Source organism: Somniosus microcephalus, chromosome 20, assembly GCF_052327205.1.
Source record: "Somniosus microcephalus isolate GS21.2 chromosome 20, FLI_Smic_1.0, whole genome shotgun sequence".
Taxonomy (NCBI): Eukaryota; Metazoa; Chordata; class Chondrichthyes; order Squaliformes; family Somniosidae; genus Somniosus; species Somniosus microcephalus.
Window position 1 is genome coordinate 45,480,140 of NC_141006.1, and position 72,089 is coordinate 45,552,228.

General features: G+C 47.0%; 1 protein-coding gene across 1 annotated transcript; it reads right to left on the reverse strand.

Annotated features, from left to right (window-relative positions):
* Window positions 1-31,247: 31,247 nt before the first annotated feature.
* c19h1orf216 (chromosome 19 C1orf216 homolog) lies at window positions 31,248-57,065 on the reverse strand. Its single transcript, XM_085962575.1, has 3 exons — window positions 56,805-57,065; window positions 54,400-54,479; window positions 31,248-34,164 (listed from the first exon to the last, which is right to left on the reverse strand). The coding sequence occupies exon 3, from the start codon at window positions 34,143-34,145 to the stop codon at window positions 33,321-33,323; it is 825 nt and encodes a 274-aa protein (XP_085818701.1). The 5' UTR covers window positions 34,146-34,164; window positions 54,400-54,479; window positions 56,805-57,065; the 3' UTR covers window positions 31,248-33,320.
* Window positions 57,066-72,089: the final 15,024 nt, after the last annotated feature.

Genomic DNA, 72,089 nt, shown 5'->3' on the forward strand with positions numbered 1-72,089 from the left:
TAAGCCAGACGGCGAGATTTTTGCGAAGCTAACGGCGTCACAGCAGCGTTAGGATTTCTGCATGTCTGCCCTCGCCTGGAGTTGCTGTAGCAGTTGGGCATAAATAACGGCGACGTTAATAGCCTCACCGTTATTTTGACAGCAAATTATGGGCCAGTATCTCTTCCCATACCCGGCATCTATTCGGTTGATGCAATGTGAACCCTACTCTTTCCGGCATTTAATATTAGCATTTCGCAAGCAAAAGCGTACTACACAAGGCCTTGTCCAGGTGAGCCTGGAGGTGGGAGGGACAGTCTGGTTGGGTAATTGTGAATGTTTGATTAGTTTGTTTGTACACTGGAAGACAATGTAGTTGGATTTTACCACACGCGGAGTAAGTTACTTCACTTAGAGAGGTAATTTTGACATATACTTTGGATCAACTTTTTGCCAGAAATATTCTCTGCACCTCTCCTGAATAGACAATTAATGTTAGTCAGCTATTTACCAGTGAAAGCCCTCACACCCAACATCCAGTTACATACATTTTACTGCTGGCTCTGGGGTCACGGGAGAGCAGCAGGAGCATAAATAAATTGGAGGGCCCGAATCACTATCCTGGTGGCAATCAGTTAACTCACCAAAAATCTGGGATCGAAACTTGTTCCTTATGACTTTATTACACACAGAATGCTGTAACTTAACAATCAACAGGTATTTACTGGAGTAGGGTAGTCTCAAGACTGGGGGTACAGAGGCATGCTCAAGGCTTATATACAGGTGTGGTCACTGCCGGTACTACAGTATACAGGAGCTGTAAAAGTAGTTCTCTCTTAAAAGGTACATACACTACAATTCCTCCCCTTTTAGATTAGCAGTACCCATAATATTCAAATAACAATTAACACTTTAACATGTACATTAAACAGCAATAGTCCATTTATAGATTCAGTCTTTGGGGCGGCTTCCTGATCCTTTCGGGATAGCGCCTTTCCTGAGGTTCTTGTTCTTGGTGCGGAGGAGATTCTGGCCCCTTTTCGTCGGTTAGTTCATCGGTTTCCACTGCTACTGGTTCTGAGGTAGATGCTACCAGTATGTCGGGTTCATCCCCAGGTACTCGAGACATGGGGTTGACTCGTTCCTGTGACGCTAAGATCTGATCGACGTGGCATCTCACAATGTTCTCCCCGACATCCACTGTGTACATTAATGGCCCCTGCCTTGTGCATATCGTTCCGGGTTGCCATTTCTCTGTTTGGTAGTCACAGGCCAAGACTGGTTGTCCTACATTGAAGCTTCTTGTCGGCTTCGCATTGATGTGCTGGAATTGTTTGTCCTCAACATTTCTTCGCACATTTGGTCTGAGCAAATCCAGACGAGATCTCAACCTTCGGTTAAAGAACATCATGGCCGGGGTCTGGTTGGTGACTGCATGTGTTGCACTTCTGTAGGCTAATAGGAAATTGTCCAACTTATGCTGCAGTGGAATTTCATCGTTGCACATGGCCTTTATCGCCTTTTTAAAGGTTTGTACGAACCTCTCAGCCAATCCATTTGTGGCTGGATGATACGGGGCGGATGTGTAATGCCTGACCCCATTCTTTCTCATAAATTTCCGAAACTCTTCGGACACAAACTGTGGTCCATTATCAGAGCAAATCTGCTCTGGCAAGCCGTTCCTGGCAAATATGGTCCGTAGGACTGCAATCGTTTTCTCTGTAGTGGTTGAGGACATTTTTTATCACCTCAGGCCATTTCGAGTGAGCATCCACTGCTATTAAGAACATTGGCCTAGAAATTCGGTTGGCTTTGCGCCCAGTTTTCGCCCAAAGAGGGCTTTTGCACCACTTGCTAAACTTCCCCTGATATTCAGCAGTGCGGTAATGGCGGCGTTAGCCAGTAGCGCTGCGCCGCCACCGATGACGTCATCGGTGTGCGCAGTGCCCCGCTACCGCCCCGCTACCGGCCCGACCGCCATATTGAGTTGCGGCCGCATCTTCCGCGGCGGCTGCAAACAGCGACCAGAAAACGGGGCCTACCTGATGCGGTAGTGGGGCGAGTTAAGGCGGATGTGCGGCCGGCCGCTTTTTCGGCGGCCACCTGCCCGCACCTCCTTCCCCGGCCTCCTCCACCACCCCCTCCCCGCGGCATTGCTGGCTGTTTTCCGGGAGCCCGGCATTTCTCCGTGGTGCCGGGCTCATTTGCCGGCACTAGCGAGCGGCGATCGTGCTGTTGCAGGCACCTCCCCCTTAAGAGAGGGAGGAAGGCCTGCAGTACCGCAGCCTGCCGCTCCGCAGCGGGTGGTGCTGCGGCACTTAGCGCGCCGATATTCAGTTTCAGCGCCCCAAGCGGGGGTGCCGAAACCCTTGATTTGCGGCCGGCTTCGACTTGGGGCGCTGAAACTGAATATCCGGCGGGTGCAAGTGGCTACGCGCGCAGTGGTAATTTCTGGGCGCAAGCGAGCTGGCCGCCCCAAAGTCAATTTCTAGCCCATTGAGTCCATGAATGGACCAGCAAAATCAATGTGCACCCGTTGCCATGGAGAGGAGGGCCACTCCCATGGGTGTAGAGGGGCATGTGGTGGTGCATTTTGGACCGTCTGGCATCCTGAGCAGCTCTTGGTTAGGTCCTCGATTTGTTGATCGATCCCCAGCCACCACACATAAGCCCTAGCAAGGCTTTTCATTTTCATCCCTCCCAGATGACCTTCATGAAGCTCATTTAGCACTCTCTCCCTTAACTTGGGCGGAATCACCACTCGGGATCCACACATCAAGGTCCCCTGGCATACTGACAGCTGTTCTCTTCTGGATGAGAATGCTGGCAACAGTGAGTCGCCATGTGTTGGCCATCCCCTCACCGTCAAATCATATACCCGAGACAGTGTCGGATCATTGCGGGTCTCCTTCTCTATATCCGCGTTCGTTACTGGCAATCGTTCAATTATTGACGAATAAAATATCTCGATAGGGTCCACTGCTGGTGCTTCCTCCACAGTAGGCAGTGGCAGGCGTGATAGCCCATCAGCGTTTCCATGCTGTTTCGTGCCTTTATATTCTATTTCATATTGATTCGCCCCTAGAAACAGGGACCATCTTTGTAACCATTGTGCAGTCATCACTGGAACGCTCTTCTTAGGATTAAAGATGGAGACAAGTGGTTGGTGGTCAGTCAGCAAGGTGAACTTCTGCCCATGCAGATAGTGGTTGAATTTTTTTACTCCCCATACTAGGCTGAGGGCCTCCCTGTCAATCTGGGCGTTGTTGCGCTCGGCTGAGGTTAGTGACCGAGACGCAAAGGCTACTGGCCTCTCCAACCCGTCTGGGAATTTGTGCGACAGCACCGCTCCAATACCATAGGGTGATGCATCACATGCCAAACGAATTGGTAGTGCTGGGTTGAAATGGGCCAACACCTCTTTTGATGTGATCAATTCTTTACACTTCTGGAAAGCTCGTCTACGTTCGTCATTCCACTTCAATGGCACCCCAGTTTGCCGTAGGGTGTTCAGTGGGTGTAATACCATGGACAAATTTGGTAAGAACTTATGGTAGTAGTTTACCAGCCCGAGGAACGACCTCAGTTGTGACACATTTTCCGGTGCTGGAGCCTTGACTACTGCCTCAATCTTTTCAGGGGACTTATGTAACCCCTCTTCATCGATGACGTGGCCACAATACGAGATCTGCTTCTGGAAAAACTCGGACTTGTGGCGATTAGCTCGTAGCCCATATTCCTTTAATCTGGTGAGCACCTTCTCCAAGTTGGCGAGGTGATCACTGTCATTTTCGCCCGTGACCAGGATGTCGTCCAAATAACACTGGGTCCCTGGAATCCCTTGCAGGACTTGATCCATCGCCCTTTGCCAAATAGCCGGAGCTGATGCTACCCCGAACACCAGCTGGTTGTATTGATAGAGACCTTTATGAGTGTTGATCGTGAGGTATTGTTTCGAGGCTTCTTCTACCTCCATTTGCAAGTACGCCTGGGCTAGATCAATTTTGGTGAAGCATTTACCTCCAGATAGCGAGGCAAAAATATCCTCAATTCGTGGAAGCGGATATTGTACCGTGTGAAGGACTGGGTTCACTGTCACCTTAAAATCCCCACAGATGCAGACCTTCATTGGTTCCCCAGGCGTATTACTCAATGGCCTCTTCATTACAGGAATGATGGGTGTAGCCCACTCGCTCCAGTCAACTTTGGACAGTACTCCTGAACGTTCCAACCCTTCCAGCTCTGCTTCGACGGCTGGTCTGATTGCATAAGGCATTGGTCTGGCCTTAAGAAACTTTGGGCTTGCATTTTCCTCTATTTTAATCGTTGCTGTTATGCCTTTTAGTGTTCCGAGTCCCTCCTGGAACACTACTTTTGCGTTAGTTAACATTTTTTACAGTCTTCCAGGTGTGGCGTCGTCATCCTTTTTGGCCTCAACCTTCAGTGCATGTATGGAATGCCAATCTAATTGTATCTTCCAGATCCATTCACGTCCTAGCAGTGGTGGTCCTCCATCTGGCAATACATATAAGTCCATTTTAGGTATTTCCTGGCCTTTGTATATCACTTTCACCCTTATTTTTCCTTTGGGGTAGACTTTTTGCCCCGTGTACGTCTTCAAGACAATCTCTGTAGCTTTCAAGGGTATATGTGAAAATAGCCGCTTGTAGTCCCTTTGGTTTATGACTGTTAGGACTGATCCTGTGTCCAATTCCATTTTCACTTGGACTCCGTCTATCTTGAGTGTAACCCAGATAGTCTGGTGATCCTCCATTTTGGTTACCTTATGTAGTTTCAGACAACCCAGCTCCTTGCTTCCGGAGTCTGTGTCACTTTTATGTTCGCCTGAACTACTGTCCATCACCTTGTGTACCTTTTTGTACTTCTCCTGTGGAGGTTTCTTGCTGTTGGTTTTCTTCCCAGACCTGCAGATTCTTGCTATGTGTCCTGCTTTTCCACACTGTCTGCACACTTGGTCCTTGAACCAACAATCCTTCTGGTCGTGTGTTGTTCTGCCGCAGCGATAACACTTCCCTGTTCCATAGGACATTTCATTGGTGCCATATTCTTGCGGTCTCCGTTGTATCTCTGCAGCGCCCCTTGCGGCTGCTTCATGTGATACTGCCATACTGAAAGCCTTGTCCAGCGTAAGATCCTTTCTGATAGAAGCCGTTTCTGGGTTCCTTCACTTTGAAGCCCACACACAAACTTGTCCCTTAACGTATCTGCTAGTCCCACTCCAAACTGGCAGTGTTTCGATAGCTTGCACAGTTCCGTTAAGTACTCAGCATTGCTTTCATCTTTGTGTTGGTTCCTTTTATGGAACTTAAATCGTTCTGCTATCAGCAGCGGTGTGGGGTTTAAGTGATCCTGTAGGATTTCTACTATGCTTTCAAAATTCTTATTCACAGGCTTCTCTCGGGTTATTAGGTTTCGCAGTAACCCATAAGTTTTTGCACCCATGGAATTTAACAAAACCAGTGCTTTCCTAGCATCTGGCACTTCATTCGCCCTGCAGTACACCTCAATACGTTCCACATATGTTGCCCAATCTTCGACTTCATTGTCGAACGTAGAGATACTGCCACTCTTCGGCATCCCTGGGTGTGATTTAACTGTCAAAAATGGCGTCTCCCGCGCTTTCCCTTCTTCTCCACTGGCACAAAATGGCGTCTCCCGCACTTTCCTTTCTTCCCATGCTCGCCCTTCTTCTCCGCTGTGGCTTCTAAAAATGGCGTCTCCCGCGCTCGTCCTTCTTCTCCGCGGCTCAATGGCGTCTCCCGCGCTCTCCCTTCTTTTCCCCGCGGACACTGTTCAGCCCTTGAGCCCTGGCTGCGCTCTGCGCGGTTTTTTTTTCTGTGCGCCTTTCCCGTTTCCGCCGCTCGGTCCTGAACCCGGCTGCTGCTTTACCCTCTCTCTCTCCGTTTTGTTTTTCCTCGACGCCGCTCAGTTTTCAACCCCCGGCTGCGCCCTGTGCGCTTCACCCTCTATCTTACCCCGTCGACGCTGCTCAGCTTTTTCTCTGCCGTTGGTCGGCTCCAGCCGCCGCTGTCCGGGAAGCGTCTGTTGCTGATCGTCGTGGCTGGGGAACCAAGCCCGGCTCTCCACAGCCTCCCCTGCGATGTTCACTCTCTGCCGGACGACTGGGCGGTTGCTCGTGGTCGACGCCCGTGTTTCTGGCCTCGACTTTCTTCCACCGCCCTCCCGGAGTGAGTCCTCGAAGGGAAATGCAGAGTTGCAGGTAGATTCAAATCGACACTCGTCGCCACTGTTAGATCCGTGATTCTGAGAGTATGATGTTTTTCAATAACCACACGGATGCTGTAACTTAACAATCAACAGGTATTTACTGGAGTAGGGTAGTCTCAAGACTGGGGGTACAGAGGTATGCTCAAGGCGTATATACAGGTGTGGTCACTGCCGGTACTACAGTATACAGGAGCTGTAAAAGTAGTTCTCTCTTAAAGGTACATACACTACATTACCCATAAGGAAATCAGCACAAGCCTAGAATTAACTTTTAAACAAATGCTTAAAAAAGTTGAGGTGCATTGGTGTTGCTTTCATGAAACAGTGGCCCTCAAAGGGTTAGTATTTCACTCTTTTTCCACCAATTGGGGCCTAGTCTCTGGAATCCATCACATACAGTACTTGTCAACTGTGCCACCATTTAGATAAAGAATCTAACTTGGAGACCGACTCATCTTCGGACCATATTTTGAATGGTGAATTCCCCAGACTATTGCGGATATGAAGGGATTAGGAAGACTGGCTCTGTCAAAGGGCAGGATGGAAATACTTCAAAAAAGGAAGGAATCATATCAAACACAGGCAGCTGGACAAAGAATGTCTTGGCACAATCTAATAGCAAAATCTTTCCCCAAAACACCACATGCTAAACGTGACTCCGGACACAAGATTGTTAAAACCAGATTGTTTCCTGATTTGACCTTTTTCTATCCCTTCAAGTACACTGGCTGGAGTGTCTACCGGTCCAGGGCATGTTCTGAGTATGTGATCGGCGCTAAAGCCTTGAGCAGGATCACTCGACTCCACAACCAACTTTAATCGGTTGTTCTTGCTCTGATTTTTTTTCAGACAATAATATTCACCTCTCCACCTAAATATCATTCCTGCTCTGAAAGGACATCATCAGCCTTGTTGTTCAGCCAAGAACTGTTGGGGACCAGATGCAATTTAAGGTTCTTACTGAAATATATGGCTCATATTACAAGGATGTTAATGCTCGGTTTTAATCAGTCAGAGACAGAGAACAGAAGTTTCAAATAAACCCCCAGTGTATTTTAGTCCTGTTGTGAGAATGTGTAGCACCTTGGCTCCCAGCGTGATTGGTGGAGTCAGACCACCTGACACGTGTCTGGATGGTGCCAGTTGTTTGTATCTCCAGATGTTTCCGTGGTTACTACAGCCACTGCTTCTCTGAACACATGACTGGAGAGCATTTGCTTCTATTGCTGAATTTCCCTGTGATATTCAGGTGTGTTTTCCTTCCTGAAGATCACTCGATAAAAACCAAGTATGCAGGAAACTCTCGATTAACCGGCACCCAAACAACCGGAAATCTCGGTTAACCGGCAAAATTCAGGAGTAGGTTCAGTTAAGTTTTTCTTCATATTAGTGACCGTTTCTTGATTCTTGGCTGTGTAATCGGGGGTTTCTGCACTTGTTGCTAAGCAACAGGGTCGCTTGGTCTGTGGCTGGGCTTCTTGCACCTGTTGCTAAACAACAGGGAAGCCTGGATTTGTTGCTGTGTACGGGGCTCTCCTACCTTTTAACTATAACTCTCTGTAATCCGGACTTTTTGATAAACCGGCACCACGCCGGTCCCGTCGGTGCCAGATAAAAAAGAGTTTCCTGTAATAATTTCCCCAGCCCCCCCACCCCATAAAAGTGAAAGTTAGAGACCCTCAATGACATCAACATCGCTGTTACCCTTTCATCGATGTTAACAAATTCACTTAACATCTTTTTTTTTTAAACAGTTTTATATTTTCTTTATATAAAGATGAGCACAAAATATGGAGCGACAGACAGGAAAGAGAAAAGTGAGTTTCCGCTGACGAGAAGAAACCTAAAATGTGAGCATGCATGTGTGTCAGCTGTGGCTCAGTGGGTAGCACTCTCACTTCTGAGTCAGAAGGTTGTGGATTCAATTCCCCCTCCAGAGACTTGAGCACTAAAGTCTGAGCTGACACTCCAGTGCGGTACTGAGGGACTCTCAGGTGGACGTAAAAGAACCCATGGCACTATTTCGAAGAAGAGCAGGGGAGTTGTCCCCGGTGTCCTAGTCAATATTTATCCCTCAATCAACATCACAAAAACAGATTATCTGATCATTATCACATTGCTGTTTGTGGGAGCTTGCTGTGTGCAAATTGGCTGCCGTGTTTCCTACATTACAACAGTGACTACACTCCAGAAGTACGTCAGTGGCTGTAAAGTGCTTTGGGACATCCGGTGGTCATGAAAGGTGCTATAATAAATGCAAGTCTTTCTTTCATGCTTTACACAAACAGGCTTTTTGTTGAAATCCTCAGCAGTTCCATTTTGGAAGTATCTGCAAGAACTTCTATATATTTGTAGAATTATTCTACTAATGCTGGATATTTACTGACATGTTTGAATCATCATTTAGTCTCTCTGACAATAAGAATCTGTCAAACAAGGCAATCAAGTCCTACTCCCAGCATCATAAGTTTAATTCAGTTTCATAACTGCAGAGATAATTAGGGAACTATCCAATAAGGGCTTAAATAACTTGGAGCCAAAAAAAATACACTCCTTCCCATACATTTTGAAAAGTACCCCACCACTACCTACAGCCCCCTTGTTTATAACAAGCTGCAACTATGGGAACTCTACAAGACCATTTCATGAATAGAAAAGGTTTTATAAATATCCCCGCAGAGTTGCAAGTGTTTAGAGAATCAGACACAAGGTCAGACACAAAGCAGATTCTCAAATATGCTTTCAATTTTAATACTGGCAGAATAGATCAGAGGAAAGTTTGCAAAGCAATGAAATTCCAAACAAGTCCATGCTGAATGTTTAATAATTTCAGATCAATTGCCACATACATTGCAATCTCTTAGAACCACAATTGTGTTTACATATCAGCACCATCTGAGCCCTGTTGCTGTGGAAACAAACAGCATCCTAACTCCATAGTGACTGAAGCAGCAGGGGGGAGGGGAGGGGAGGGGAGGCCTGACCCCCTCAGTTTTTTTGCATTCCAGATGATGCCAAAAACAGCCATATGCCACCCAAGTCTTTCTAATTGAATTGACAAGATTCAAGTCGAATCAATCGGTTTCTGTAAATATTCATCTATTGCAAAAGGTTCATAGTTATCCATCACTCCTGTCCTTTCTGACCTACGTTGGCACCCAGCCACCTCCAATTTTAAAATACTCATCCTAGTGTTTAAATCCCTTCATAGCCTCCCTCCCCCCCTCCCTATTGGTGTCGTCTCCTCCAGCTCTGTAACACCACCCACCCCCGAACTCTGTTCTCTGGCCTCTTGTGCCCCACCCAACCCAACCACAATTGGCAGATGTGCCTTCAGTCATCTCGGCCCTAAACTCTGGCATCATCTCTCTAAACCACTCCACCTCCCTATCCTCCCTTTAAGGCCCTCCTTAAAAGCCACCTCTTTGATCAAGCTTTTGGTTATCCTCCGATTACCTCCTTCGCTGACTCAGTTATCAACTTTCATCTATTACACTGTGAAGCACTGTGGGACATTTTCTACCTCAAAAGGTGCTACAGAAATGCAAGTTGTTGCAGTGCTCCTAAAGCAGTCCAAGATATGCTGGTTGATTTTAACTTGAATGAAACCAGATCTCAAGCAGATTCCTCCCCTCCCCCTCTGAAGTATTTTCCATTGCTGCCAATTTACCACAAAGGCTTAATTAAATAATTCAGTGACCACAGTCAGAAAATATACTAAATCTGGTAGAACTTAAGTCAGTGGGCTTCCCCCTCACTGTAGCATTATCCCTCCAAGGACAAGGAATTAGTCACTAACTTCACTGCAACATAACACTTCATAAAAAGGAGGTCATTGGGATTTATCCATCTTGTTCAATAGCATCGATTGTCTTCTACAAGCAAATCAGCTCCCAAACAACAGAAATGGCACGGAACAGACAGTCAGATCTATTTAAGCTTTTACAGAACAGCTCCATTTTAGTTGATACTGTCCACCTTCCTCAAGACTTAAGTGTATTTGTAATCTAGTCATAAGCACACTTTGACGCCAAATCAGTTGCCAAGAAAAATAATCAATCTTATCCACACTCTTTAAATTTGTGTCCATAAACTCCCTTGCCTTTACAACCGGAGCACACCAATTTCACAAATATGAAGTGTGTTGGCTTTAAATATGAATAAAGTAGATGGCCACCCAGCCTGCGATCACCTCCATCCTAAACTCTAAATCCCCACTTGCTCCCAGCTCCTCATGTATATATACTTTTCCAAAGATTTGCACAGTGTCTTCCATGAGTTTCAGCTGCCAATTAGAATCCTGACTTTGACAGGCTCACAATCGGTTTAACCAGTCCTAATAATGCGAGGACTTGTGCCTGAAGATGGTTTCAACCATGAGCTTATATTTAACCCGTTATGTGCTAAATGGTGTCATTTGTAGTAACCTCGCAAGGGTTACAGTGTAGGAACGTGGGTTCCTAACTAAAAGACTGAGTTCTACTCAGGCGATCAAACAAAACGAACTTTAATGAAACAAACAGGCAAACAAGAAACTGCAGGATAACATCGAATGTAGGTCTGCTCTCTCTGGAGGCTCCACGAGGACTGCCCCTGCAGTCCCGTGGCTGACATCATGACGTCATCACGTTTTCCCGCCATCATGTTTTAGCCGCGCTGTTAAAGTAACCACACAGTTAAACAGCATAAATAAAGATACAGACTCAGGCTGTAGCTAACATGTTGTTAAAGGAATTATATACAAACGATCTGAGTCCTTTGGTGGCTCCGTCACATGCGCCCCCCCGAATTGTCTTTAACAGCAAAAGTGAGACGTCGAGGAGGCCTGACAAGTCTGTCCGAGCGACTTCGGTAACCCTGCAGAGGAAGCTGATGGACGGTGGTCGAGCTGGCGGGCGGTTGTGGTTGAGCTGGCGCGGCGAGTGTGGTCGAGCTGGCGGGCGGCTGTGGTTGATCTGGCACGGCGGCTGCGGGTGGTCGGCCACATTTCGGCGGTTGAGCGACGACGACTGGGCGGTCCAGGTCCAGGTGAGCCAGCTTCAACCGGTCCACCGAAATGTGATCCGGCTTTCCTCCAATGTCGAATGAATAGGATTTGTCTCCTGATTCGATGACGTGGAAAGGACCAGTGTAAGGGGGCTTGAGCGGATCCCGGTGAGCGTCATGGCGGATAAATACGTACTCGGCGTTCTTCAGCTCCGCTGGCACGTGGGAGCTCTGTAGGCCGTGATTTGATGTAGGCACCGGAGCAAAGCATCTGGCCGCTTCCTGGTGGCTGACGAGTTGCTGGGAGGCGGACCATGGCTCTGTGGGAGAAGGGAGGAAATCCCCTGGTACTCGGAGCGGCTGGCCATAAAAGAGCTCGGCCGAGGATGATTACAGGTCTTCTTTGGGCGCCGTACGAAGACCCAAAAGGACCCATGGGAGTCTGTCCACCCATCCCGCACCTTGAAGACTGGCCCGTAGCACGGCTTTAAGGGACCTGTGGAATCGCTCGCAAAGGCCGTTCGCCTGTGGATGATAGGCGGTGGTGCGATGAAGTTTGGTGCCGAGCCCCTGAGCTACAGCGTTCCAGAGCTCCAAGGAAAATTGTGGCCCACGATCGGAAGAGATGTCCGCCGGTACCCCGAAACGAGCAACCCAACAGGAGATGAAAGCTCTAGCGACGTCTGCCGAAGTGGTGGAAACCAAAGGAATTGCCTCTGGCCACCTAGTGGTGCGGTCCACCATGGTGAGGAGATGCGTATAACCATGAGAAGGTGGAAGTGTCCCCACAAGGTCCACATGCACGTGGTCGAAACGACGCTCCGGAACAGCGAACGTAGCCACTGGAGCTTTTACATGATGCTGGACCTTGGCCTTCTGGCAGACCACGCAGGTGTTGGCCCAGTCACGGACATCGAGGTGCATACCCTTCCAGACGAACTTCGCCGACATTAGCCGTTGTGAAGCCTTCATACCAGGGTGCGACAACCCGTGTATGGCGTCAAACACCTTCCGGCACCATGCGACTGGCACAATAGGTCGGGGAACGCCCATGGAGACGTCGCAAAGGAGCATGGTGCCTGCGGCCTGGAAACTGACTTCGGTCGCTTGGAAACTAGAGGGGACGGTTCTGTATGATTGGACCTCTGGGTCCAAGGCCTGATCCGCAGCCATGAAGGCGTAGTCAATTCCCAGGTGAACCGCATGGACCGTCGCGCGGGAGAGGCAATCCGCTACCAGGTTGTCTTTACCAGGCACATGTTGAATGTCCGTGGTAAATTCAGAAATAAACGTCAGGTGATGTTGTTGACGAGCTGACCACAGTTCGGCGGTCTTGGCCATGGCGAACGTTAGAGGCTTGTGGTCGACAAAAGCCATGAAGGGACGTCCTTCTAATAAGAACCGGAAATGGCGGATGGCTAGAAAAAGGGCCAGCAACTCTCGATCGAAGGTGCTGTATTTTCTTTCATTTTTCCGTAGTTGACAGATGAAAAACGCCAGCAGTTGCCACGTGCCGTTCACCCACTGCTCCTGCACTGCGCCGATGGCGTAGTCTGACGCGTCTGTGGTAAGGGCGATGGTGGCACCTGGAAGTGGGTGCGCCAGCATGGTTGCGTTGGCCAAAGCGCTCTTGGTGTTGACGAACGCCTGGTCCATCTCGGCTGTCCAGCTGATTGGATCCTTACCGGACTTGCCCTTGAGGGCTCCGTACAAAGGCTGCATTAGCTGAGCCGCCTTAGGGATGAATGGGTGATAGAAATTGACCATCCCCAGGAAATCTTGCAGGGCCTTGATGGTTGGCGGGCACTCGAAAGAGGTAACAGCTTCCACCTTCGTCAGTAAGGAGACGGCGCCGTCTGATGTTATGCAGTGTCCCAAGAAATTGATCCGCTGCAGGCCGAACTGGCACTTGGCCGGGTTGATGATCAAACCGTGCTGGCTGAGGCGTGTAAAGAGGGTACGCAAATGGCAGATGTGCTCTTCCTTGCTAGCGCTGGCGATGAGAATGTCGTCAAGGTAGTCGAAGATGAAGTTTAGGTCTCGGATCACGGAGTCCATCAAGCGCTGGAAAGCCTGTGCCGCGTTCTTCAAGCCAAACGGCATCTGCAGGAACTCAAAAAGGCGGAAAGGGGTGATGACTGCGGTTTTCGGGACGTCTTGCGGGTGCACGGGAACCTGGTGATACCCCCGGACGAGGTCGACTTTAGAAAAGATAAGAATTTCCCACCAAATGGGCCAAGAAATCCTGAATATGCGGGATCGGGTACCAATCAGGAGTAGTGGCGTCGTTCAGGTGTCGGTAGTCACCGCATGGCCACCAGCCGCCGCCCGGTTTCGGAGCAATGTGGAGAGGCGAAGACCAGGGACTATTCGACTGGTGAATAATCCCCAGCCGCTCCATCGTGTCGAACTCCACTTTCGCAGCCGCGAGCTTGCCGGGTTCAAGCCTTCTAGCCCGTGCATAAACCGGGGAGCCAGTAGTGGTGATATAATGTTCAACACCATGCTTCGTGGCCGAGGAGGAGAAAGTGGGCCTTGTCAGCTCCGGGAACTCTCCGAGGAGCCGAGTGAAGTCATCCGGAGTAGGGAACGCGCAGGCGATAGAGCGCGCCACGGTGGTACCGTGGTGGCACGGAATCGAGTGGAAGGTGGCCGCGTTGATCAACCGGCGGTGCCGGACATCGATGAGGAGGCCGTTGGCACACAGAAAATCCGCCCCTAGGATGGCCTGCGAGACTGTGGCCGTGACGAATTCCCAATGGAAGCGCTGACCGCCGAAACAGACTTGGATCCGCCGCTTTTGGAAAGTTCGAATGGCTGCGCCATTAGCCACCACGAGGGAAAAGCCGTGGTTCCCAGTTTGCATATCAAGGTTCGACGCAGGTAGGATGCTACACTGCGCCCCGGTGTCACAAAGGAAACATCGACCCAATAGGGAATTGGTGATGTAAAGAAGTTTCCTCGTAGATCCGATGGCCATCGCAGCCGCGGAGAGCCCATCAGACCCGGTCCTCCTTCACCAGGAACGCTGCAGGAGCTTTGTGTTTTTTTTGGGTGAAAAGCTGCAGGGAGAGCGGCAGTGTCGTGCTTTCGCACCAAAACGGGCGTGGTAGGAGCACCAGCCCGCTGCAAGAAGAGCTGGAGCCGCGTCTGTGGGGGATGGGCGCCTCGTGGCCGCGCAGCACTGCTGGGTTACTGTGAAAATCTTATCTGCTTCAGCAGCAAGCTCGGCGCAGTCTGTGATCTCGGACCTGGCTAGGGCAGCCTGCACCTGCTTCGGCAGTTGGCAGAGGAATAGCTCCCGGAAGAGGAAGCATTCCGGTTCGGCACCTAAGAGTGTGAGCATTTGGCTCATGAGCTTGGACGGTTTGGAGTCCCCGGGGCCGGGCATAGCGAGGAGCCGGTGAGCGCGTTCTGACTTCGAGAACCCGAAGACTTGTAGCAACCGCGCCTTTAACGTATCATACTTGCAGTCAGTAGGAGGACTACTGAGGAGGCTGATGATCTGCGAGGCAGTGGTCCTATCGAGGGCGGAGACCACGTAGTAATAACGGGTCTGATCCGCGATGATGTTTCTGATGGCGAACTGGGCTTCAGCCTGGATAAACCACGTGGCTGATTGTTGCTCCCAGAACTGTGGCAGTTTCAGAGTCACGGTGTTCGTGTCCATGCTGAAGATCTTCCACGAAAACCATTCACGAAAGTCGGGGTCACCAATGTAGGAACGTGGGTTCCTAACTAAAAGACTGAGTTCTACTCAGGCGATCAAACAAAACGAACTTTAATGAAACAAACAGGCTTTAACAAGAAACTGCAGGATAACATCGAATGTAGGTCTGCTCTCTCTGGAGGCTCCACGAGGACTGCCCCTGCAGTCCCATGGCTGACGTCATCACGTCATCACGTTTTCCCGCCAGTGGGGAATCACGTGATGAACGGCGTGACGTCATCACGTTTTAGCTGCGCTGTTAAAGTAACCACGCTCTGTACAGCTAAACAGCATAAATAAAGATACAGACTCAGGCTGTAGCTAACATGTTGTTAAAGGAATTATATACAAACGATCTGAGTCCTTTGGTGGCTCCGCCACAACAGCAACGTTTTTGTACCTGGGAAAATATGCAATAAAGGAAGCCCATGAAATAGCTGTAAGGGAGTATTATACACAAAGGGGTTTAAATAATATAAAACACTAGTGGATCACCCATGGCAATGCTCATAGTAGGTCAGAGGATGTGGTGTTTCCCTTACCCTTGTCTTTTGATTGTTTTGCTCCCTGTGTGTCTCTTTCCCTTCCAGTTGTTTCTTTTTTATCATGATCTGTCCATCTCCATCTTTGCTTTTTTGTTGTTCTCCCCCTCTTTGGTGTTCTGCTTTTATTTAGTCTTTTCTTTGTACATTCCTTTTCCGTGGGAGGTGTTGGTCATGTGGCAGGGAGAGGAGTTGCTGAGGGTTTTGCAGGTCATCCTTTGTGGAAACAGGTGTGGGGAAACAGCTTGTAGGGACTGGTGGGTTGATTTTTTTTTTTAATTCGTTCATGGGATGTGGGTGTTGCTGGCAAGGCTGGCATTTATTGCCCATGAGAAGGTGAGCCACCTTCTTGAGCAGTACAGGGCAGCTAAGAGCCAACCACATTGCTGTGGGTCTGGAGTCACATATAGGCCAGACCAGGTAAGGACTGCAAATTTCCTTCCCTAAAGGACATTAGTGAACTAGATCAGTTTTTACAACAATCCGGTAGTTTCATGGTCACTGATACTAGCTTTTTATTCCAGTTTTATTTAATTAACAATTTAATTTCTGCAGCTGCTGTGGTGGGATTTGAATTCATGTCTCCAGATCATTAATCCAGACCTCTGGATTACTAGTCCAGTAACATAACCATTATACTACCGTACCCGTGTTCCCCCTGCTTTCGAGAAACAGCCTTTCTACGCTCACTTGCCTCACTGCTTCCTGTCCACATGAGCCCTTTGGCAGTGAACAATTGCCTTTCTACAAGGCTATTGTGTCGCCTTTTCTGTTTCCCTTCACAGTATCCCTTTAAACATTATACATTCCATTTGCGTTTGATGCTGTGTTTCTTCTTCGCCAGCTCACCACTCTGTCTTCATCTCCCCTTCTAGGAACACCATGTAATGTTCCTCCGTCATCCACTTCCCCTTTCATCATCTTCGTGCGGGGCTGGAGACTTTGGGTTGAAGCAGAGGAGGAATTAGTAAGAGAGAAAAGAGGTAGTGAGCCAAAGTAGGAATGAGACCCAGAAAAAAAAAGGAGCGAGTAGGAAAGGAAACAAAGCCAGAGGAATGTAAAAAATTGCATAGAATTACACATAAGATTAAATGTAAAACTTTGTTTTGTTTTCTTGTTTCCCAAGTCAGGTAAATTAATTTTAAAGCAGTGGGCAACTTGGCCACAACACCACCAGTGCTGGGAGGACTCAATAGCAGGTGTTAGTGTTATTTACTAAAGTAAGAGAAGCAGGCATTACTTTTGGTGTAACAACAGAAAATGCTGGAAAAACTCAGCAGGCCAGGCAACATCCATGGAGAGAGAAATAGAGTCAACGCTTCAGGTCGAAACCCTTCTTCAGAACTGAAAAAACACAGGAAATGAAACAGATTACTTTTGGTGTTATGTTACTAAAGCATGAGAATTGGATATAGGCGTGGCCTAAGAAAACTCAAGAATTTCAACTTATTATAGCTCGATGAAAGCTTCTTGTAAGGAACTAAAATAACTAATTTAAGATGTTATTTTGTTGCTTATAAATTTGAAGAGTTTCTGAAGCAATTTACATTTTCTGAGGAGTGCAAATTGCATCAGAGCTTTAACTAGGTCGGATGATCGTGTTTGACCTACTCCTGTCTTGTTTCTGTCTACCGTACCGAAAATCAGTATTAATGTAGGAAATGATATTTTGAAATTGGAAAACCTGGCCCTCCTAGGAGATGAAGCACTTACAGGTTCTGGCTATAAATGGACCCCACCCATGCATCTAGTGCATAATGTCTCCACTGAGGCAACCCTTAATATCAGCAATTAGAGAGGGGTTGCCATTCTCAGGTGATTGTGCGCTGTGTGTAATTATTTGGATCAGCACAGATTGTTAATACTGAGCTTTCCTCCTCGCAGGTCTGTGGGAGGAAACTCGTTTACTCTGTGCACAAGGGAGAGATTCAATTACGTTTGAATCCTGGGCGCAGCAAACTGGTTAATTCAGCCTCAGCAAACTCCTGGAAATACCGAACACAGCTCAAAGGAACCTGGCAATGCCAGGGCTTCAGGAGCAGCAGCTGTGGCATATTGTCATATGGTAATAACTTCCACACGTCAGCTCCAACAGACCATATTTACTGTAGGCAAATATTTGGACATCTCTGCCATGTTGAGGTGTGCAGGTGTGCATTAGTGATGTAGGTGCTCACTATCAGGCACAAGGTGAATTCAAGACATTTTGTGGGACATGTATAAACATTTGTCCACAATGCACTTCTTACCAAATTTTTATGAATGTTGATATGATTATGAATTTATGAATTTAAGGGCAATGTTTATCCCTCAACCAACACCACTAAAACAGATTATCTGATCATTATCGCATTGCTGTTTGTGGGAGCTTGCTGTGCGCAAATTGGCTGCCACGTTTCCTACATTACAACAGTGACTACACATCAAAAAGTTCTTCATTGGTGTAAAGTGCTTTGGGATGTCCCAAGCTCATGAAAGGTGCTATATAAATGCAAGGTCTTTCTTTTTTCCTTTTTCATCTGGGTCTCTCCTTGAGCTCATCTTCTGCCTGAGTTCTGGTGATACTCACTCACCAATTGAAATAAAAAAAACACTCTTGAGGAACTAGCATTAATATGAGTGCAGATGTCGCAGTTAGATGGTGATCATTGGGCCACAAAGGCTACCTGGAGTTTCTAATCAACACAAAATGACAAGGTTCTCAAATGCAGTACGCAGCATCTGCCATGTTACCTACTCCCTGATTTACTTTTTTTTTACATTGTAGCGTTTTAAAAAATCTTTTAGGAAAAGAAAAGCCCAGTATAATGGTGGCAAAGCCCATTCTGGTAGCTGGTAGTGAATTCTCTCTGTGGAGTTTTGTGGTCACAGCATTTATTCCCTCTGGTAAACTTTAACTACCTTGTCTGCTACATCTTAATGGCCTTTATCAGTTGACTAAATTTAGACAGCAGCCAGAACATTGTACCATAATCAAACATTTTGTGTAAACTTTACAAACCGTGGGCAGTTGAAACTGAAAATTGATTTCTATTGGTTGTGAATCAAAGTCCCAGCTATTATTGTTGTTTGTATAACCATTGAACATTGCTTATCTTTGTGGCTTTCAAGCTTTTAATATTCTGCACTGAGAATTTACAAAATATGTATAAATCATAAAAAGAAATGTGCATTTACAAAACTTGTTGTCACATCAATGTCCCAAAGTACTTCACACAATAAATGACTTTAAATTGCAGAGACTATTGTTATGCAGACACACACATTAATTGGTGTATTTCTGTGCTGGGGATTTACGATTTATAGATTACTGTTGATTATCATTGACACCATGAACTGATGTCTCATTATCACAGGACGATTAAAGCTCACCTGTTGCAGGATTTAAATGCTGTGAAAGGATTTTATTTCAAATGCATGTTTATTTTTAGTCCTTTGTTTTCAGCTTCATATTCACTTTCTGCTTTAGAGTAGAAGTTTTAAATGTAGCATTAATAATCTTGGATTGCTTGTAAAATATATTATATACGATCTGTGCAATTATCTAATGTGTCTATTGTTTGCTTTGGTGTCTTTCACCCTACCTTCCCCACAATTTCAGTCCAAATTGGGCCATCTCAGCTTTATTTTCCACACGATACTTGTGATGTCCCTTGATACATACAGTTGGTACTCACTTTCTGCTGAAATTATATTATCTGGCATCTTCCTGAGACCTGAACCACAATGGAATGCTAGACTCTTCAGGGCTGAATGCATTAAAGTGACCTGGTGACATAACACCATGGCAAGTCACCATGGCGGGTCTCCATGGTGAGCCACCATGGCGAGTCACCAAGCCGGGTCACCAAGCCGGGTCACCATGGCGAGTCACCATGGCGGGTCTCCATGGCGGGTCTCCATGGCGAGTCACCATGGCGGGTCTCCATGGCGGGTCTCCATGGCAAGTCACCATGGCGGGTCTCCATGGCGGGTCTCCATGGCGAGTCACCATGGCGAGTCACCAAGCCGGGTCACCAAGCCAGGTCACCATGGCAAGTCTCCATGGCGGGTCTCCATGGCGAGTCTCCATGGCGAGTCACCATGGCGAGTCTCCATGGCGGGTCTCCATGACGGGTCTCCATGGCGAGTCACCATGGCGGGTCACCATGGTGGGTCACCATGGCGGGTCTCCATGGCGGGTCTCCATGGCGAGTCTCCATGGCGAGTTACCATGGCGGGTCTCCATGGCGAGTCACCATGGCGGGTCTCCATGGCGAGTCACCATGGTGAGTCACCGTGGCTGATTACCAGGCACTTCCTAACAACTTGTTACAACAAAGCTTTTGTGGCGACCAAGAAGCTGTTCACTCCCTCCAGAAAGTTGCCTGTGTGAATTATGGGCACATAAAGAGTTGAGAAAATTATTTTTAAAAGCAAATTTATTAAACTGAAACCAGAGCCGTATCTGAGATTCTTTCGCGGCAGTAGCTCACGTGTGCACAAACAAAGTTCTAGGCCTAGAATTTCAGTACAGCCAGTTTTGGGGCGCTAACGTTAGCGCCCGCCCGGAGTTAGCGCCCGCCCCAAAGTAGCGCCCCGTTGCCGGAAATTCAGTGGATTCGCCCTAAGAGGTTGGTGGAGTGCTAAAAGAGGCGTTCCACTACTATCTTTAGGCGCTAAGCCGGCGGTGCAGAGGGATAGCGCCGAGGCGGGGCGCAGCGCGGGTGCGGTCATTTTTTGATTGACAGCAGACCCCGTGGCGCCGACCAGCTCTTAAAGGGGGAAGGGACGATTTGGTCTGCTGCCACGCCCTGCACACTGCAGCTTTGCAAACAGGCCTCAACACTGCTGCTCAGCCCCAGGGAGTCATGGCAATGCCAGAGAAGGCCCGTGAGCGTGCCCTGCGCTTCTCAGAGGGTGATCTGGAAATAATGGTCACAGCTCTGCAGCAGAGGCGCAGGATCTTGTTCCCAAAGAGTGGGAGGAATCCGAACCACCACGAATACACCAGAGCCTGGAAGCAGATCGCCCACAGGGTGACGTTCACCGGCGATGCCCCCAGGACCCACAAACAATGTCGTAAAAAATACAACGACCTGACCAGGATTGTCAGGGTGAGTACCCTTTCCAGTCTCCTCCTCATTCTTGCATGTACACCTGACATGATGGGCAAAGGGAGCTGAAAGTCCTAATGGCCAGCCCTCAGCCAGCAGCATTGGGACAGTCATGAGCATCAATTGCCCATTCTGCACTCTACACTCTGGCCAAGCTCTTCCACCATGGGAGGCAGTGCACAGTACATCAGGGCTACACTCTGGCCAAGCTCTTCCACCATGGGAGGCAGTGCACAGTACATCAGGGCTACACTCTGGCCAAGCTCTTCCACCATGGGAGGCAGTGCACAGTACATCAGGGCTACACTCTGGCCAAGCTATTCCACCATGGGAGGCAGTGCACACGACATCAGGGCTACACTGCGCACTTACAGCCCGCCCTTTCTCTTGCAGGCTAAAGTTGCCTATAATCGCCAGGCCCGTGCCAGGGCCAGGGGAGGCCGCGCCAAGCTGCAGAAGCTCACTCGCCTGGAGGAGCGCGTGTGTGTGCTCATGGGAGCCCGGCTGATCGTGCCCACAGCGTGCGGAGTAGCCGACCCTCCACTGCCTGGCAATGGTAAGGACCTCGCCTTTTGGCCCTCTCGCGTCGCACTTGCGCATCCGAGCTACCTCCTTTGCCACTGTCCCACCAATGCGCTGAATGCCACCAGTCCTAACTCCCTCGCTGATGCCGTCTCCTCACTCTGAAGCTACTCTTGTGCATTCCTGCTTTCAGCTGGTGACGACCAGGACCCTGAAGCTGCCAGTGACAGCCCCTCCGAGCAGGAGGAGGAGGAGGAGGAGGAGCAAGAGCAAGCCGGACCATCGGGGGAACACTCAGGTCCCGCAGGAGAGGACGAAATGCTTCACACGTCCTCACTGGACGAGTGCCTGGACGAACTGTCGCAGGGGAATGCAGCTTCTGGGACCAGTGGTGTCCAGCCACCCAGGAGCCGTGCGCGTGGCCCACGGCCTTCCCCCCAAAGGGGGGAAGGATCAGAGGGGAGTGCTGTTGATCGGCACACTTGCCGCCACCAACGTGGCAAGGTTCCCCTAGTTCGGTCCCCTCCTCCCCAGCGGGAGAGTCGCGACTCCAGTCCGGACACCTTCACCTCGGAGGAGGCGCGGAAGCTGGACAAGATGGCCGAGGATTCGGACCGGCGCCACACGGAGCTCATGAGCGTGGTGGGGCGCATGCCTGAGGCCATCGAGTCGCTGGCGACCAGTGTGCGCAAGTTCGGGGCATCAACTGCCGCGAGTGGCCGCATGCTGACTGATGCCGTCAAGACCCTGGCGGGTGTGATGCGGGCGCACACCAGGACCACAGGGGCACTCACTGCTGCCACATGCGCTGTGTCAGGCAGGCATCGCCAGGGCAGCCGCCGCGCTGGAGCATCCCAGCGAGCCGCCCCTCGGCTGATTGTTGCGGATCCTGCAGTGCGGGCCCGTCCGAGTGCCAGCGCGCCACAGCACCAGCCAGCGCATCCCAGACGCCAGCTGGCCCACATTGCGCCATCCGTCGCCGCCATTCCCCCACTGGGGCGTCAAGGGCAAGCGGCTGGAGCTGATGTTGGCCAGGCTCAGGTGCGCCACTCAGCAGACGGCCCCTCGAGGCCCAAAGGCCGTGTAGGCCGCCCCCCAGCGGCATCTGGCGGAAGGACATCTGAGCCTCAGGCGCCTTCCCCCAGCCTCGCAGCAGCCACTGGGCAGAGCTTGCGAAGGAGCAGCAGGCCGGGCAGGGGAGGCAAAAGGCTGGGCAAGGTCTCGCCCTCGCGGGCCACTCAGTAGAGGGTGTGGCCAGCTTTCGTTTTATATGGCGGTGGCCATCTTTCTTTTGCCCATGGTTGTTTGGTTCGTGGGCTTATTTTTTGCGTTAGGCCGAGGTTGAGGCCCGGTTTGAACAAATGTGGAGTGACTCCTCCCCAGTTTGTGGGAGTGAGTCGTTTGTTGGGCTTTTTGTGGGGCCCGTTGATTGTTTTTGGGGATTCATGTGGGAAGGGGTTTTCATTTTTGTGTAATAAATAATTATCTTTATTCATGCAGTCTCCATGGTTGTTCTTCTTAGTGTTTGATGGCTTCGCCGGCTGAGGGCTTGCGGAGCGGCTGCATTCATCTTCCCTCATGGCCCCAAGGCATTCCCTGACAGGGGGCTTAGAAGTACCGTGTAATAAGGTGGCGTCGCGCGGCCCTTGGCCCTGGTCGCTCCCTCCTGGGAACGTACTCCTGCTCCTCCTCCTCCTCCTCCTCCTGTTCCTCCTGCTCCTCCTCCTGAGGTGCTGCTCCAACGTCAGGTGGCAGTGCCTGAGTCCTGCGGATAGCCAGGTTGTGTAGCATGCAGCAAACTACCACAAATTGGGAGACCCGGTCCGGCGAATACTGGAGAGCTCCTCCGGAGCGATCAAGGCAGCGGAACCGCTGCTTGAGGACCCCAATAGTTTGCTCGATGATGTTGCGGGTGGTTTGATGGCTCTCGTTGTAGGCCTCTTCAGCAGCGGTCCTGGGCGCGCGGAGCGGGGTCATGAGCCAGGTACACAAAGGATAGCCTTTGTCCCCGAGTAGCCATCCTCTTGGGGGAGGCTGTGCCTCGAACATGTCATGCACAGTACTCTGCCGCAGGATAAATGCATCGTGGCTGCTGCCTGGGAAGCTGGCATTGACAGCCATGATGCACTGCTTGTGGTCACACACCAGCTGCACATTCAGAGAATGGTAGCCCTTTCTGTTGCGATACTGCTCGCCGTGCTCCAGAGGGGCCCGCAAAGCCACATGCGTACAGTCAATGGCGCCCTGCACCAAGGGGAAGTCCCCGAGTCTGGCAAATCCCAATGCGCGCTGATGCTGGCTCTCCAGGGCCATGGGGAAGGAGATGAATTGGCTTCTCCTTCTGAACAGTGCTTCGGTCACCTGGCGGATGCAGCGATGCGCGCCGTACTGGGAGATGTTTGCTATGTCCCCAGCAGCGGATTGGAAGGAGCCGGTGGCATAGAAGTTCAATGCCACCGTCACCTTCACTTCCACCGACAGAGGCGTCCTGCACCTGAGCTTTGGCCGCAGATCTCTGCGAAGCAGGTGGCAGATCTCTGCAATCACCTCCTTTCGGAATCGGAGCCTTCTAACACATCGCAAGGCACTCATGTTTAGGTAGGAGCGCTGCTGGCGGTATAGCCTGACTGGGTAAGGCCTACGTGGCTGACGCCTGTAGCCCCCTCTGTCTCTAGCCAGGGCTGCACCTCTCACAATGCGTCTGCGAGCCCTACGGACATGGCGCTGCAGCTCCGCGTTGGCACCCCATGCAACCCCCATCAAATCCTGGCAAACACTCAAATTTCCAAAAGGCCACTTGCAGCACTCTGGCCTGAGTCCAAAAATACCTGAGCTGTTGCTGCTTGAAACCAGTTAGCTATCCTCCTTGTTGTGTGTCCAGAAATGCGTTGCACAAGAGTGTTTGCTGAAAAATGGCTGGCCTTTATACTGGAGGGCACATCCCCTTTAATTTGCGCCCCCTGGGGCCCGCGCTGGTTGTGTTGCGTTCCTTTTTTCAAACGCTCCGGCCGCCAGCCGCACAATGGGGCGGTCCGACTGAAGTTTGGAATCGGGGCGGCCAAAGGGCGTTGCACGAGGATGTGACGTCATTTTCTGCGCGCGCATCCAGGCGGGCGCTAAAGTTTGCGCTGGTGCTAACGGCCAACTTAATTTGGGGCGAGGCGCAACCTGCGCTGCGCCCGGGCGCTACACGCATAGCGCCTGAAAATCACTTCTCTTAAGGCGCTAACTGCTGGCGCAAGCAACTGAAATTCTAGGCCCTAGTGCCTCGCCTGACCTACTCCAAGTGAGTGAGCAAAACTATAGCAGATGGGGTTTAATGTGGGCAAGTGTGAGGCCATCCACGTTGGACCTAAGAAAGAAAAATCATTGTATTTTCTAACTGATGAGAAACAAGGAACTGTAGTGGAGCGAAGAGATTTGAGAGCTCAAGTACACAAATCATTTCAAGCTAATAGACAGGTACAAAAAGCAATCAAAAAGGCTACTGGAATGTTGGCCTTCACTCCAATGGGGCTGGGTTACAAAGGGGGGGAAGTTATGCTTCAGTTGCACAGAGCCTTAATCAGGAATTCCATACACTGGGAGTGTTAGTTACATTGGAAATCTATTCTTGGAATTATAGCCCTGAAATTACAATGGATGAACAGGTAACATGCAATGCCTTCCTAGTACAGTACTTTTCTCTGTCTGCTATATTATAACAAAGGAATGTCATACAAATGCACGGAGCATTTACCTGTAAATATTGCAAATGGTAATTCCTAGGTTTATATACATTTATCTAGATTGACTATATGTACAAGTTACTGAACTCTCCACTGTCTTTGCAAATCTTGCAAAGCTCTTTTATTAGCTTTGTGGCTGCAGTGTGTACTATCTACAGGATGCACCGCAGCAACTCGCCAAGGCTTCTTTAGCATCTCCCAAACCCGCGACCTCCACCACCAAAATGACAAGATCAGCAGGTGCAATGGGAACACCATCATCTTCAGGTTCCCCTCCAAGTCACACAGGTGGTTATATATAGTGCCGTTCCTTCATCGCCGCTGAGTCAAAATCCGGGAATTCCCTACCTAATACATTTTGCCGTTAGCGCCTTCACCACATGGACTGCAGCAGGTCAAGAAAGAGAACCATCACCACCTTATTCAGGGCAGCTGGGGTGGGCAATAAATGCCGGCCTTGCTAGCAAAGCCCACATCCCGAAAATGAATAAAACAAAATAATATATTATATGGGAATGTGCATTTGATAGTATCATAGATACTTAGGGCTAGAAATTCATTATAGCCCAGGAATGGGCTGTATCTTTAGAAAAGTAAAGAGCATTAGCGCCTGGCACTAATGCTTTAGACTGCACGCAAAATTCACTCTCATTGCTCAAAGAAATGATTGGGGTACTAAATCAAGTCTTAAAGGCCTAGCTCAGTGGCATTATACTCAAAGGGTGGACCAATATCGGGTGCAGTCTAATCTCAACTCATCATTGCCACAGGCTTTTCCCAGTGCTTAAAGGGGAGGTTCATTGATACTGCAGCACCTCATTCTCAGCATTGCTGACTGTGCAGCTGCCTCAACAAGGAGAAGCACAACAAGGAGAAGGAGCCGGAGGACTGAAGCAGATGTGTTCATGGCAGATCCACCTCAGTCGGGTGGTCAGGGTGATTGAATGCTTCAACAAATGCTGCATACCACCATCTGTACCATAAGCACCACACCCCCAGCACTCACCCACCAACAATCTCTACCTACCAACACTCACACCCACAACTCGCGCCTTGCACACAATGACAGCTATTCAACTATGGTAGGCACAAGGGTCATTAGTTATTAGAATGAATGTGATATGTGTGATATGTTTATGCATAAATTTATTAATGGAGTTTGCAATATTTTGTGGTCTTGCTCATTTCACCTTTGTGCCCAAGAGGATGCTGTGATATGGCATGGCACAGGGATGGTATGATGGGCATATGGAGAGCAAAAGGGATCTGGGGTTTAAGTCAGCCTGGTGTGAGGCTGGAGGTCTGTTTGGAGGATGTGGCAGAGTTGTGTGACCACCACCTTGGTGATGTGGAGCCTTATAATACGCTGCTCCTTGCTTAATTGAAGGTAGGAGAAGTGCTGTTGGAATACCCTCAGAGGTTAAGGCCTCGTGGTGAGAGTCCTGATGTCCCTCCTCATCCTTCTGCGCACATATTCCCACATTTCTTGCAGCCTACCATCCCTCCACTGTAGATCTTGGAGGGCGAGGTGGCATGGCAGTACAGCCCCCATTAATGTTGCCAAGTAATTTTTGAACAATAAATGTAGCCACTTTACACTTGCCAGAAGACTGCTGATAAAAAAAAGCTTGAAATTACTCATACAAACTGTTCCACTGGGTGAAACTGACAAGAAACCACTGAAACTAACCTGCCATGACAGCTGCGAGTGATTAATGCTGATGCCTTTAAATAACATCGCTGGAGCCGGCTTCCTGCAGTTGTGCGCCTGCTCTCCCGCTGTCTGGTTGAGGCGTAACGGTAAGTGGTGACAATGAATTTTCCAGATCCGGCACCCAGTGAGCATTACTGATGTCATGATCTGCCTGGCATTGAAGTTCCCGGCGGTACCTTGTACAGGGTGGGGGGGGGGTGGCGGGGGGTGGATTTGCCGTGCAATGCTGGATTTGCCTCACCCCGGCACTACTCCATCAGCGCCTCATTACCGCTCTCTGCAGGTGCTAACGGGAAGTGCTAACCTACTGAATTTTTCCCCCTTATAGTTTGTACTGACTGATGTCATTTGTAACTAGCGTTGGGTTGAACATGCATTCCGTTTACAATGATAATAATGATTTGCCATCCATAATGTAACTGATCTTGAAAGCCTGAAGCCGAGCTCTGCAGCTCACACACAACAGCATCAGGCCACACACACTGGAAATCTCTGAAAAGAAAGGGGTGTCACTTTCCACATGACATCAATGAGCCTCCAAAAAGGTAGAAAAAAACCTTTGACGCCATCCAATAAATTCACAACTTCTGAAAATAGGGAACCTTCAACCCATCACTGAGGAGCGCAGCAATTCGAGTCACTCCATTGTGAGATTTCATGTCGCATGATAGGGACATCTTCGGTGTCTGTTTCCTTTCATGTGGAATCTGCATTTTAATTTGGGATCATTTGCAGTCCTTTTGAAAATAGGTTGCGTTGCTGAATGAATGATAAACTGGGCAGTGTTATAAATCTTTAGCAAATTGATCATTCCTGTTTGCAAGTAATAAAAATCCTGATCTAAACACAACCCTGATCCAAGCATAAAAACTCATGGAAAACTGGCACTAATTGAACTGTAGTATTAGCAAGTGCAGCAACTCCTCTCCAGCGACATTCCATACAGTATGAGGAGTGACTAAGTGCCTTTCCATTTCCTCTTTTATATCATGAATCTGTTTTAAGCAGTTTGCAGCCATTCATTCCTTTAACTTCCTATCTGTGAGTACAGTGTCTGTGGTTTCTCCCCTTTCCTTTTTATTCCCAACCCCACTAAAATGATTGCTTATCTTTCAATTTTTGGTTCTCACAAAGGGTTGCACCTAAAACGTTAACTTTTTCTTTTCTCTGTTCAGGCGCCGATTGATCTGCTGTGTATTTCTCGTATGCTCTGTTTTTGATTCAGTAACAGTTTGCTGTGAACAGTAAACAAAATACCTAAATCATTCATTATTCACTCCATTACATGTCTGATTCATGAGGGTCATGTGCCAAGAAAGTGATAGTTGTTGTAAATGGGTTATAAATATTTAATCTTTGTAATGTTTACAATGTTTCCATTGTGGTAGCAGATGTGCTGTTTGTTTGTCATAAGATGCCTTATGACTTTGTTTTTGTTGAACATAACCCATGCAGTTAATGCACAAAGTGCCTGCAACATATCCGTAGACAGCCATTGCCCAACTTCCATCTGCTTCTCATTGCTGGCCCTTATACTCCTTGTGCTTTTTGGTACATTAATGAATGTAGGTACGTGGCTGACTTCTTTAAAGGTGCAGAGGTAAATTCTGAGCACGCACAGCTCTTCAATGCAAGATCATTTTTAATTCATAATGCTGGTGTTGTTGTTGTTGGGCAGTCCCTCAGAACCGAGGATGACTTGCTTCCACACTAAAAAGGAGTTCTGTGAAGTGCATTGGGACATTTTTATTCATTTTCGGGATGTGGGCTTTGCTAGCAAGGCCGGCATTTATTGCCCACCCCAGCTGCCCTGAAGAAGGTGGTGATGGTTCTCCTTCTTGACCTGCTGCAGTCCATGTGGCGAAGGTGCTAACGGCAAAATGTATTAGGTAGGGAATTCACAGATTTTGACTCAGCGGCGATGAAGGAACGGCACTATATATAACCACGTGTGTGACTTGAAGAGGAACCTGAAGATGATGGTGTTCCCATTGCACCTGCTGATCTTGTCATTTTGGTGGTGGAGGTCGTGGGTTTGGGAGATGTTAAAGAAGCCTTGGCAAGTTGCTGCAGTGCATCCTGTAGATAGTACACACTGCAGCCACAATGAGTCCAATGCGAGACCTACAGTCTCTGTCACAGGTGGGGCAGACAGTGGTTGAAGGGGGCGGGTGGGTGGGGTGCTTGGGTTGACGTGCGCTCCTTGCACTTGGCTTCCGCTTGCTCCCGGTGAAGAGACTCGCGGTGTTCGGCACCTTCCCGGATGCTTCTCCTCCACTTTGTGCGGTCTTGGGCCAGGGATTCCCAGGTGTCGGTGGGGATGTTGCACTTTTTCAAGGAGGCTTTGAGGGTGTCCTTGAAGCGTTTCCTCTGCCCACCTGGGGCTCTCTTGCCGTGCCGGAGCTCCGAGTAGAGCGCTTGTTTTGGGAGTCTCGTATCCGACATGCGGACAATGTGACCCATCCATCGGAGCTGATCGAACGCGGTCAAAGCTTCAATGCTGGGGATGTTGGCCTGAGCGAGAACACTGACGTTGGTGCGTCTATCCTGCCAATGAATTTGCAGGATCTTGTGGAGGCAGCGTTGGTGGTACCTCTCCAGTGCTTTGAGGTGCCTGCTGTACATGGTCCATGTCTCTGAGGCATACGGGAAGGCGGGTATCACTGCTGCTCTGTAGGCCATGAGCTTGGTGCCGGGTTTGAGGTCCTGGTCTTCAAACACTCTCTTCCTCAGGCGACCAAAGGCTGCACTGGCACACACACCAAAGGCGGTGTTGGACTTCGTCATCGACGTCTGCCCTTGTTAACAGTAGGCTCCCGAGGTAAATTCTGAGCACGCACAGCTCTTCAATGCAAGATATTTTTTAATTCATAATGCTGGTGTGTCTGGGAGCTGACAGAATTCGTCACGCACGAAGATCCACGGTCGTCAGGAAATTCCACCTTGCAATTCTGAACTTCACCTATACAAAAGCTGGGCAATATGGTCGGTATCAAAGGGGCAGCAGAGGCACAAGCTCACCTATATTCAAAAAACTTTTCCATGAACATCCCCTTCATAATAGTCTGAAGTGTGTTTATTCTGTGCATTCATCCGTTCAACAACAATTTGCATTTATATAGCGCCTTTAACGTAGTAAAAACATCCCACTGCGCTTCACAGAAACGTTAGCAGACAAAATTTGACCGAACCACATGAAGCGATATTAGGACAGGTGACTAAAAGTGTGATCAAAGAGGTAGGTTTAAAGGAGTGATTTAAAGGAGGATAGAGAAGTCGAGAGATGGAGAGGTTTAGAGAGGGAATGCCAGAGCTCAGGGCCTAGGCAGTTGAAGGCACTACTGGAACTATGATGTACGTTGGTACTCTGACACTGACTGCTGTTTGCATTCAGTACAGGTAGACTATCCTTTATCCGAAAACCTCGGGACCAGCCGTGTTTCGGTTTTCGGAAAATTTCGGATTTCAGAAGGTATTTTATAAGACTGGGAAATTTGTCGGGGGTGGGGGTCGGCGGGGGGGGGGTCGGGGGTGGGGGTCGGCGTCGTGCGCACGACTTACGCTGAACGAAAAAACTTTCGGTTTTTAGAGGTTTTCGGATAAAGGATAGTCTACCTGTATCTCCAAACTAGTAATTCTACAAATCATTGCTTGGCATTAACAGGGTAGTGACCAATGTGAAGCACATGCAAATTGCCGTTATCCAAATGCCTAGCTTTTAACGCCTTCTCTAGGATAAATGCATGTAGTTCATATAATAGTTTTCACAATTTGCTGAATAAATTGACCCTAGTTGGAATTTGAGCAAGTTGTTCTAAGTTAATCTTAAGTAGATTCCACCTTACACAGATTTGAACAGATGTAACTAAGTTAGTTGTATTTTAAACCTCTCATGCATAAAATGGCTGTAGTTGAGGGTACTAAGATAGCCATCGGTCTTAAAAATTAATAAATAGCAAGACAGCCTGGCAGTTCTAGAGTGCTGCAGTATCAACCAGAGGGACTGAGGTCAAATACAAACTTTGATAAATATTTATTCCTTGGCAACCCTTACTAGACAAGCTTCTTGTCTGGACTGCTTCACAGTGACTGGACAAAATTAGTTTTCAGGAGGGAGAAATAATTGCCAAGACCAGGCCCAACCTGTAGAAGTGCACCTTCAATTGATGGATGGATGGATGGTGATGATGATGCTTTGTTTTAACATCAGCATCAGGATTCTGTTGGTTATCCTGTCCTACTCTGAAGGGTGAAGCACGGAAGCCAGTGGCAAGGATGGGGGATACAAAAGGGATGGGGAATATTAATGTTAAAATGCGGTACATCATTACTATCTTCCTCCTTAACTGCAAACTCGCCCATTTTCCTTTTGGCGAGCAACCACGTTTAAAATGAATTTTTTGCAAGCAACAGGTTATCTGATAAAAGGTTTAATTTTTTCCCCAAACTATTTTACAGATTAATTTGCAACAGTTTTAAATATGTCCTGCATGACATTTAAAACACAGCAGAAATATTACTTGCGTGATAATTGATTAATATTTCCAAAAATGATACGCATGCAAGACTTCTCTTTCAATGTGTAACGTTCATGATGCAGCAAATTTACTAAAACAATTTTGGCAATTGTACTACCATTCTACCACATCTCAACCACATCCCTTGAGGTGTAACCTCAGATCAACAGGTCCTTTCTGGACTCATTAAAACGCAGGCGACAAATGTTAATAAATAACTGATTTATTTTAAATACTTTGACAAACTTTGAGCAAAACGCCACATTTGCTGGAGCTCAGCATTGTATTTTCTGACAAACACACATGAGTGAATGGACCTATATACACACACACACACACACACACACACACACACACATATACATATATATAGTCATGAATACATAAAAATGGAACACTTTGCTTTTTATTGTATTGCTAATTACACATCATAAATTTCTATTAATCGCACAAATCATGGTGATGGCTGTATCTAGGAAAAAAGTTGCAATTACATTTCTGCAAATATTTGTTAACTAAGGTCTAAGGTCAAAACAAATCTTCGGTGCATATAGAATAATAGTTTCTTCTCTCAAATTGCTTGATATAAAATGTGATCTTGGCTATTTCACAACAGAGCAATCATGTCTACATGACTTGTATAAATGTTTTAAACAAGCCAAAAAGAGAAAGGTTATTGTGCTTCAAGTTTGCAGCCCATTCCCTCCTGTGTGTAATACCGTTCAGTCCATAAGAAGGTTTATACCATCACAGCAATGCAATATTCAACCAATAGGTCATCCTGTGTAGTGCGGCTTCAGTGCTCAGAGCTCCCCTATAAAGATACATACTGCAATGTATTGGTCAGTTTATAACGCTTAGCTGCCCTGTGTAATGTGCCAGCCAATGCAGTTTCTGGTCTACAGCACAGTGCCATTTACAAATCTCCCCCTATGCACAATGACCCCCATGAGACACTGGATACACTGCAATACTTCCATACGTTAATTTTTAAATATAACGTTAACATTTTTGTTAAAAGCTGGGAATCTGTTACTGCGAATGCAGTTTTTCATAGAAACCAGAATACAATAATTTGAACACACGTAACGCAATTTGTTTGCAAACAATGACCTTATAACTGTTAAAGGACTCCAGTAGAAGTTCTACATCAAAATAGGAAAAATAAGACTTTGATTTGTCTTAGCTTAAGCGGAGAATATGAATAAAGGAATATTTCATGTATCAGCACATTTCTCTAATTCTATTTTTTTTTTTTAAAAATCCACCAATTAAAGCTTAACTAATGAAGTGTCCATATGCTTCAAACACACAAAGATATTGAGCATACACAGGGTCAAATAAACATAAATTGAATCAAGATTCTTGTTAATAAAGCCAACAAAGGCTGGAGTGGTGTCAGGATCTGCAGCAGTGTCTCACATGCTGGCACCAGCCACCAGCCAACATCCTTGGCTCCTTGAACCATCCTCATGCTTTAATCAGATAGCGATTACAAGTTGAAAATAATAGTTCCATTCCAGCATTTTTGCATCGAAGTATTATTACCGCAATTCGTTTATTAGCAGCGTGAAGTTGTTAAAAAAAATGTATTCTACAGTATGTCACATTTAAAAGGACAGTAATACCTGTGGATTTGGTTTAACATCAAAGAGTATGTTCCATATAATAAAATGTAAAAATAGTATACTATAATGTGGTAACTGCATAATGTAATAGCATGATATTCTAATATAACCTTCTTGACTGGAGATAGTCTTCCTAGATCATACAGGAAAGAAACATCATGGTTTTCTTGGTGTGAGATAATCACGGGTCCCAGTACAGATCAAGTGATGACCATAACATCGGCCCTTTGACCGGGTGTGGCGAGTTACAAAATTAACCCTTTCCCTGCTGTCTCCTAAAGTAATTTCCTTTGTTTAATGTTTTTTTAAATTGCATCTTAGAAGGCATGCTCAGAAACAGGGGGCTGGCAGTTCAAGAAGCTGCAAGAAAGTGGGAAATAAAAATATATCCACTCCCCCCGCCCAAAAAAAAAGGTTCTTACACTTTCCATCTTCAAAAACTGGGTATCTAAGATGAATCAATACTTGTGCCTTGAAGCACACTACCATCACAGTCTGACTTGCTATTAAATCTGATCAGCATTTGGCATACCTACAGTAAAGAAGGTAATGGTATTTTCTGATATAATAATTATAGATCTATTGTGCTCCTTTCAAAATATTTTTGTCATGCCCAAAAAGTTGTTTTTTGACACGTCGGTTGCCCTATGTTATTGCTGGATGACACCTTGCTTGATGAATTTGAGCAGCTCTTTGCGGTTGTTCAAGATGGTGTCATAGCTCTCCTGCAGCTGGGTTTGATGGTCCATCACTTTCTGCTGGAGATTGCGGATCCAACGCAGCAAAGCCAAACGCCGGTACATGATCACCTGGGTTTGGTGCTTTTCCTTCTCTTGCTCTTTGAATCTTTGTTTCTCTTGAAGACTCTGCACTGCCTCAAGTATTGAAGGCAGTAAGGAGTCTGCAGCAGGTGGAGTCCCTGGAACATTTTCAATCTCGGTTTCTGCAGCTCGCTGCCACAGATCAAGATTATCTCTGCCAAGAGTTCCAGTTGCCTCCCAGATGCTTCCTTCGATGCTGTCTGGACTTTCAATACTCAGGCAGCTGCTAGAATAGCCATTGTCATCTGAAGGGGAAACAGCAAACTCTTCATTAACCGTGCCAGGCTTGCTGGTTTGGCCCATCTCAGCTCCTTCTGGTGGCATTCGGACATTCTCCACAGAGAGTGGCCTGATTCTGCCCGATTCCAAACTTGGAGATCCGATCGCAGGGAAACAATTGCCTAACTCCTTCTCCACTTGTAAATCTGATTCACTTTTTAGGTTGAGGCTGTTTCTGAACGTGGTCCCATCCGACTGAAGTTGACCAAAGTTTTCATTCTTGTCGTACAACTCTTCCACAAAGTTAAAATTCTTGTCCTGTTTGACTTCTGTAGCACCGATGGCTTGATTTCGGATTTGAGGGTCAAGTGTCCCATTGCAAAACAGGGAGTTCGAAGAAATTTCATGGGCTTTTAGCTGCTCAACAGCAAACATACTGATTGGCTTTACAAAGCTGAAAAAAATGGTAATTATGGAAAAATTTAATAGAAGCACATTATTAAATAACAAACGTACACCAACCTATGCTAAGATTTCATAACATAGCAAGCTATTGACACATTAATGACTGTCACTTAACAAAGAGGACACAACGAAAGAAAAGAAAGATGCTGGCATTGAAGTAGACTGTAGGAAGCCCAGTGATGTCATCTTGATTCTCAAAAAGCAGCTGACAAAATTCTGCACAAAAGACTATTATTTAAGCTTAAAGCAATTGAAATTTAGAGTAAGTGTTGGGAATGGATAAGAAAAAGGATAGGAGGCAGCAGATACATGTTAGAGGAAGGGTGGGGTGGGGTGGGTGGGGCAAGGGATTGCTGAGTTGGGTGCGCCAAGGTTCAATGTTGAGATCCTTGCTGGACAGAGTGTGGCCTGACCAGAGCACGATTCAGTTTGAGCACGACTTTCTTTGACTCTATTGTTTTAGCTATTTACTGTCACAAGTTGGACTCAGATCAAAGCACATTGGTTACATTCACAGTCAAGATCAAACTCGGATGGCAGTTGACCGGAGGAGGTAGCTCAGGAAGTACAAAAATGAGCCAGGCAAATATGCAAGCGGGCAGAAGAATGCCAAATGCCATTTAATATGAACAAGTTCAAAGTGCTACACATCAGATAAAAAGGGCAACATAAATACTCCATGGATGGTGCTGAAATAGCAAAGGGTGAAGTTGAAAGAGATCTAGGGGCTAGATTTTCAGTATAGGCAGTTTTGGGGCGCTAACCTTAGCGCCCGCCCGAAGTTAGCGCCCGCCCCAAAGTAGCGCCCCGTTGCCGGGAATTCAGTGGCTTCGCCCTAAGAGGTTGGTGGAGCGCTAAAAGAGGCGTTCCACTACTCTCTTTAGGCGCTAAGCCGGCGGTCCAGAGGGATAGCGCCCAGGCGGGGCGCAGCACGGGTGCGGTCATTTTTGCACTGACAGCAGACCCCGTGGTGCCGACCAGCTCTTAAAGGGGGAAGGGACGAATTGGTCTGCTGCCACGCCCTGCACACTGCAGCCTTGCAAAGAGGCCTCAACACTACTGCTCAGCCCCAGGGAGTCATGGCAACGCCAGAGAAGGCCCGTCAGCGTGCCCTGCGCTTCTCAGAGGGTGATCTGGACATAATGGTCACAGCTCTGGAGGTGAGGCGCAAGATCTTGTTTCCAGAGAGTGGGAGGAATCCAACCCACCACGACTACACCAAAGCCTGGAAGCAGATCGCCCAGAGGGTGACGTTCACCGGCGAGGCCCCCAGGACCCACAAACAATGCCGTAAGAAATACAACGATCTGACCAGGATTGTGAGGGTGAGTAGCCTTTCCAGTCTCCTCCTCATTCTTGCATGTACACCTGACATGATGGGCAAAGGGACCTGAAAGTCCTTTTGGCCAGCCCTCAGCCAGCAGCATTGGGACAGTCATGAGCATCAAATGGCCATTCGGCACTCTACACTTTGGCCCAGCTATTCCACCATGGGAGGCAGTGGACAGTACATCAGGGCTTCACTCTGTCCAAGCTATTCCACCATGGGAGGCAGTGCACACTACATCAGGGCTTCACTGCGCACTTACAGCCCGTCCTTTCTCTTGCAGGCTAAAGTAGCGTTTAATCGCCAGGCCCGTGCCAGGGGTGGCCGCGCCAAGCTGCAGAAGCTCACTCGGCTGGAGGAGCGCGTGTGTGTGCTCATGGGAGCCCGTGTGATTGTCCCCACAGCGTGCGGTGTATCCGACCCTCCACTGCCCGGCAATGGTAAGGACCTCGCCTTTTGGCCCTCTCGCGTCGCACTGGCCCATCCGAGCTACCTCCTTTGCCACTGTCCCACCAATGCGCTGAATCCCACCAGTCCTAACTCCCTCGCTGACGCCGTCTCCTCACTCTGAAGCTACTCTTGTGCATTCCTGCTTTCAGCTGGTGACGACCAGGACCCTGAGGCTGCCAGTGACAGCACCTCCAACCAGGAGGAGGAGGAGGAGCAAGCCGGACCTTCGGGGGAACAGTCACGTCCCGCAGGAGAGGAGGAAATGCTCGACACCTCCTCACTGGACGAGTGCCTGGAGGAACTGTCGCAGGGCAATGCAGCTTCTGGGACCAGTGGCGTCCAGCCACCCAGCAGCCGTGCGCGTGGCCCGCGGCCTTCCCCCCAAAGGGGGGAAGGATCAGAGGGGAGTGCTGCTGCTCGGCACACTCGCCGTCACCAACGCGGCAAGGGTCCCCTAGTTCGGCCCCCTCCTCCCCAGCGGGAGAGTCGCGACTCCAGTCCGGACACCTTCACTTCGGAGGAGGTGCGGAAGCTCGATCAGATGGCCGACGACTCGGACCGGCGCCACACGGAGCTCATGAGCGTGGTGGGGCGCATGCCTGAGGCCATCGAGTCGCTGGCGACCAGTGTGCGCGAGTTCGGGGCAGCAACTGCCGCGACTGGCCGCATGCTAACTGATGCCGTCAAGACCCTGGCGGATGTGATGCGCGCGCACACCAGGACCACAGGGCCACTCACTGCTGCCACACGCGCTGTCTCAGGCAGGCATCGCCAGGGCAGGCGCCGCGCTGGACCATCCCAGCAAGCCGGCCGTCGGCTGATTGCTGCGGATCCTGCAGTGCGGGCCCGGCCGAGTGCCACCGCGCCACAGCACCAGCCAGCGCATCCCAGACGCCAGCTGGCCCACATTGCGCCATCCGTCGCCGCCATTCCCCCTCTGGGGCGTCAAGGGCAAGCGGCTGCAGCTGATGGTGGCCAGGCTCAGGTGCGCCACTCAGGAGACGGCCCCTCGAGGCCCAAACGCCGTGTAGGCCGCCCCCCAGCGGCATCTGGCGGAAGGGCATCTGAGCCTCAGGCGCCTTCCCCCAGCCTCGCAGCAGCCACTGGGCAGAGCTTGCGAAGGAGCAGCAGGCAGGGCAGGGGAGGCAAAATGCTGGCCAAGGTCTCGCCTTCGCGGGCCACTCAGTAGAGGGTGTGGCCAGCTTTCCTTTAATATGGCGGTGGCCATCTTTATTTTGCCCATGGTTGTGCTTTTGGAGGGCTTTTTTTTTGCGTTAGGCCGACGTTGAGGCCCGGTTTCAATAAAGGTGGAGTGGCTCCTCCCCAGTTTGTGGGAGTGAGTCGTTTGTTGGGCTTTTTGTGGGGCCCGTTTATTGTTTTTGGGGATTCATGTGGGAAGGGCTTTTCATTTTTGTGTAATAAAAAATTATCTTTATTCATGCAGTCTCCATGGTTGTTCTTCTTAGTGTTTGTTGGCTTCGCCGGCTGAGGGGTTGCGGAGCGGCTGCATTCATCTTCCCTCATGGCCCCTGGCCATTCCCTGACAGGGGGCTTAGAAGTACCGTGTAATAAGGTGGCGTCGTGCGGCCCTTGGCCCTGGTCGCTCCCTCCTGGGAACGTACTCCTGCTCCTCCTCCTCCTCCTCCTCCTCCTCCTCATGCTCCTCCTGCTCCTCCTCCTGAGGTGCTGGTCCAACGTCAGGTGGCAGTGCCTGAGTCCTGCGGATAGCCAGGTTGTGTAGCATGCAGCAAACCACCACAAATTGGGAGACCCGGTCCGGCGAATACTGGAGAGCTCCTCCGGAGCGATCAAGGCAGCGGAACCGCTGCTTGAGGACCCCAATAGTTAGCTCGATGATGTTGCGGGTGGTTTGATGGCTCTCGTTGTAGGCCTCTTCAGCAGCGGTCCTGGGCGCGCGGAGCGGGGTCATGAGCCAGGTGCACAAAGGATAGCCTTTGTCCCCGAGTAGCCATCCTCTTGGGGGAGGCTGTGCCTGGAACATGTCATGCACAGTACTCTGCCGCAGGATAAAGGCATCGTGGCTGCTGCCTGGGAAGCTGGCATTGACTGCCATGATGCGCTGCTTGTGGTCACAGACCAGCTGCACATTCAGAGAATGGTAGCCCTTCCTGTTGCGATACTGCTCGCCATGCTCCAGAGGGGCCCGCAAAGCCACATGCGTACAGTCAATGGCGCCCTGCACCAAGGGGAATTCCCCGAGTCTGGAAAATCCCAATGCGCGCTGATGCTGGCTCTCCAGGGCCATGGGGAAGGAGATGAATTGGCTTCTCCTTCTGAACAGTGCTTCGGTCACCTGGCGGATGCAGCGATGCGCGCCGTACTGGGAGATGTTTGCTATGTCCCCAGCAGCGTATTGGAAGGAGCCGGTGGCATAGAAGTTCAATGCCACCGTCACCTTCACTTCCACCGACAGAGACGTCCTGCACCTGAGCTTTGGCCGCAGATCTCGGCGAAGCAGGTGGCAGATCTCTGCAATCACCCCCTTTCGGAATCGGAGCCTTTTAACACATCGCGCGGCACTCATGTTTAGGTAGGAGCGCTGCTGGCGGTATAGCCTGACTGGGTAAGGCCTACGTGGCCGACGCCTGTAGCCCCCTCTGCCTCTAGCCAGGGCTGCCCCTCTCACAATGCGTCTGCGAGCCCTACGGACATGGAGCTGCAGCTCCGCGTTGGCACCCCATGCAACCCCCATCAAATCCTGGAAAACACTCTAATTTCCAAATGGCCACTTGCAGCGCTGTTGCCTGAGTCCAAAAATACCTGGCTCTTGCTGCTTGAAACCAGTTAGCTATCCTCCTTGTTGTGTCTCCAGAAATGCGTTGCACAAGACTGTTTTCTGAAAAAAGGATGGCCTTTATACTGGAGAGGACGTTCCCTTTAATTAGCGCCCCCCGGGGCCCGCGCTGGTTGTGTTGCGTTCCTTTTTCCAAACGCTCCGGCCGCCCGCCGCACAATGGGGCGGTCCGACTGAAGTTTGCAATCGGGGCGGCCAAAGGGCGTTGCACGAGGATGTGACGTCATTTTCTGCGCGCGCATCCGGGCGGGCGCTAAACTTTGCGCCGGCGCTAACGGGCAACTTAATTTGGGGCGGGGCGCAAACTGCGCTGCGCCCGGGCGCTACACGCATAGCGCCCGGAAATCACTTCTCTTAAGGCGCTAACTGCTGGCGCAAGCTACTGAAAATCTAGCCCTAGGAGTTTTAGACAACTCGATGAGCTAAGAAAGCCTGGATGGCTTTCCTTATTTGTATCCATCTTAATTGTGATCACAGGGCCTAAAGGACACGTGCAAAATCTTTAAGCCTAAGTAAGGCCAGAGATCAGGAGAATTTTCTTTTAACAGAGTCATAGCTATCCATGGAAGAGACTTCAATTAAAAAGTAGTTAATTCTATTCTTTGTGCTTTCTCTAATACATTAATGCCCTTTGAAGGTAGGTTGTCCGAAACTGCACACATTTCAAATATGGTCTTGGCTTTGAATTGTTTTAGATTAAAAGAACCTGTGTTGACCTTTAGTTCAAAACTTATCCCAGTGCTTGATTAACCTTAACAGCCTCACAATGACTGGTCATTTTTACTATGAATGGTCATTAATTACATCCAAATTTTCCTACTTTGCCAACAATACCCATCCATTGTGTAGGGTTCAAACTTGCAGAACCAATCAGCATTATCTACAATAAATTTCATTTAACATTCTTAAACTGCCTACTTAATTTATCTCGGTCTCTTTAATACCATTAATATTGCCTGCGCTGGTTAACTAGCTGCAGTTTTGATGTCATCAGCAAATTTATGAGTGTTATTAGAAGTGCCCTTCAATGTATTGTTCATCAGTAGAATTGTTCATCAGTAGAATCATCAGCAAGGGAGCTAGAGGAGACTTACAACGCTCCAGACTCAGTGCTCCAAGCACCTTCTGCCTATTGCCAGGCCAATGTTCAATCCAGCCAGTTCATTTGTAATTTATTCCATGCACCTTAATCTCTTAAAAAAGTCTTAGATACAGGCCTTTATCAAATACCCTTAGAAAATCCAACTTAATGGCTTCACCCACTAATTTATTTCATCACATCAATGAAGTCAGGCTTCAAAAGGCACCTTGAGTAGCCCTTGGGGGAGAAATTCGGTATTGCCCCATTTAGCGCCTGGTGCTAATTATCACCTCAGACTGCAAACTTGGCTTTTATCGCCCCTGGAGGTGATTGGAGCACTAAATCAGGCGCTACACACCTGTCTTAAGGCGCAAAGGCCGAGGAGCAAGCTGCTAACTCAGAGCGTGGGCGAAGCTCATGTGATGTCAGTCAGCAATGGAACACAGACACACTGGCGCTAGCCAGTTCTTAAAAGGGGAGGGTTGATCTTGCTCTCCATCCACATCCTGCTCATTGCAGCCTTGAATCTCTGCCTGGAGAGACTTGTACATCAAATCTGCTGGAAAGAACAATGGAGAGACCCAGGGAAAGAGTTCAGAGTGCAGCCCCCACAGTCTCTTCTAAATCGATGCAAGGAAGGGCAAATCAAAAGGAACCTGCAAAGTGCTGCTCAGTACCCAAAACTCCTTCACAGAGCGTTGAATCTCTCCAGAAGTCTCTCTCTCTCTCTCTCTCTCTCTCAGAATGCGTGGTGCAAAAATGTCACCGACAAAAAAAGGCAGGAAGCGGTCGCCTTTAAATAGCACTCCCCCAGTCCCTTCCCAACTGCAAAACGCTCCCCTCAACCTGTCGTTGCTATTGGCAGGCGGTAAGGCAGGGGGCGCCACTCAATGTCCAGTCTGGGGCGCTACTAGGGTGTTGCACACTCAACTGACGTCACGATCTGCGGGCACAGGAGATCGTGGCGGTAGTGTTTAGCGCTGCCGCAAAATGTCTGGTCAATCTCACGAGCGGCGCAAACATCGCCGCATCCAGGTGCTAGTTGCTTTGCGCCCCATTAGCGCCCTCTTTGGGCACTAACAGGAGCAACCGAACTTTCCCCCCCTTGTGTCTTAAATGAATACTGATTCCATCCATAAGATACTGGAGGATCTCCACGTTACTCCTTTAGACTAACTGGACTATAATTTCCTGACTTTTATGTTTCTCCTTTTAGAATGTATTTGCTAGCATCATCCGTGCTTCAATCATATTATATCTGTGGCAAGAATAGGAATTTTTGCCTTTTGTTTTATATAGTTACAAATAGCTAGGGTCTAAAATGGAAGCTTCGATAGATACAGAATGGAAGACAGACCGTGAGAGAGGGAAATGCTTTTCCGGTTACGATAAAGTTACTTTGATGCTGTGGCAGTATGCTTAAAAAGTTAGCGAATGCAGCATTTTGTCAAATTAAAATGTAATTTCTGAAAAGGTGTTAAAACAGGCAGTGCGTTATGATGAAGAAACCAACAGCTACAAACCATTAGCGCTTGTGTGAAGGCTGACAACAGTTTGCTTGCTTGGATACTTCAAAAGAAATGGCTTTACCTAAAAGAAGTTCCACAAGATAAATATCCCAGTTCTGGCTGTGAGTCTTCAGTTCTGGGTACAGACATTCTGAGTTCCATGGGCACATGTGGCTCATATATTCTACATGTAAATTCTTATCTTGAAAGTCTGCGACTGTGGACCAAGGAAAAAGATATGGTTGATTTGTCTCTAAGCAGCTATAAAATGGCAGCTTTCAACAAAGTGCGTATTAACTCCTTTGTGGGCTGATACAGTTTTCTCAAAAGTAGTTTGCTGTGATCTTTACATTTCTTTGTGGGTCAATTATTTGTAAGTAAATCTAGAATTCATTTGGGATGTGATGGTAAACTGAGACTCTGCCTGTCCTCTCGTACGGACAAACCATCCCACGGCACTATTCTATGAAAAGCAGGGGCGTTCTCTTGGTGTCCCGGCCAACATTTAACCTCAACAAACTCCACCAAAAACACATTTTCTGGTCATTTATCTCATTACTGTTTGTGGAACCATGCTGTCTGCAAATTGGCTGCTGTGTTTCCCTACATTACAATAGGAACTACACTTTGAAAGTATTTCCTTAGCTTTGAAGCATGTTAAGACATGCTGAGGTTGTGAAAGGCACTACATAAATGCAAGTTCTTTATTTTCTTTCACTTGTAGTTCAGCCTCTACAAAGTGGTGATACATTTCCTTCTTCCAAGGTGATAGGTGATGTGTGATTCGCCCAATTACCTTAATCTGACGAAGGGTCATCGACCTGAAACGTTAACTCTGTTTCTCTCTCTACAGATGCTGCCTGACCTGCTGAGTATTTCCAGCATTTTCTGGTTTTATTACCTTAATCAGGGTTAGTTCTTAGACCTGGTTTCCTTGAACCCAAATCAGGCAGAGAATTAAGATGCAGATTTCAGCTCATAAGAAACTCTACCCATGAAACTATCACCAAGCCAATGACATAATTAACGGTGCTGGACAAAGACTGGAGTGTAGCAATAGCATTTAAGACTTAATAAAAATAAACAGTTCACTCAGTTAGAGAATTTATTATGAAATAGAATTCCAATTATTTTGGGTGTCATGAAATAACTTAATAGAAGTGTCATTTAATTCCTTGTACAAGCATTGCCAGCACACACCTGCACACAATGACCAAATTATTGCCTGAAGATATGACCTGCATTTCAGGTAACTCAAGCCAATGCTTTTAGCTCTGAGTGTCGCATAGAAGGAGCGTTCACAGATCCATTCACTGATGTACTTTCTGCCTCCAAAAGCCAAGGGAAAGCACAATAACAAAATGTTAAATAAGATCCATTGAGTGCCACATCACATAGGGCTTCTTGCAACCTGCCGATGTGCCATGGTAACAATGCTTGTGTTACTTGGGGCCTAGTGAGGCACCATAGTAACAGGATGTGTCTGACTACTTCAACAGGCACTTACGCATACTGATTTTTGAGAGGATAAAATTTAAAATATCACTTGCAAGAAGTTTACAACAATTGAAATGAATTGTCCAAGGTTATAAATCAAATACCGCATACTTGTGGGATACTGAATTGCCTTTTGTAGTTCATGGGGTATATGAGCAGTTCAAATGTCAATTATTTTCTGTCTCTTACCAGATGACCACATAGCATCTGCATCACTATCAGCACCAATTAGAGGACAAGGAAATACAGGAAACTTTCGATTAACCGGCCCCTAAATAACCGGAAATGTTGGTTAACCGGCAAAATTCAGGAGTCGGTTTCAGCTAACTTTTATAACTTTTATTACTTGCACAGCAACAAATTGAGGAAGGCAAGGGTTTGGCTGCAGCTGTTGCTAAGCTACAGAGATGCTTGCAACTTGTGGACGTTGTTCTGAAGCTGTTAGGGTTTGTTGCTTTATACGGAGCTCTAAGGTCCGTATCTTTCACTATAGCGTTCGGTTATCCGGAATTGTTGCTGAACCGGCACCACGTCGGTCCCGTCCGTGCCGGATACCAGAAAGTTTGCTGTACAAGATATAAAAATAGCGGCGACTGAATGTGAAGTACTAAGTGATTCTAAATCTCATGCTGAGGTTTGACTATTTTGAAGACTCGCAGCCAGAACTGGGTTATTTAACATGTGGTACTTTTTTTATGTAAAGCTACTTCTTTTGAAACCAAGAAAGTTAATGCAAATATCAGCTCTTTTGGTCGATATTCTTGTAACAATTCTCAGAAATAGCCATCTGTAGTGAAGGAACTGGACTCAACAATGCCTTGTAATAGCTTTGATTATTCAAGTACCCAAGAGCAGTCCCATAAGCACTGATCCCAGGGACCATTTCATGATTTACATCATATATTTTATTTGTCTTCAATTTTTATTAATTTCTCACTAAACCAGCTGCACTGTAGTTTAGTTACAAGTCGGTGGCAATTAATTTGTGGTAACTTTGAGTCATATTTTCCTCTTTTTTCAAAAAAATGGGTTGAACGCACATTGCTTATTGACTTTTACAACCAGCAAAATAAATTGGTAGGTGTGGGAAATTTTACAATGGGCAATGTCAAGCAAAGTCGATTTCACTGCAGGTCCTTGTAGACTTTATCATGAAAAGGCGTGGCGTGACCCCTTTTGACCTAGGAGAAAGGACCATAAACATACTCAAGAGGCAGCTTGTATATGCCAATAAAACACAGACAATGTGGCCTCTGTGTTAGCTACGGAGAGACCCTGGAAGGAAGTCCGGAAGAAGTTCCACCACACAAGAAAGAGCAACACGGTAAGGCAACAATATTGTATAGTAGCAGTACAGGATTGATAGGGAGATGAAGAAGTTGGGGTTGCCAAGGCAGCTGATGTTCTTGCCATACATCACTGCCTGGGGTAGTTTGTGCTATGAATGGTGCACTCCCTATGACCCCTGTGTCCCTGCCAACCTCTATAACCTGCACTATAAGACATGGTCACTGCACACAGGCTCTGTGCCAGAAAACTCCTTTCAGCTGACTAATGCCAGACCTGATTTGGGGCTGTGTACTCAACTTTTCATTTTCTCCCCCTGCCTCACTGAAATCTGTTAAGAGTTTCTTATGAATGACCTTTGGCAAGGCTTTATGGAGATAAAAAAGCTTCTTTTTTTCCTACTCCCCAATTTTCGAATGAAAGCACTCCTCAAAGTCGTGGTACAAACTGCTTTCATAAACATCTCATAAATATTAACGCACAAAGGAAAACATGGCCCCGGGTCCTTTCAGATATGCCTACAGAATTAATTGTGACACTTACTTTCTGAAATTCAGAGCCGAACCTTACCCTTCCAGGAAATAAAAAACAGGATCACAACATTGTGCAACGAGTGATACAAAGCAAATTTATCTGGCTTGATTAACCACATTTCCATTTATTATCTTCTGGCATCAATATTTGGAAAAGCTGTTGTAAAATGAGGAAATAGTGTGAGAAAAATAAAAGCTAGAGTTCAAACTAAATGACTGATTTAGCATCACTTCAAAAACATCATTAAAATTATTTTTAATGTGAACACTTCAAAAAATTAAGCAAGGAAGTGAATAGCAGCTCAGTAAAATGACTGCGGGTAATAACAGCCTGATATTCTTAGCAATTTATTTTCGCATCAGTAATTTATTTGCAGTGTGAAGGGTTGAAAAGGCAGGCAATGCAATGGGAGAGGGTAACATGTCGTGTTATATACCAACATGTTTCTACGCATACTGCCTCATAGTGATGTGTCTCTCATCTTTCTGCAACTCAAGTAACAGGAACAATGCTGAGGATTTCTGGTGTCTTTAAGTTCAATCATGTATTTCTTACAATGTAAATGCCGGAATCTTTACACTAATTTAAGACAAGGGCCCAGTAATTCCGGTCCCAACACGTGAGTACGGACGGGGTACTCACGCGTGGGCCCGTTGGAAGTGCCGGATTTCAGCATGCACAGCGCATGCGCGGAAAACCGACATTTCCTCTCCTCTGAACCAAGGGGTTAAGAGGCGGTTCCCTAGTGACGTTTGAGGCAGCGGGTACGCGTTGAACTTCGGTTTTTTTGACAGGTTTGTCCGTGCGTGAAGGCCTCCACTTTTTACGAATGTAAAAAGCAGACGTAAGGACTTAGTTTTATAAGGTAAGTGGTCTAATAATTAAAGTTAGAAATTTTTTTCCACAGGTTTATTATTTTTAAAGAATTTACAGTAAGGTAAGTTAATTTTTGGACCCGATTTCTTGAAAAAAAAATTGGCAGAAATTTGAATAATTGTTTAAAATAGTTTTTTAAAGTTATTAATAGTTAATTTAATTATTGGAATGTTTTTTTTAACTTTTATTTAAAGTTTAAGTAGTGTTTTGGGCGCCCGGACTTTTCATGAGTTTGACAGGTCTTGTGTCTAACTCATGAATGGACTTTTGTAAACTCCCATTGGTTGCCCAGTGCTCATGTGATCCCAGCCGGCTCATCGCACTAAGTACGCCGCTGGATCACGCACGCACAGCGCGCCGGGAGCTGAACCGGGCTACAGACCGGAAATCCAAGCAGGCCCAGTCTTCAAATGTCAGCGCGATATGTAAGTGTAGGTCGGGGGCTTGCACCCACGGGAAGCCCCCGACCCGAATTTCTGGGCCAAGATCTATACTTGTGATCCTTTCATTCCAATGGGGTAGTTGTACATAAATTACCCAACCATTATCCATTCAATTGTTGCAATTCAAACATGGAGTGCAGCTATTTATTTCAATGGCTTCACATTGTATGCCAAATTCAGGGAAGGCAGAGTGGAGTTTCTTGTTAACAAATTTATCTCTTCTGACACTTTTCATTTTAATGATCTAAAAGGCAAGTGTAAATGCAAGGTTCAATTATACCCGATACTCAATTATACCTAATAATGAAAGTTTTGACATATGGCGAAGCCAAATGTTAAAACTATGGCTAGCATTGCAAATACCTCAATAAAATACACATTTTTAGTCATCAATTCCATTAAATCTCATGAAGAATTGAGGCTTATTTACACCATCTTACTGATCCAACACATCATTTTGCGACTTCCTACTTTGAATGTATTTTCTCCCTCTCTTTGCATCACTTTAGATTCTTTAGCCATTCATCATTTGCCAAGTGAGAGGGTGGGCAACCAATTGCACTCAGATTTCTCCCAATGCTGCACTTGAAGTAACCAGACAATAGGTGGTGTATGACTGCGGACCACAGTAACGTACCTGCTGATTTTTCTCTCCCCGCCTGTGGGGAAGCACCTACCACTAAAGTGGTTGGAAAAATTGGAGGCACAAACCCACATCTTCCATCTCTGTAGCACAGTGCATTGAAGCACCACCGGATGTAGCAACACCACACTGTGCTTTAAAGGAGATTTATATCTTTGATGACTATTAGTCACAGGAGCACCGGGCAGAATGTTTAGACAAGTCCAAAGGACACAGCTGAAGATTCAAATGCAAATTCTCAGCGCGTATACCTGGGTTTTAAAATCTTGCCGAGTCACAGGATAAATATTGAACTCATTGAGCTAATAACATTCAGTTAACTTGTCTCAGCTCTTGTAATTCTTCACAATTCTGTGCACACCACTTTTGCTCGTCACTTAAAGCTTCTCTTCAAGAGTTTTTTTTAATAAAAGCAGAATAGCAATGTTTTGAAATGGAGAATACATGTCAGACCCAACCAAAAGACATGCTAAGTGACAAAGTCAACTGTACGTTATGAAGTCAGGTCCAATAAATTGATAAATATTACTTCCACTGAATCCCGATATATTTTCAGTCTATGTCACTGGCACACCAGAAATAATAATTTCAAAATGGTTATTAGTAAATATAAAGTGAGGCAGGTTTACCACAAAGGTGATGAATTGATCACTGGTATCAGGATCCGTGATCACTGGTATCGGGATACTTGATTAGATGTTATAGAAGATACAATGCCAGCAAAACAGTGTAGAAACTGTTTGTTTTGTTCCTAATTTGTCAAAACATGGGTCATTAGTATGGTCAGTTCTGGCCCCAAGACTATGTAATGTATAGTATAGTAAAGCTAAGATGTTTTTGCGTTGTCCGTTAAGATAAAGCTCCTTTTCTCTGTTCAAATATTATACGTATGTTTACTAAAAATGCGTCCAGGGGTAAATGTTTTGTGCTCAAGGTGAGGAATGGGATAGCTGGGGAGTGGAAGACACTTCCATTTTTGCACCAGCATCAGCACTGTGCTGATCCATTGCACCACCAGTCGATGCTTTTTAAATTTATTTATCACATTTTTGTACCAGTCCCTGTGTTTTTAATTGATGTGTGCTAATAAAAAAACTCGCCCAGGTTTTAATTCTGATTTATTTTTCTGCTGCTATTTTAGAAGTTTAAGCAGTCAACAAGTTGTATAATAACTACGTACAGAACAAAAACTGTTGTGTGAAAATTATGTCTCATGAATGTCATCCCATGGGCTGAACTATGAGCCCTGGCATAGATTCTATTTTTTCATCAAAACCACAACTGACTTGTGGTCGTGATTATCAATATTTAAGATAGTTTTTCAATAAATATTTTTAAGAGATTTCAGCAGAGGAAAATAAATTAAAACACAGGCTCAGGGTGAGACCATTTCCCACTGCTGAACTCACAATGAGAAAAAAGGCACAGCTCAAAAATGAAGATAATTTTGTCTTATTTTTTAAAGAAAAGTTTCAATAAATCTAGTTCTGATGAGTTGGTTGAATTCTTACCTATTGACTTTAGAATTTGAGTTTTTGCTTTAAAAATATCAGGCTGATTATTATGAAGTAAAGGGGTAAGGGTGAAATCTAATATAGAGTCATAGAGTCATAGAGTTATACAGCACGGATAGAGGCCCTTCGGCCCATCGTGTCCGCGCCGGCCATCAAGCCCTGTCTAATCTAATCCCATATTCCAGCATTTGGTCCGTAGCCTTGTATGCTATGGCATTTCAAGTGCTCATCCAAATGCTTCTTAAATGTTGTGAGGGTTCCTGCCTCCACAACCCTTTCAGACAGTGAGTTCCAGACTCCAACCACCCTCTGGGTGAAAAAGTTCTTTCTCAAATCCCCTCTAAACCTCCCGCCCTTTACCTTGAATCTATGCCCCCTAGTTATTGACCCTTCTACTAAGGGAAAAAGCTCCTCAGCATCCATCCTATCTATGCCCCTCATAATTTTGTACACCTCAATCATGTCCCCCCTCAGCCTCCTCTGCTCCAAGGAAAACAAACCCAATCTGCCCAGTCTCTCTTCATAGCTGAAGCGCTCCAGCCCTGGTAACATCCTGGTGAACCTCCTCTGCACCCTCTCCAACGCGATCACATCCTTCCTGTAGTGTGGCGACCAGAACTGCACACAGTATTCCAGCTGTGGCCTAACCAGTGTTTTATACAGCTCCATCATAACCTCCTTGCTCTTATATTCAATGCCTCGGCTAATGAAGGCAAGTATCCCATATGCCTTTTTTTACCACCTTATCCACCTGTTCCGCCGCCTTCAGGGATCTGTGTACTTGCACACCCAGATCCCTCTGACCCTCCGTCTTGCCTAGGGTCTTACCATTCATTGTGTATTCCTTTGCCTTGTTAGTCCCCCCAAAGTGCATCACCTCGCACTTTTCCGGGTTAAATTCCATTTGCCACTGTTCCGCCCATCTGACCAACCCATCTATATCGTCCTGCAGACTGAGGCTACCCTCCTCGCTATTTACCACCCTACCAATTTTTGTATCATCCGCGAACTTACTGATCGTACCTTTTACATTCATATCCAAGTCATTAATGTAGACCACAAACAGCAAGGGACCCAGCACCGATCCCTGTGGTACCCCACTGGCCACAGGCTTCCAGTCACAAAAACAACCTTCGACCATTACCCTCTGCCTTCTGCCACTAAGCCAGTTTTGTATCCAATGTGCCAAGGCACCCTGGATTCCATGGGCTCTTACTTTCTTGACCAGTCTCCTGTGCGGGACTTTATCGAAGGCCTTACTGAAATCCATGTATACCACATCCACTGCGTTACCCTCATCCACACACCTAGTCACCTCCTCAAAAAATTCTATCAAATTAGTCAGACATGATCTTCCCTTGACAAAGCCATGTTGACTATCCCTGATTAATCCTTGCCTCTCCAAGTGGAGACAAATTTTGTCCCTCAGAATTTTTTCCAATAATTTTCCTACCACTGATGTTAGGCTCACCGGCCTGTAGTTCCCCGGTTTTTCCCTACTTCCCTTCTTGAATAATGGTACTACATTAGCGGTTCTCCAGTCCTCTGGCACATCCCCTGTGGCCAGAGAGGTCCTGAATATATGTGTTAGAGCCCCCGCAATCTCTTCCTTTGCCTCACACAGCAGCCTGGGATACATTTCATCCGGGCCTGGGGATTTATCCATTTTTAGGCCAGCTAAAACCGCCAATACCTCCTCCCTCTCGATGTTAATATGTTCGAGCATATCACAGTCCCCCCGCCCTATTTCTATGTCTACATCGTCCTTCTCCATAGTGAAAACAGATGCAAAAAATTCATTTAGAACCCCTCCTACATCTTCCGGCTCCACACACAGATTGCCACTTTTGTCCCTAATGGGCCCTATTTTTCCCTAGTTATCCTCTTACCCTTAATATACTTATAAAACATCTTAGGATTTTCCTTTTTTTTGCTCGCCAGTGTTATTTCATGGCCCCTCCTTGATCTCCTAATTTCTTTTTTAAGTATCCCCCTGCACTTTTTGTACTCCTCTAGGGCTTCCTCCGTCTTTAGCCTTTTGTATCTGCCAAAAGCCCTCCTTTTTTTCCTAATCCATTCTCGTATATCCCCTGACATCCAAGGTTCCCTGTGGTTTTTGGAACCACCCTTGACCTTTACGGGAACGTGTTGCCATTGTATGATCTCAATCTCCCTTCTGAAAGCCTCCCATTGCTCCGATGCGGATTTTCCTACAAGTAGCTGATCCCAGTCCATTTTGGCCAGATCCTGCCTTATCCTATTAAAATCGGCCTTCCCCCAATTTAGAACCTTTATTTCCGGCCCATCCCTGTCCTTTTCCACGACCACCTTAAATCTCACCATATTATGGTCACTGTCACCAAAGTGCTCACCTACTAGCACTTTTTCCACTTGGCCAGCCACATTCCCTAGAATTAGGTCCAGTACCGCCCCCTCTCTTGTAGGACTTTCTACATGCTGGCTCAAAAAGCTCTCCTGGATGCACTTTAAGAATTCTACATCCTCTGAGCCTTTCACACTCTGACTATCCCAGTTAATATTGGGGAAGTTGAATTCCCCCATTATTATTACCCTATTATTTGCACATTTCTCTGAGATTTGCCTACATATCTGTTCCTCTATCTCCCCCTGACTGTTTGGAGGCCTATAGTACACTCCCAGCAAAGTGCTTGCCCCCTTTTTGTTTTTAAGCTCCACCCATATGGCCTCATTAGAGGAACCTGCTAATATATCATCCCTCCTTACTGCAGTAATTGACTCCTTAATTAATATTGCGACACCCCCTCCTCTTATACCTCCCCCTCTATCTCGCCTGAAGATTCTGTACCCCGGAATATTGAGCTGCCAGTCTTGCCCCTCCCTCAACCATGTCTCCGTGATAGCAACAATATCATACTCCCATGTGTTTATCAACACCTTCAGTTCATCCACCTTATTTGCAAGACTTCTTGCATTAAAATAGATGCCATCCAGCCTTGCCCTTATATGTTTGCCCTGTCTACCAAGCTGACTTGTTTTTTTCTCTATAATTGGCAGCACATCACCCCCTATTTCAGCTCCCCTCTGTATCCCATCCCCCTGCCAAGTTAGTTTAAACCCCCCCCAACCGTGCTAGCAAACCTCCCCGCAAGGATATTTGTCCCGCTCTGGTTCAGGTGCAACCCGTCCAACTTGTACAAGTCCCACCTTTCCCAGAAGCAGGCCCAGTGATCCAGGAAAGTAAAACCCTCCCCCCTACACCAACTCTTTAGCCACGCATTCATCTGCTCTATCCTCCCATTCCTATACTCACTAGCACGTGGCACTGGGAGTAATCCAGAGGTTACAACCTTTGAGGTCCTGCTCTTTAATCTGTTACCTAGCTCCCTAAATTCTTGATGCAGGACCTCATCCCCCTTCCTACCTATGTCGTTGGTCCCAATGTGGACCACGACCTCTGCCTGCTCACCCTCCCCCTTAAGAATGCCCTATAGCCGCACAGTGACATCCATGACCCTGGCCCCAGGGAGGCAACAAACCATCCTGGAATCACATTTGCGGCCACAGAAACGCCTATCTGTTCCCCTTACGATAGAATCCCCTATCACTATTGCTCTCCCACTCTTTTTCCTCCCTTTCTGAGCAGCAGAAGCGTCCCTGGTGCCAGGAAGCTGGCTGCTGCTGCCTTCCCCTGGTGAGTCATCCCCCTCAACAGTATCCAACTTGGTATACCTGTTTGAAAGGGGGATGTCCGCAGGGGTTCCCTGCACTTCCTGCCTGCCTCTGTTGCTCCGCCTGATGGTCACCCCCTGTGCAGCCCTACCCTGAGGCGTGAACAACTCGCTAAACGTGCTATCCACGACCCTCTCAGCATCGCGCATGCTCCAAAATTCATCCACCTGCAGCTCGAGCGCCGCAATGCGGTCTACAAGTAGCTGCAGCTGGATGCATTTCCCGCACACATGGTCGTCAGGGACACTGGCAGCGTCCCTGACTTCCCACATGGAGCAAGAGGAGCAGAACACGGGTCTGAACTCTCCTGCCATGACTTACTCCTTTAATTAATTAAAAAATTTATTCACTACCCCAGTTACAGGTACACTCTAGGGCGCTTTATTTACCAACTGTCCCCACTACACCACAGAGACCCTAGAAATTTAACACCACAGAATTCAAGCTTGTATTGAAAAGAGAGAAATACTCACCAACCAATCACTTACCTGCTTCCTGCTGACGTCACACTTGGATTACTTTTTACCTCTATATGCGCCACAACCTTTACAAATGACTTTGCGGTTACATCCTATGGTCTGATTTGTGTGTGAATGGTAAGGCTACTGCCTGAATTTTGGAGTGGGTTTAGCAAGCCCCAGTCGGGGAAAAGCATTTTCCATTTGACGCTCACATTGGTGGTGACAGCTTACTGTCAGAATATGATCATTGGGAGAGGCTAGTGGCATTACCACAACTTCTGATTTTGCTTTTGCCACTTTCCGCCCCTCCTTCCTCCCAAGACATTGACTCATTTCAGGCTTACTGTTTCAAACTCATCAGGCACCCTCCAGTAACCTTGCCCAAGAGCCCATTCTTCTTGTGTGAACCATGACGATGTGTCTGCAGGTTATTCAACCATGGAGAGCTTCACTTTTTAGGCTGGTCCTGCCCTTACCTGACAACCACACATGCATTTACAAGTTGGGCCATGGGGTATTGAAGAGGAGTGAGAACCCTGGACAATATTTGTCCTCCTTGCTCAAACAGCGGTGATGGCCAGGGGGGTGGGGGGGAGGGGGGAGAGAGGGCATAGGGAAAGAGAGGATAAACAGCTTATTACTTTAAAAATAATAAAAACAATAAAGCAGTCCCCTCTACCATACTCCCAGAGTTTATGTCCTCAGCGGAGAAGGAACTCAGTTGCCAATTTTCCTGGCATTTGTTAGGTCGGAGTTAGCAGAAAATATTGACCTTTTTTTCCCCAAGCTGCTCACACAGCATTACTCAGCTGGTGTCTTTCTTCCCTGCCTGCTGGCATATTCCCAGTTATCTGCCATTAAGGATTTACTACTGGTTGGAAATTGTTATCAGCAATCCACTTCCACTGCCAGCCATAAGGTTACGTGTGCATCTTAGAAACTTGCTTGGATAGATCTGGAAACTCCCAGCAAGGGTTAGCTGGTCATGGCCAGTTTGGTGGCAGGGCTGTCAACTATACTGCAACCTCAGTGGGAAGGTGCCCATATTGATAAAGAGGGGACCGGACTTGGTTGTGATGCCACACTGTGAAGGGTCATACTTGAACAATGACCAAGTGGACAAAGTACTGAAGGGCAGCTGACACCAATAGGACTGTTCACCATAAAGGGAGAAGAAAAGTTGGCACGGAAGATTGGTGGGAACGAACAATCCTTGGCAGTGGCCAATTAAAACCAATGCAAAATAGACCAGAACCAATACTGCTTGGAAAATCCTAGCACACAATACTAAAATAATTCAAGATAAAAGGCCTGTGACATTACCAGATTTACTTTCTGTAGATGATTGCATTATTCTAACCTTCCCCTCACTGTCTAAAGTCAGCTTTTTGAGATATTTGACATCTACAGAAAGTGCTGAAATGTTGGACAGCGACAATCTCTCAAACACTGTGGTCAACATATTAACATATACACACACATTTGTTGTCCCAAATGTTATTTTTCTTTTTGTTTAAATTTAGATTTTTTATGGTGCTCTGTTGTCCCCGTAGAGCTGAGGAAGGTTAGTGATGGGAGATGGAATGGATCGCCTTCCCACTTTAGACACCCAGATGAGATTTCCCTCTCATGCGCTCCCCTTATTAATAGTAATAGGCAAATTATTGCCTATTAAAATGAATGGGAGGAATATCATGGGCTGGGGAGGGAGGGGTTCCAGGAGCTGAAAATCCCAGTCCCAGTTTCAGCATTGAACAGTAAGGATGAACCGCAGAGTGAAGTAATTTTCCCCAGCAATGTACTTTAACCCCTTAGCCACCAGTGTGAATTATGTCAATTTCCCACACCAGCCATCCTTGTGGCATCTCTCCATGATTGGTGAATTTGTGTCAATCTGTGATCAATTTTGTGCTGTGGGCCCATTCGTACAGCCACTAGAGAGGTTCATCTCAGTAGTGTGGACTGGACGAGCATAATTATCTATATCTAAGCCAGATAAAAGAAAGGGTTGCCCCAGGAATCCATTGTTTAGATCTCTCCAACAAACTAAATATTAACTTGGCCTAATATTGCTTACCAGTCAAATTAGTCCACGTAATTTACAAGCTGACCCTTGTGGTGATTTCAAAGGTCGCTTCTCCAGTTCTTTTGTTTTTCCTGCTGATTCAAAAGGGTAATCATTATGAAGCTTCACAGATAGTAATGATGCTGAACTATTTTACTCTGCTCCACTTAAACCAAAATTCAACTATTAGATGCCCATTGCCCACCACTACACAATTCCCACAGGAATTCCACTCCCATTTCTCTTTATCAATATCCCTCACAACACCAATTACATTCTCCTTATCTCCTGCACAAGTAGTCACCAGTGGCTCTAATACCACATAGCCTCTGCTCCATGAATACCTCCTGCAGTATTAGTAACTGCCCCCCCCACCCCACCGTCCCCTTCTCCCTGAGTAACTGACCCCCCACCATCCCCTACTCCTTCAGTAACTGCGCTGATCAGAGAGAACCAGCATGTATTTGTAAAGGGTAAGTCGTGTCTCATGAACCTATTTGAATTTTTGGAGGAGGTAACTAATGTGTGGTAGATAAAGGAGTGTCTATGGATTTTATTTATGTGGACTTCCAGAAGGCATTCAATAAGGTTCCACATAAGAGATTGTTAACAAAAATAAGAGTGCATGGAATTGGAGGCAACCTATTGGCTTGGATAGGGAATTGATTAGGAGGTAGGAGACAGAGCCAAGAGTACGTACTCAAATTGGCATGGTGTGACTAGTGCTGTCCCCCAAGGCTCTGTACTGGGGCCACTGCTTTTCACTATTTCTATAAATGACTTGGATGTAGAAATAGAGAGCCGTATATCTAAATATGCTGACAACACTAAGTTAGGAGGCACATTAAATAGTGTAGATGGGAGCAGAAAGTTGCCAAGGGTTAAGTGAGTGGGCAAAACTGTGGCAGATGGAGTTCATTGTGGGAAAGTGGGAGGTCATCCACTTTGGACCTAAGTAAGATGGATCAGAGTAATTTCTAAATAGCAAGAAGCGAGGAACTGTGGATGAGCAGCGAGATCTAGAGGTCCAAGTATAGAAATCACTAAAAGCTCGTGGACAGGTTCAAAAAATCATTTGAAATGCTAATGGAAGGTTGACCTTTATATCAAGAGGGCTGGAATACAAAGGGGTGGAAGTGATGTTACAGCTGTACAGAGCTCTGGTTAGAGTCCGTCTGAAGTAACTGCATTCAGTTCTGGGCACCGCACTTTAGGAAGGATATACTGCCCTTGGAGGGGGTGCAGCACAGATTCACCAGAATGATACCGGGGCTAAAAGGGTTAAATTATGAGGACAGGTTGCATAGACTAGGCTTGTATTCCCGTGAATATAGAAGGTTAAGGGGTGATGTAATTGAAGGGTTTAAGATGATTAAGGATTTGATTGGGTAAATAGAGAGAAACTATTTCCTCCAGTGAAAGAGTCCAGAACAAGGGGCTATAACCTTAAAAGTAGAGCCAGGCCGTTCAAGGGTGATGTCAGGAAGCACTTCTTCACACAAAGTGTAGTAAAATCTGGAACTCTCTCCCCCAAAAAGCTGTTGAGGCTGGGACAATTGAAAATGTCAAAACTGAGATTGACAGATTTTTGCTAGGCAAGAGTATTGAAGGATTTGGAACCAAGGCGGGTAGATGGAGTTACGATACAGATCAGCCATGATCTAACTGAATGGCAGAACAGGCTCAAGGGGCTGAATGGCCTCCTCCTATGTTCCCTCACCGTCCCATTCCCTGTCAGTATTTCTTGCAATCTCTCCCTCCCAATGCCCTTTCTCCATTGCACTCCCATTCCCACACTTCCTTTGGCATTTATACCCCTCTTGCCCAGTCCCTACCACTCCCCCCACTATTACAATTACACTCCTCTCCCCACACTGTTATACTCTTCTCCCCCTCCTACTGTTACACTCCCCCTCCCCACTGTTATCCCCCACCCCCAACTATTAACACCCCCACTGCTCCTGACTCCAGTTAACTACAAGCTCCTTCTCCTGCTCCCCAACGCTCAGCTCCCCTCCAGGCTGCCCGGTGACTGCGACCGATTTATAAATAACACCGCTCTGTTTAAAAAAAAAACCAAGGCTGACCACAGTCTCACCCTTTGGAGGAGGGAGAGGGGGGAAGGTCTTTCATTATTTGAACACCGAAGCCTCTTTTTAAAACAATACGAGGAGGAATTTAAAACAAAATCCGCGATTCCGGTCCCCCATCTCCGCAATAAAATCCACACATGTTGCAAATACTTTCCATCTGTGACATCCAAATCAAACCTCGGCTGCGCCTCAATAATAAATTGTTCCTTGCGCAGATTAAACCCTCCCCATCCACAGATACAAGAGACCAGCCCCACCGCAATGCTGTCTCCAATATTTATATTGTTATCACTGCGGCTTTGCACCATGACACGCCTGACCTACCGTCCGGAAAGGTGAGTCGCTGTTGCGAGCTTTCTGCTCGGGTCGGATCGCAGCCTTGATCAGTTCCCGAGAGCGGAAATACATCACCCACCAAGCTCAGCCGCAATGTGTATGAGCCGCTGCATGGACACAGCGCCAGAGCGCCGTCACTCCTGCTCCTGCACCCACCATCACCGGGTCCATTCATCCATCGCCCACACAGCACGACCCAGGAACAACCAGGCCCCCTTGATTCATCGACCAGTGCTGCTTGCAGTACAGCGGCCCGCACACCAGATGCCAACCCTCCATAAATTAAAGATTAATCCCCAGGAGCAACAAAAATCATAGTGACATTACAAAAAAAAATAGTGCGATTTTTTTTCTCTTTCAACATTTATTAGTTATAAACTGACCAGTCAGATAATTAAGAGTCTGTTTGCTTTCCAATTACAAAAAGAGACATTGATAGATTAAATGAGCGGGCAAAACTGTGGCGGATGGATTTCAACGCAGGTAAGTGTGAGGTCATTCATTTTGGATCAAAAAAGGATAAATTGGAGTGTTATTTAAATGGCGAAAAGCTAGGAACAGTGGTGGTCCAAAGAGATTTAAGGGTCCATTTACACAGATCACTAAAATGTAGTAGTCAGGTACAAAAAAAATAATCAAAAAGGCTCATGGAATGTTAGCCTTTATTTCCAGAATATAAAAAGGAGGAGGTTTTGCTACAGCTATACAACGCCCTAGTTAGACCACATCTGGAGTACCGTGTACAGTTCTGGGCACCACACCTTAGGAAGGATATATTGGCCTTGGAAGGAGTGCAGCGCAGATTCACCAGAATGTTACCAGGGCTCTGGACCTTGAAAGGAATTGAACATAAGAACATAAGAAATAGGAGCAGGAGTAGGCCATTCAGCCCCTCGAGCCTGCTCTGCCATTCAGTAAGATCATGGCTGATCATCTACCTCAGCTCCACTTTCCTGCACTATCCCCATATCCCTTGATTCCCTTAATATCCAAAAATCTATCGCTCTCTGTCTTGAATATATTCAACGACTGAGTCTCCACAGCCCTCTGGGGTAGAGAATTCCAAAGATTCACCACCCTCTGAGTGAAGAAATTTCTCCTCATCTCAGTCCTAAATGGCCGACCCCTTATTCTGAGACTGTGACCCCTGGTTCTAGACTCCCCAGCCAGGGGAAACATCCTCCCTGCATCTACCCTGTCAAGGCCTGTAAGAATTTTGTATGTTTCAATGAGATCACCTCTCATTCTTCTAAATACTAGAGAATATAGGCCTAGTCTACTCAATCTCTCATAGGACAATCCCCCCATCCCAGGAATCAGTCTGGTGAACCTTCGTTGCACTCCCTCTATGGCAAGTATATCCTTCCTTAGGTAAGGAGACCAAAACTGTACACAATACTCCAGGTGTGGTCTCACCAGGGCCCTATATAATTGCAGTGAGACGTCTTTACTCTTATACTCAAATCCTCTTGTAATAAAGGCCAACATACCATTTGCTTTCCTAATTGCTTGCTGTACCTGCATGTTAACTTTCAGTAATTCGTGTACAAGGACACCCTGGTGCCTCTGAAGACCAACATTTCCCAATCTCTCACCATTTAAAAAAATACTCTGTGTAGTGTCCGCGTATCAATAATACACGGACTGCAGGAGAACAATAATAACAGGTATTTACTGAACAGAGGGTAAGCTTAAACTGAAAGTACAGAAGCCTGCTATGGCTTTATATACAGGTGTGGTCACTGCTGGTACTACAGTATAAAGTCAGTTCTCTCTTAAAGGTACATACACAACAATTCCTCCCCTTTTAGATAAACAGTACATAACATTCATTTAACAATTAAATAATAACTAATTACAATTCCAATTTTCTCTGTACTATATACATCAACTGAAATAATCATTTATAAGTTCAGTCTTTGAGGAGGCTTCCTGATCCTGACTGGATAGCGCCTTTCTCGAGTATCCTGTTCTTGCGGCGGAGTCGATTCTGGCTCATTGTCATTGGTTGGTTCGTCAGCTTCCAATACCACTGATTCTGAGGTAGACGCAATCTGTACTTCGGGTTCATTACCAGGTGCACGTGCTCGTGGTATGGGTTTGGCTTGTTCCTGTGACTCTAGAATCTGGTCAGCATGGCATCTCACGATGCTCTCTCCAACGTCCACTGTGTACATTAGTGGTCCCTGCTGTGTGCATATCGTTCCTGGCCTTAAAAATTTTGGGTTTGCGTTATCTTCGATTTTTATCGTTGCCGTTACTCCTTTTAGAGTCCCAAGTCCTTGTTGGAACACCTCTTTCGCATCAGTTAGAATTTTTGACAGTCGGCCAGGTGTGACGTCGTCATTCTTTTTGTCAGTCACAGTTAGCGCCTGAATGGAATGCCAATCCAATTGTATTTTTCGGATCCATTCACGTCCCAATAATGGTGGTCCTCCATCTTGTATATATAGATACAGTTTCTGTGTTTCCTTGCCGTTGTATTTAACTGGCACCCTTATTTTTCCTCTGGGGTAGACTTTTTGCCCCGTGTATGTCTTCAATACAATGGACGTGTCCTTCAAGGGTATGTGTGAGAATAGCCACTCATAGTCTCGTTGATTCATGACAGGGCTGATCCTGTGTCCAATTCCATCTTTACTTGGGACCCTGCTATCATGAGGGTGACCCAAATGGTTCGGTGATCCTCCTTTGCGATCACGTTGTGTAACTTTAGACAACTTAGTCTCCTGCTCCCGGAGTCATTATCACTCTCCTGACCTTCTGAACTACTGTCTGTCATTTTTTTTACTTTCTTGTACTTTTCCTTAGTAGTTCGTGTTGGTTTTCTTTCCCGACCTGCAGACTCTTGCTATGTGTCCCATTTCCCCACATTGCCTGCATACTTTGTCCTTAAACCAGCAGTCCTTCTGATCATGGGTTGTTCTGCCGCAGCGATAGCACTTTTCTGCTCCATACGCCATTTCGTTAGCGCTGTATTCTTGTGGTTTCTGTTGTATTTCCGCAGCTCCCCATGCTGCTGCTTCGTAGGATACTGCCACGCTGAAAGCCTGTTCTAGCATCAGGTCCTTTTCCGAAAGTAGTCGTTTCTGGGTTCCTTCAATCTGGAGCCCGCAGACAAACTTATCCCTTAAGGTATCTGCCAGTCCTGCTCCGAACTGGCAGTGCTTCGATAACTTGCGTAGTTCCGTAAGATAGTCAGCATTGCTCTCATCTTTGTGCTGGTTTCTTTTATGGAACTTGAATCTTTCTGTTATCAGCAGCGGTGTAGGGTTTAGGTGTTCCTGTAAGATATTAACAATCTCTTCAAAACTTTTCTCCATTGGTTTAGCTGGGGTAATTAAATTCTGCAATAGGCCGTACGTTCTCGCGCCCATCAAATTTAATAATACCGACGCCTTCTTTCCATCGGCCATCTCATTTGCCTTGCAGTACACTTCAATTCTTCCCACACACGTGGTCCAGTCTTCTACCTCGTTGTCGAAAGCAGTGATACTGCCACTCTTCGGCATCTTGGGTGGTTTAAAATGGCGCCACCCACGCTTTTCCTTCTTCCCCAATGGAATAAAATGGCGCCTCCCGCGCTTTTCCTTCTTCCCCTTGCTGCCACGCTGCTCCTAGCGTTCTACAGGGTAATGGCGGCGACCCGCGGCTTCGCCGCGTCTCACTTTTCCTTCCCCTCGTTTTATTTTCTCTACACTGCCCGGTTCTTGAGCACCGACCGCGCCCTGTGCGCTCCACCCTCTCTCTCTTTTCCTCCCGACGACACTGCACAGCCCCTTTGCAGAGCCGCTCGATCGAGCTCGAGCCCGCCGCAGTCCGGAAGGGTCAGTGCACTACCTGCTACCAGCACGATTTGCTGGAACACCTTGACTAGCTCAGGATGACACCGAATATTACCATGATCTGTTGAGTGACACTGAATATTACGAGGACCTGGTCTGCCCAGCGAGAGGGTCTTCTATTTCCTCCTTACCCAGCTGGACATTAGCCGACTTTTGTTCCAAATCCCGACATCTGTCCTGAAGAGACTTCATCATGCGTTCAGATTCATCCCGCTTGCGCGGCTCTCGCTCGCTCTCTCTCGGGCTCTGTCTCTCCCGTTCGCACGGCTCTCGCTCGGGCTCTGTCTCTCCCGCTCGCGCGGCTCTCAATCGCGCCTCCCAGCCCTCTCGCAGTCCGGTGCTTCCCTCCCCGGCTGCGGCTGAGTTCTCCGCGATTTATTTATTTTATCTCTTCCCGCGCCTTACGATCCCGGTCGCAGCGCTTCGTGGCCTCGGTCACTGTCCGACCTTTTTCACCCAATCGCTCCTCCCAGCCTCTCGCAGTCCGGTGCTTCCTCCCCGGCTGCGGCTGCGTTCTCCGCGGTTTATTTATTTTTATCTCTTCCCGCGCCTTACGATCCGGTCGCAGCGCTTCGTGGCCTCAGTCACTGTCTGGCCTTTTTCACCCCAATCGCGCCTCCCAGCTTCTCGCAGTCCGGTGCTTTCCTCCCCGGCTGTGGCTGAGTTCTCCGTGGCTTATTTATGTTTATATCTTCCCGCGCCTTACGATCCCGGTCGCAGCGCCTCGTGGTCGCGCTATTTGTCCGGCCTTTTTCGCCGTCGCGGTCTAGTCGTCTCACGACGCTCCCCAGCCCGCTTGTACCGCGGCTTCTGCTCCACGCTGCCCCAGTCTCAGCGCCTCTGGGCCCGACTTCTGTCCGGCTCCTTTCCCCCTCGACCGTGGTCGAGTGCACCGCCCTTATCCTCCGTTTATTTGTTTCTATTTTCCCTTTACTCACAGTCACCGTGGCCGACTTGCTTCTCGTGTTGATCGGCTCACTCACCACCGTGCAAAATGGACAATCCATGCCTGTTGCTGATGGAAGACTTCGTGTTTGAAATCTTCCTCCTTTCTTGGTCTGCAGACTTGAGTTTTCTCTCAGCAAAACGACGAGGGCGGGTGCCTCTTTTCGATGCTCGTTTCCTTCTTCAGAAGTATTGTTGCCGCAGGGTAAGATCGAACTCGTCGCCACTGTAAAGTCTGTGGGTTGTATAGCGAAGTAATACACAGACTACAAGAGTAACTTAAACAGGACTTTACTATTCGAAGGTCAGGGCGAATCTGCCCAATAAATTCTGCCACAGCACTTATATACCGGTGTGGTCACCGTCGGTATTACAGTATACAGCAGCCAGGATAAAGTAGTGCCACACCTAAAATAGTTCTCTTAAAGGTGGACGGTTACATACAATAGTTCTCTTAAAGGTAGAACAGTTACATACACTACACTGAGGAACTCCTGCAGTGATGTCCTGAGGCTGTGTTGATTGGCCTCCAACCACCACAACCATCTTCCTTTGTGCTAACGGCTTGGCTAGAGGCGCGGCTAGTTCTGGAGCACAAGACTTCAGCACGACAGCCGGGATGTTCTTGGGGCTCAGAGCCTTAGCTGTATCCAGTGCGCTCAGCCGTTTCTTGATATCACGTGGAGTGAATCAAATTGTTGAAGACTGGCTTCTGTGGTGGTGGGGACCTCAGGAGGAGGCCGATATGGATCATCCAATTGGCACTTCTGGCTGAAGATGGTTGCAAATGCTTCAGCTTTGTCTTTTGCACTCACGTGCTGGGCTCCACCATTATTGAGGATGGGGATATTCATGGCGCCTCCTCCTCCTGTTAGATGTTTAATGGTCCACTACCATTCACAACTGGATGTGGCAGGACTGCAGAGCTTTGATCTGACCCGTTGATTGTGGGATTGCTTAACTCTGTCTATAGCATGCTGCTTCCACTTTTTAGCATGCGCGTAGTCCTGTGTTGCAGCTTCCCCAGGTTGGCACCTCATTTTTAGGTACGCCTGTTGCTGCTCCTGGCATGCTTTCTACACTCGTTGTTGAACCAGGGTTGGTCCCCTGGCTTGATGGTAATGGTAGAGTGAGGGATATGCCTGGCCATGAGGTTGCAGATTGTGGTGGAATACAATTCTGCTGCTGCTGATGGCCCACAGCGCCTCATGGATGCCCAGTTTTGAGCTGCTAGATCTGTTCTGAATCTATCTCATTTAGCACGGTGGTAGTGCCACACAACACGATGGAGGGTGTCCTCAGTGTGAAGATGGAACTTCATCTCCACAATGACTGTGCGGTGGTTTCTGTTACCAATGTTGTCATGGACAGATGCATCTGCGACAGGTAGATTGGTGAGGACAAGGTCAAGTAGGTTTCTCCCTCGTGTTGGTTCTCTCACCACCTGTCGCAGGCCCAGTCTGGCAGCTATGTCCATCAGGACTCGACCAGCTCGGTCAGTCATGGTACTAGCGAGGTGTGCTGCAAGGACGGACGTGTCAGGCAACCAGTGGCGGGAGTGTGGGGCCGGGCGGTTGGAGGCAGGTGGTCGTGTGATAAAAGCTCCAGGAACACCTTCAACCAGAGTTGGTAATCCTAGCCGCAGTACACTCGACATTACACAATACCTGAGGCAGCATCCACTAGCACAGAACCATACACCAGCCGCGCATTAGGTATTATTCACTATTATACAAGCACCGGCCTCCATCCACCATATTAAGCTATCAGATACGAAGTATAGAAGTATCTACTAGAAGTGTATTCCGGTCATAGAGACCATCCACCACGTCAGGTCTCACTGTGTATATACACAAGAGCCACTGACCAACAAGAGCAAATCAGGTATTACACAGGATATATACAGCAGTCTTTAAGGATCACATGCTGAATATGAGCATATACAGTGTCAGCTGTGGCTCAGTGGGTAGCACACTTGCCTCTGAGTCAGAAGGTTGTGGGTTCATAGTCCCACTCCAGAGACTTGAGCACAAAAATCTAGGCTGACACTCCACTGCAGTGCTGAGGGAGGTGCTGTCTTTCGGATGAGACGTAAAACCGAGGCCCCGTCTGCTCTCTCAGGTGGACGTAAAAGATCCCGTGGCAGTATTTCGAAGAGGAGCAGGGGAGTTTATCCCTCAATCAACATAACCAAAAAACAGATTAACTGGTCATTATCACATGGGGCCAGAAATTCGGGTCGGAGGCTTCCCGCAGGTGCAAGCCCCTGACCTGCACTTACCTAGCGCGCCGGCCGTTGTGTTGTGGGCCCCGTGGGATTCCGATTCTGGGCCTGCTCCAACTGCCAGCGCGCAGTGCTTGCGTATCCCAGGGGCGCAGTTAGTTCGAAGCGTCCCCTGGGATCACGTGGGCCATGGGGAGCCAATCGTAGCAGGGAATCTCTATTCATAGATTTGACAGGAAGACCTGTCAAAACTATGAATAGCAATCGGCCCCAAAACCTAACTAAAACTTCAAATACATTTTTTTTTAAATCACAGTTTTAAAATAACTATAAATTACATAAAATAACTAAATTTTTGAAAAATTAATTACAGTTTTTAACAGGGCTAAAAATAAACTTACCTTTCTTTAAAGTATTTAAAAATAATAAACCTGTGGAAAAAATGTTTTAATTTGACTTAATTCACCACTTACCTTGTTAAAAGCAGGCCTTGCGACTGCTTTTTAAATGCGCAGCTGCTGGAGACTTACCCTCCCGGAGAAACCTGTAAAAAAAACGGAAGTTCCAGGCGTACACGCTGCTTCTCTGGCGCATGCGTTTGACCTCCGAACTCCTTCCTTCAAGGGAATGGAAGTTTCGGTTTCCAGCGCATGCACAGTGCATGCACGAAACCGGCACTTTCGTTGGCCCTACGCGTAAGTACCCAGCGCGTACTCACCCGTGGGGACCTGAATTTCTGGCCCATTACTGTTTGTGGGAGCTTGCTGAGTGCAAATTGGCTGCTGCGTTTCCCACATTATAACAGTGACTACACTCCAAAAGTACTTCATTGACTGTAAAGTGCTTTGAGACACTATATAAATGCAAATCTTTCTTTCTAAATTAAGTCTCAAGCAAAATCCCTCCCCTCAGCAGGGTAATGAACGTATGGAACAGAGTCCAGATAAAACAATGGCAGTTATGTGGTTAGGAATGGGATTGATGGTTAGTAACGATGAATAGAGATTAAACATGTTGGTTTCTGACCTGCTGACCCATGCAAATACCACTCCAAAAAGGATGGTCAGAGAGAGCGGAATAGTATTTTATGTGAGATTGTATGGATGTTCTGGAATTTCACCTAATGTACCTTCTGGGAACAGGAAGCATGGAAGTAATTACTATAGAGATTAAAGGGGAGATTGTACATGGTCTATGGAAGCAACAGGTTTATGGGTGTATTGGTCTTTTTATGGTTGAAATATTTTGGCTGGGAATTAAAACCACAATCTAACTGAATTACACACTATATAATCAATGATGATAACACAGAAACCAACCACTACTAACATATTATGAGATGACAACTAAAACATCACATCTATCTGCATTACATTACACTGATTTCTTCTAAAACAGGCACCATCTACTAGAGGTCAGAAAGATATTCAACCAGGCGGCAAGAATCAGAGAAACGCTCGTCCATCCCAGCTCTTAATAATGCCTGTCCTCACAGCACGAAGGGGAAGAGGAAATAGATTGGAATTGACTATCTGAGGATACGTTACACTGGCACAAGTATTTTTAGGAGGAAGTTTATTTATTTACTTATTAGAGAATTAATAATTTGATATTTTGGTGCAGTCTCCTAAGACACTATTCACGTGGATAAGGCTTAAGGATGTGACTAACAATTTGGAGTATATACACTCAGTAGCTGATTCATTAGGTCCTCATGGTCCAATCCCTGCTTCATCTGATGGGTAAGCACATTATTATGCATAATCATAATTTAAAAATAATTAATAATTCATGAACAAGTGAAGAATCATTAAATAATGACATTTCTATAAAAAAGGACATTTAAAATGTTAAAAGCAATGTTTAGCAGTTCAAATCTAATGAGGTGATTACATTTTGATGTTCATAAAATCAGAATTATGAGTTAAAAAAAAAGTTATCAGAACTTAGAGGAATGTTTGAAAAAAAATATGATGGCTAATTTGCCAGTTACCACAGCTGGTGTTGATGGGGTGTAATGCGTGGTCAGGAGCTAAGAAATCGGGTGAAGATCGCTGTCACCGGACTTCTGCTCACTGGGTGCCACACATGACCTTCTGGCCAATCTAAAGTGGCCTTGCACAGATTGCGCTTCGGATCTTCAGACTGGAAGCCTTCTGGTTGCTGTTCTCAAAAAGCAACCAGAAGATGCTGAAGCTGTCAGTCAGGCATGCTGCCTGTGTTCCTACCTCCATTTCCAGGAGCTAGACCCTGCCAAGGGGTAGGTCGACACTGAAGCTACAGCTGGGCCCCACCATGACCTGGCTCACCAAATTCAGCTGCTTAGAGACCTGGACAGGTAGAATGCTCTTCCAGTGCACTCTGCCAGTCCAGTGCTTGGGCAGTTGGTGGGAGTAAGATTGGGACCATTGTATGCAAGAGCATCATTTTAATTTTACTACTATGTTTTTGCATCTTTCTTATTCTAGATTTTTTGGCACCTGTATTTTTACATTTCACTCCAATGGTGATTCCCAACTCTCATGCCATCAAGCGTATCTTCACTAGTGTTTACATCTAGGGAAGCTTTTGATAATGCACCCTGGGATAAAGAACCTCTCCATTAATTATTTTAGCCAATGGAATTATCCTAGACCTCCACAGAATCAGCAGTAATAAAATCATAACATCAGACCTTGTTTTAGGTTTAAACTATAATTATTAAGAAAATTAACTTAACTAAAGGTGAGCAAGTGAAGAAATAATTAGTATAATATGTTTGTATATATATATTTTTACAGTAGAAATTCTTCTATCTAGCTCCTTGAAATAAAAGGTCACAACCTAAATTAGTCTGTTGTACATAACTTTTCTATACACAGTGTTTCTTTTCTTCTGTTTTTACCTCCGTGGAAGCTATGCTAGTCTGAACGATATCTCTTTGAAGTTCCAAATTTACTCCCTTGCATTTGAACAGCTAGCGCTCTGTAAATGTCCCAAAAAACAGGTATCGGGACTTACAGGAGTCAAATAATTGCAGGGGTAGACTGGCTATATAGGAAATCGGGAGATTTCCCAAACGCTTCTGTGAATATTTCCATCGTGTGTATTATCGGCACCCCTTTTCCAGTCAGAATCCTGAAGAATCCTGCGTCCTTTCGGGGAAGCCAGTCCGCTCCTGAAATAACTGTCACATTTGGAAATAACTGGCTGTCATACACATGACAGAACAAATCACACAGTCTGCGTTTGTTCAAATGTACCTTGGCAGATGCAGTATAATGTGGATAAATGCGAGGTTATCCACTTTGGTGGCAAAAACAGGAAGGCAAATTATTATCTGAACGGCAATAGATTGGGAGAAGGGGAAGTGCAATGAAACCTGGGTGACCTTGTGCACCAGTCACTGAAGGTAAGCATGCAGGTGCAGCAGGCGGTTAAGAAGGCAAATGGTATGTTGGCCTTCGTAGCGAGAGGGTTCGAGTACAGGAACAAGGATGTCTTGCTGCAGTTGTACAGGGCCTTGGTGAGACCACATCTTGAGTATTGTGTGCAGTTTTGGTCGCCTTATCTGAGTAAGGATGTTCTTGCCATGGAGGGAGTGCAGCGAAGATTCACCAGACTGATACCTGGGTTGGCAGGAATGACGCATGAGGAGAGATTGGGTCGATTGGGCTTATACTCACTGGAGTTTAGAAGAATGAGAGGGGATTTCATTGAAACTTATAAAATTCTGACAGGACTGGACAGACTAGATGCAGGAAGAATGTTCCCGATGGCAGGGGAGTCCAGAACCAGGGGTCACAGTCTAAGGATAAGGGGTAAGCCATTTAGGACAGAGATGAGGAGGAATTTCTTCACCCAGAGAGTGGTGAACCTGTGGAATTCTCTACCACAGAAGGCAGTAGAGGCCAATTCATTAAATATATTCAAGAAGGAGTTAGATATATTTCTTAAGGCTAAAGGAATCAAGGGATATGGAGAGAAGGCAGGAACAGGGTACTGAATTTGGATGATCAGCCATGATCGCATTGAATGGCGGAGCAGGCTCGAGGGGCCGAATGGCCTACTCCTGTTTCTATCTTCTATGTTTCTATGTTTCTTTGCAGATAATCAACAAAAAGTCTTTTATGAACCTTAAATGGTTCCACTCCATCTAGGTGCAGGTGGCCAGTGACCAATGTCACAGACCAATGCCTACTTCCCCTTGGGCTAGATGCGGCATTGCCCTGAGAGGAAGCAGTCTAATTCATGCCTACTCAGTCATGCCCCTGCTACTGTGCTCTCCCTTAGCATGCCTACTGATCTTTGTGGGACCAAACTTCTGGGCAACTACAGCGGCAGTGCAGATCTACATAATAATTCCATCTGATCCCAGCATGTTCAAGCAAACAAAGCAACCAGCTATAGATTGGAGCCAGAGGAATCTATAGCAGCAATCTGGATATTCATGAGGGTTACGTCAACTGGGTTTAAAATCTCAGTCACCGGGGGTTTTGCAGCAGTTGCCATATCTCAATGGTAGACTGCAGTTTTGTTAAGTAATCACACCCAACTGTGCACAAATGAGGAATGGACTCTACCATAGACACTGCCAGAACTCTCAGGGCATTTTTCAAACACTAATGATAAGCTGAAATGTATGTGAGTGAGTGAGTGAGTAAGCAGAGGAAGAATAACAGAAAAAATGCTGCGAGTCCTGATCACCTGTTCAAATTGACTCAATGTTCTAAAGTTAGGGGGACCCTGTCCTGTTTGGGGTTTTTCCCTTCTGTTATGCACTGCCTTGTCTTGCAAGCAGAACATTGAAGAGCACATGGAGTGGTAACCAAATACCGACTCTGCACGCCAGCGAGTGTGAGAAGAACTGAACATGCATCATGCAGATAGGTTGTGTTGCAAGATCGCTTTATGGGCTCACATTTGCAAATAGTAACGCAACAACAGTTCCAGTTTGAAGTGGCCGCAATGAACAGTAGCTTGCTGCAGGATGGGCATGCGTGTGAAGCAAAGTAAAATCGAGGAAGACGACATGCAGGTATGAGAAAATATAGGTTGGGAAAGAGGTTAGGCAAGGAGGGGAGAATCTCAAAAAATATTAAAAAGGACAGTTTTAAAAATTTGCTCTTGGGGATGTGGACAATGCTGACATTTATGGGCAATTACGAGTCAACCATGTTGTGGGACTGGAGTCACATGTAGGCTAGAACAGGTAGAGGTTGCGTTCCCTGAACGACATTAGTGATCCATTTTACAACAATTCATGGTTATTTTTATCTGAAGCGCATACATCAGCAGATTTAAGAATCCAATTTCCAACTTGCCATGGTGGGATTCTGAACTCCTGACCTTTGGGTTGCTAGACCAGAACCAGAACCACTAAGCTGCCATACACCTATTACAATAAAGTATTCTACAAATATATCAGTAAAAAGAGAATCGCGAAATGAAGGTGAGACCCCTGAGAGGAGAGGATAAGTGGAAATTGGCCAGGGATACTTAATAAGTACTTTGCTTTGATATTTACAAAATGGATATTGAGGAGGAGGCAACTCTTAAATTGGTTAAAAGTGAAATGAGAAATATTATTTAAAAAATTATTAGAGAAGTTGGTTAATCTAAAGCAGGATAAAGTGTCAGGATGTGATGAGATATGTCCCAGGATCCTGAGGGAAATGGGGGGAAGAAAAAGTGGAGGTACTAGAAATTATGGGCTGAATTTTAATGGGGAAGGCAGGTTGGGAGCGGGAGGGCTCCAAGGGAGAATGGGTTTCCCGCAGGCTCTGCTGACTTTAACGGCAGGGCCTGATTTTAATGGGACGCCTCTATTTCCCGCCCGCAGCCAGCCAGATTGAGAGGCTGGCTTACTCCAGGTGGGTACCCCGCACAGAGGAGGGAGGGAGGGATCACGTGGGGGCCAGGGGAATGGCCGGAGGAGCGGGGTCCAAAAAGATTGCAGGGTGGCCAGAGGAACGTGGGGAGGGGGGGTGGGTGGGAAGTCTGAAAAGATGGCCATCGTGGGCCGAAACCAACACGGAGGGGGTGGGGGTGGGGGCGGGGGCGGAGGTTACTTCACAACATTGCTGGCCAGCTGGAGGAACAGGGTGGGGCATCCAGACCATCGCAATTACGGGCCGGCCGGGGGGGTGTGTCGGGTGAGGATTGGGAGTCGGGAGCAGTGTGGGGGGGGGAGGGTGCCAGAGGAGCGGGGGGAGGGGGGGAGGCCCCGGGGTAGGTGGTGGTGGCGGTTGGGAGGCCTGGAGGATCGGAGGTCGGTGGGGGGGGGAGGCCTGGGGGGATTGATCGGATGCCTGATTGGTGGGGGGGCTTTGGGGGGGGTGATTGGAGGCCTCGTGGGGGAGTCTCCGATCGGGGGGGGGGGTGTGGGTTAGGTAGGGACCCTGGATTCAGGAGGTTAGTGTAAAGGCACTTACCTCCTGGATGCAGCAGTCCTTACCTTGCTGTAGCTGGCGGGTTTCATGAGGTGTGCAAAGTCCGACTAGCTGCAGTTAAACACAAAATGGAGGTTAAGGAAGAGACTTCCAACCTCATTATAATATTTAAATAGACGGCCCACCTCCTGGCAGCAGATTGGCTGCCTGCCCCGTCCCGCCTCCGTTAGAACCTGAAGTGGGCGGGTTTGAGGCGGGTTCAGGAAGGGATTCACATTTTTAACATTTTAACAAGCCCCACGCTCCCAACCCACCCGTTTTTTTAAAGTTAAAATTCCTCCCATATTTCAGTGCCCTATTGAGATTGGATGTGTGCCAGAGGACCAGAGAGTGGCCAATGTAATACCAATTTTGAAATGACAGAGTTAATACTTGTCAGATCAAACTACAGGAAACTCTTTGGTATCCGGCATCAACGGGACCGGCGTGTTGCCGGTTGATCAAAAATTCCGGATGACGGAGAGGGTTATCTACCGAAGCTATTTTTAACAAAGAAAAATAAAAAAATCAAGAAATGTGCAGTACACAGTAATTGGGTACTCACCTACAGAATGTTGTGTTAAATGGATGGTGGAAGATGCTTGATTAAGTACAGTACTGCCAGTTGAGGGCAATGCAATGCAATGACTACCAGCAGCATGGGAGACACACAGTACCCCTGTAAAATGGCGGATCAGTAGAGACTACCGGCAGCGCGGGAGAGTCAGACTCCTGTTACAGGGGTATTGAGGTGTTCCAACTTCCGACAGTGCCAAGAAGCCGAGTAGTGGCAGTTTGGAGAATTACCCCCACTGACTAACTCAGCCACCACGGGAGACTCGGACTCGGACTAGGCAACATTGCCGGTTATTGAGGTATTGTTTTCGGAGTGAGAATTTTGATGGTTAATAGAGAATTCCGGATATTTAGGTGCCGTTTAAATGAGAGTTTCCTGTAGTATTATCGAACACAAAGTGCTGTTCAAATCTGATCAGTAGAGGGCAAAAAGCAGTTGCTTTTCAGAGATCCATGTCATAATTCTGCAAAAATACAACAGAATTTCAAGAGTATATAAAACATGGTGATTTTTATTTTCTATCTAATGAAATATCATTATCAAGTAAAAACATTCTGGAAAATTAACTAATATGAATAATTGCAGCTAGTCATTGACTTACAAACATTGCAGATCTGCACAGAATTTACAGCAGGTTTCAAATGAATTTTGGCCTGGATTTTTGCTGCAGTAATGTTGGTGAAACTGTCAGTGTTCGCCGTCATTACTCCTCTGAAACTGACACCAACATTTGGAATTCGCACATGCGCAGATAAACGCAGAAATCCAGAAGCTGCTGTCGGTCATTCCCTGCTCCCCCACAGGCTGCGCTGCGGAGCTCCCGGAGACTGCAATCAATTCAAAGCACATTGAACTGACGGAAACTTCCCCTTTTACGCTGGAATATCGCTGTAAAAAACCCCCGACAAAGTTAAGCCTTGTTGAAATAGGTGTAACTGGGGTTTTAATGGCGCACTGACTGCTGATCAACCATTCTGACCCTGAAAAACTAAGGTTATATTTGTGGAATGACAAATGTTTCCATTATGATAAAAATTCCATGGGTTTTATTATAATAATTTTTTTTTAAAGTTTGTTTATGATATTTCAGCTTCTACCTTAATCCCATGTGTATGAAAGAAAGAAAAGCTTGTATTTATATAGCACCTTTCTCAACTCAGGCCATCCCAAAGCGCTTTACAGCCAATTTTGAAGTGCAGTCACTGTTGTAATCATGCCAATTTGCACACATGTTGATTGAGGGATAAATATTGGCCAGGACACCGGGGATAG

Excerpts from the sequence above, each read along its gene's own strand:
- c19h1orf216 (XM_085962575.1), bottom strand. The coding sequence starts at position 34,145 with ATGTTTGCTGTTGAGCAGCTAAAAGCCCATGAAATTTCTTCGAACTCC.